This window comes from Oncorhynchus clarkii, chromosome 7 (genome assembly GCF_045791955.1).
Source record: "Oncorhynchus clarkii lewisi isolate Uvic-CL-2024 chromosome 7, UVic_Ocla_1.0, whole genome shotgun sequence".
Classification (NCBI taxonomy): Eukaryota; Metazoa; Chordata; class Actinopteri; order Salmoniformes; family Salmonidae; genus Oncorhynchus; species Oncorhynchus clarkii.
The window spans coordinates 20,183,336-20,255,424 of record NC_092153.1 but is presented as its reverse complement, the minus strand read 5'-3'; the positions used below and the strand labels follow the sequence as shown (position 1 = coordinate 20,255,424).

The window sequence follows — 72,089 nt, the reverse complement described above, 5'->3', positions numbered from 1 at the left end:
CCACCGTATCAAAAGATTTGGCCAAGTCAACAAAAATAGCAGCACAATATTGCTTAGAATCAAGGGCAATGGTGACATCATTGAGGACCTTTAAGGTTGCAGTGACACACCCATAACCTGAACTGAAACCAGATTGCACACCCGAGAGAATACAATAGACATCAAGAAAGCCAGTCAGTTATTTGTTGCTAAGTTTTTCCAACACTTTTGATAAACAAGGCAAAATAGAAATAGGCCTAAAACAGTTAGGATCAGCTTGATCTCCCATTTAAATAAAGGATGAACCGTGGCTGCCTTCCAAGCAATGGGAACCTCCCCAGAAAGGAGAGACAGGTTAAAAAAGGTTGGAGATAGGCTTGGCGATGATAGGGGTAGCAACCTTAAAGAAGAAAGGGTCTAAACCATCTGATCCAGATGTTGTTTTGGGGTCAAGTTTTAAGGAGCTCCTTTAGCTCCTCGGACTCAGTGACTGCCTGCAGGGAGAAACTTTGTAGCGGGCAGGGGAAAAAGAGGGAGAAGCAATGGGGATAGTCGTATTAGAAGGAGTGGGAGATGAGGAAATGTTGGACGGGCAAGGAGGCATGGCTGAGTCAAATAGGAATCCTGACTTAATGAAGTGGTGATTAAAGAGCTCAGCCATGTGCTTCTTGTCAGTAACAACCACATCAGCAACATTAAGGGACACGGGCAGCTGTGAGGACGAGGGTTTATTCTTCAGGTCTTTAACCGTTTTCCAGAACTTCTTGGGGTTAGACCCACAGAGAGAGAACTGCCCCTTAAAGTAACTAACTTTGGCCTTCCGGGTAGCCTGAGTGCACTTATTTCTTATTTGCCTGAATGATAGCCAGTCAGCCACAGTATGCGTGTGCCGAGCCTTTCACCAAATGCAATTCTTGAGGTGGAGTAACTTTGCAAGATCAGGGTCGAACCAGGGGCTGAACCTGTTTTTAATTCTCATTTTCTTTGTGGGGTCGTGTTTGTTAACAATACAACTGAAAATATAAAAAAAGAAGGTCAAAGCGTCTTCGACAGAGGGGATCAAGCTGTTTCCATACCATTTTATAGAGGACAGTTCATGAAGGAAGGCTTGCTCATTAAAGTTAATTAGCAAGCGTCTATGACAAATCAGGACAGGTCGTTTCACTGAGTAGCCGTTATGAACAAAGGCTGTAAAACAGTGATCATTAAGGTCATTACAGAAAACACCAGACTGATACCTATCAGGATTATTTGTGAGGATAACATCGAGGAGAGTAGCCTTTTCTGGGTGTCTGGAGTCATACCTTGTGAGATTGGTAATAATCTGAGAAAGATTTAGGGAATCCCATTGCTTTAGGATTTTTAAGCATGTCCCAGTTCAGGTCACCAAGCAGGACAAATTCAGACTTAGTGTAAGGGGCCAGGAGAGAGCTTAGGGCAGGGAAGGGTACAGGCCGGTGCTGATGGAGGACGATAGCACCCAGCAACAGTCAACAAAGAGCTATTTGAAAGCTTAATGCTTAAAACCAACAATTCAAGTTGTTTAGGGACAGACTTGGTGGAGACAACCAAGCATTTAAGGTGATCCTTGGTAAAAAAAAAAATGGCACTCCCCCACCTTTGGAAGATCTGTCTTGCCGGAAAGGTTAACATCAGTATTCAAAACACTCTTCCTTAACCACATCTCAGCAATGACCAACACATCTGGATTGGAGCTGTGAACCCACACTTTCAATTGATCCATTTTAGGTAATATGCTTCTAGTGTTAATTATGTATAGCTTTCCTGGAACTGGGTTGGTGGTAATCAGATAAATGGCATCTTGGCTGTTTTCTGAAAGTCATTCGGTGGAAAAATACATCTGAGCTCAAATTACATCTCAGGCCAGCCAGGGAACCATGGAGGCTTTTCTCCCATCATGCTTAGAAATCGATATTCTTTCTCCCCAGGTCCTTTAGAAAGTGAGCAGCTAACTAGGACAAGGACAGAATCCATTGTGAACACAATACAGAGGCCTGTACAAGATTACAAATCGGCACCACACTGGAGAAAGGAATAATGGTGTGACAGTGGCAATCGTTTTTCCTGTCATTTTCAAAATGTCCTTGTTCTCAAATTACATTTTTTTTTCTAAAATGAAGCTACATTCTGCTTATAAACACGGACTGTGCTTCTCTTCATTGTCCCTTCATATGTGAAGAGATAACCGTAATTTCCAGAAGCCATTCAGATATGAATGTTTCATGGCTTACTGACTTAGAGCCAGATGTTCCCCTGCCAGGCAGATAGTCTGTCTAGCTCTCCTTCCTGTCTTCAGATTTCTACATCAACAGCCCGGGGAGAGAGAGATGCTTCCCAACCAGCAGCCTGCGGTCTGAGTGGCCCATCCCCATAGTATCCTTCGTGTAGCTTGGTCAACCCTGATTAAATAAACAGCATAGACCAGCCTTCATTTAGTTTTCTATGGTGACCAGTCTTTGCTGCATTTGTGCTTGTGACCTGCGTAAATTGGTTACCCACAAGACCAGCATCAAGTCACCTTATGCTGGCTTGCAAAGTGATATCTAATTTCTATTGGAATCCAGCCTGAATGGAGATAGCCAACAGTTGGAACTGTATCTTCACCCACAGTCTGCATTCAGAATGACTGCCAGTGTAAAAATAGATTAATGAGACGAGCTAAGCCATCTCCACTGGAACAACCCTTTCAGTAATGGGTGCAATAAGTCCAACTCAGAGACTTGGATTAGCTTAGTAAAATTGAATTATCTTCGTGTAGCATAAGATAAATTAATTGATTCATGAATCAATCAATGTACATGCAAAAAACACAGATGTTGAAACAAACAATTCTAAAAATCAAAACTGCAATAGACCATGCTGGGAAATATGATAATAATGGGTGCGGTTTTGCAGACCAGCTTGACCAGCTAGACCAGGGATGCACAACCCCAGTCCTCAGGTGGCCGGAGTGGTGTCACACCTTTTCCCCATCCCTAGCAAACACAGCTGATTAAACTCATTTAAATCTAAACTGATTAGTTGATTATTGGAATAAGGTGGATTAGTTGTGGCTGGGGCAAAAGTGTGACACCAATCAGGCCCCCTAAGGACTGGAGTTTCCCATCCCTGAGCTAGACCATGCTGGACCAGCATACACAAAACAATCAAACAAAAGGGTACTTTGTCAGGGGTGAGGGTGATAAGTGTAAAAAAAAGAAAGAAAAAAAAAGCATATCAGGAAGGGTTCTTTACTGCTGTGATGGTGATGAAGAACCATCCTGTTCTTTCCTTCACTGTGTTTCCTGTTTATGCCATGAAATGCTATACTATTAAAGTTCCTGTAATTTTACGGTACAACTGATTGCAGTGAAAGTAAGGTGAACAACAACAAGTTACAGTTTTTTTTTTACAGCTGAATTAAGGTGTTATTGCTGTAAATTGACAGTATGCTGCTGAATGCTGATTACTAGTCTATACCTCAATTGGGATTTGAACCCAAAACCGCTCGTGTAACCGATGTGAAATGGCTAGCTAGTTAGCGGTGGTGCGCGCTAATAGCGTTTCAAATCGGTGACTTCACTTGTTCTGAGACCTTGAAGTAGTGGTTCCCCTTGCTCTGCAAGGGCCGCGGCTTTTGTGGCGCGATGGGTAACGATGCTTCGAGGGTGACTGTTGATGTGTGCAGAGGGTCCCAGGTTCGAGGCGAAGAGAGGGACGGAAGCACTACTGTTACACTTGCATAGTAATGAACCAAATTTCCTGCTACACCTCCAGATCTGTGGCAGAACAGACAACATCACAGATTCCATGGCACAAAAAAAATTATTTATGCACTTTGCTAAAAGTTGCCCTGAATCAAGTAAATAATTTTCTGATTATCGGACAACACCAACATAAAAACAATAGCAGTGCTCCGGGACATGTGATGTAAAGAGTGTATAGATGCTTTGGGGATTTGAGCTTGCAAGCTTTTGGGTGGAAGGGCATTAATGTGTTAGCAGTGCCACCAGGTACTTTATTACCAAGAACATACATCCACACAATCTCCAAATTAGAGCACGGTTAAGGTACAGTGTTGTTCCCTGGGGTACAAAAAGGTCAAAGGTACACATAAGATAGGAACAAACAGGAACTGATGGAACTTGTCTGTTCATTTTAGGGTACATCTAGTATAATGCTAAATGTTTCTAACCAATACTTTTACTAAAAGGTACAATCATCTGCTTTGAAATGTAGGTAGGGGCAATGAACCAGTAGGGCTCAATATCATATTTGGGGGCATACTTGATGGTTATGTTGTCAGAAGTTAAGCACCTCTTTTAACACTGTGGGTTCTGCAATTGTTGTAACAGCATATGACATTTAAGAGCTTTCTTGGCATTTCACAGTAACCTAATTGGAGTACGTTGCCTGGAAATGTTTCTAATTTTGTATTACTACATGGCAACCAGCTGACAGTAAGTTATTGAAAAATTTAACATGAACTTCCCAGTGACCATTAAGTGCCATTAAGTTACTGGAAAATGAACAGTAGCTGGTAACTTACTGTAAAATTACTGGTAATTTTTAACAGAGTGTGCCTAAAGCACATCTGAAGTATCCTATAAGTATAACTGTAGAACCTGTCATTGGTTCAAACCGGAACCAGAGGGTTCTTCATTACAGGGTTCTGTGTAGAATCCAAAAGGGTTCCCCTACAGGGACAAATGACAGAGTGTCTATTGGTTATAAACTTAAATGTTTTATCATACCCACAGATCCAGTGGCATAACAGGAAATGCAGGTTGCTAGCAACCGAGAGGTTGTGATTTCAATTCCCAAGTAATGAGAATTTTGATGTGATTGTTCAAAAGACCAATTAGTTTAAATAATATCAGAATTGGGCTGCCTGAGTAAACAGTGGTACCCTCTCTCTCCAGAAGAAACATAGCTAGACCAGTGTCTCTCTCTCTCTCTCTCTCTCTCCAGAAGAAACAAAGCTAGACCAGTGGCTCCCTCTCTCTCTCCAGAAGAAACAAAGCTAGACCAGTGGCTCTCTCTCTCTCTCCAAAAGAAACAAAGCTAGACCAGTGTCTCTCTCTCACCAGAAGAAACAAAGCTAGACCAGTGACTCCCTCTCTCTCACCAGAAGAAACAAAGCTAGACCAGTGACTCCCTCTCTCTCCAGAAGAAACAAAGCTAGACCAGTGTCTCTCTCTCACCAGAAGAAACAAAGCTAGACCAGTGACTCCCTCTCTCTCACCAGAAGAAACAGAGCTAGACCAGTGACTCCCTCTCTCTCCAGAAGAAACAAAGCTAGACCAGTGGCTCCCTCTCTCTCTCCAGAAGAAACAAAGCTAGACCAGTGGCTCTCTCTCTCTCTCCAGAAGAAACAAAGCTAGACCAGTGGCTCTCTCTCTCTCTCCAGAAGAAACAAAGCTAGACCAGTGTCTCTCTCTCTCCAGAAGAAACAAAGCTAGACCAGTGGCTCCCTCTCTCTCTCCAGAAGAAACAAAGCTAGACCAGTGTCTCTCTCTCTCTCTCCAGAAGAAACAAAGCTAGACCAGTGTCTCTCTCTCTCCAGAAGAAACAAAGCTAGACCAGTGGCTCCCTCTCTCTCTCTCTCTCTCTCTCTCCAGAAGAAACAAAGCTAGACCAGTGGCTCCCTCTCTCTCTCCAGAAGAAACAAAGCTAGACCAGTGGCTCTCTCTCTCTCTCCAGAAGAAACAAAGCTAGACCAGTGGCTCCCTCTCTCTCTCCAGAAGAAACAAAGCTAGACCAGTGGCTCCCTCTCTCTCTCCAGAAGAAACAAAGCTAGACCAGTGGCTCCCTCTCTCTCTCCAGAAGAAACAAAGCTAGACCAGTGGCTCTCTCTCTCTCTCCAGAAGAAACAAAGCTAGACCAGTGTCTCTCTCTCTCCAGAAGAAACAAAGCTAGACCAGTGGCTCCCTCTCTCTCTCCAGAAGAAACAAAGCTAGACCAGTGGCTCCCTCTCTCTCTCCAGAAGAAACAAAGCTAGACCAGTGGCCCCCTCTCTCTCTCCAGAAGAAACAAAGCTAGACCAGTGTCTCTCTCTCTCTCCAGAAGAAACAGAGCTCGACCAGTGGCCTCCCGGGGGATGTACCCGCCATTCCACTTCACTCGGGAGAACCCTCAGCCAATGGAGAGCTGTCAGACAGGAGGCGCTAATTCACTTTGGTTGCATACCAAAAAATCACCATGCCATTTGGAACTTATCTCTCTGCCTCTGTCAATGGCAGCTTTTCAAAGGCAGTGTTAACACACTTTCCCAAACTTCCTGCTTTCATTATTGCTGTCCTCTCAGTCACACAGTCCGACAGCTGGGTGAGCAAAGTTAATTTAATAGAGAAGTGCTTTGTGTCAGGATGCACACTCTGGAATGGCTTGGGTGCCTTGGGAAAGACTTACTCCATTATAAGTACATGAGAACAATCATGAAGTTAATAAATTATGTGTGTGTGACTGTGGTGTGAAGAAGTGTACTAGCAGTGGTGTAAAGTACTTAAGTAAAAATACTTTAAAGTACTATTAAAGTAGATTTTAGTGGGTATCTGTACTTAACTTTATTTATATTTTTGACTACTTTTACTTTTACTTCACTGCATCCCTAAAGAAAAGTATGTAATTTTCCCTGACACCCCAAAATACTTACATTTTGAAGGCTTAGCAGGAAAGGAAATGGTCAAATCCACGCACTTATCAAGAAAAAAACATCACTTGTAATTCTTACTGCCTCTGGTCAGGCAGACTAACTAACTGGAGTGTGCCCCTCGCTATCCGTAAATAAAAAAACAAGAAAATAGTGCCGTCTGGTTTGCTTAATATAAGTAATTTGAAACAATGTATACTTTTATTTTTGTACTTAAGTATATTTAAGCAGTGAGATGTACTTTTGATACTTAAGTATATTTAAAACCAAATACTTTTACTTTTACTCAAGTAGTATTTTACTTGGTGACTTTCACTTTTACTTGAGTCATTTTCTATGAAGGTATCTTTACTTTTACTCAAGTATGACAATTTGGCTCTTTTTCTACCACTGTGTACTAGTTTCATATCCACACTGTATGTGCTGTCTTCTACCATTTCCATGTCTTCTACCATTGCGGCCCCAAGTGGCAAGGAGAGGTAGTGCCACGAGTTACAGAGCGCAAGAGAGAGAGAGCGAGAGAGATAATAAACTTTGATTTATTATGTACTTAACTTGCTTTGGCAATATTACATATGTTTCCCATGCCAATAAAGCCCTTCAATTTAGACAGAGAGAGAGAGAGAGATTGAAGGTTGGGAAGGAATACGTTTTGAGAGGGATCATGATGGCACTGGGAAACTTAAAGCTGGAATCAGTAATGGTAATACTGCTCCGTCATTTTGAGATATTACAACAACAAAGATATTACTTCAAACAGCGAACACTTTTTCCCCTCCTTGGAAATCAGTGCACATAATTGCTTGCGCGATAGAACAGTAGAGTAGCCTATGTATTGCGATTATTATTTATTTTTTTTTACCATGATGCTATTCGGCTTCGTCTTATAAACGAAACACAAACAATAATACATGTGCAGGGGCGAACAGTGTTTATATGCCCTTCACACCCTAGTTGAGGACTCCAGCCCATAGGACAGGCTTTGGCTAGATGGGATGCCGCTAGTGTCAGAAGTGACAGGTTAGGAGAATTTAGGGATCGAGTCAAAATGAAAAAAAATCTCCCTGACGTGACTCAAACACGCAACTTTTGACATCACTTTGCCATTAGCTGCATCATTTCTAGACATGACCCAGAGGACAGTCATTGAGGAGTGTTGCTAGTGTGGCATTTTCCATTGGTGGCCTGAAGATATTTTATTTCTGTGTCTCTCTCCTGCATTGCCCCAATTATGCAATCGGAACATCACCCAGTCCTATGCTCTGAGTCCAGACACACTTTGGCGAGTCACTGGATTGCTTTTGTCCTTTATCCTGCACAGATGACAGTGCTGAATCTGTGATTGTTACAATATGCGTGGGAATGTTCCATAGAGCTTGTGTTCCATGTCCTCGCTTGGTTTGAATTGTCTGGTTGTGTGTTAGAGAGTGGCTATCTGGCAAATAGGTCAAAGTGCAAAGATCAAGGAGAGGTCAGAGATACACATATCCATGGCAACCAGGAAGTGCATCACTGTGTGGCCAATAAGACACACTGATTGGCCCTCACCCTCTCCAGGCTGTTTGGCCAGGTGGCTGTTGCTTGGCATTTACATGCTCTTCAGAGAAAACTTCACAATAAAGAGATCGTAAGTCAAACATAATTGTTTTCAGGTCATTTTGAAGTCAGTACAATTCTTCAACCAATGCGATTTTAGCTAGCTAGATAAGCTATCAAATGTTGCCAATACAGTTTTTTCCAATTGCTAACACACTAAAATGACATGCACAGCACAATTATTTAAACTGACACACAGAGAGCAAAACCTCTTCTCAAGTCTCCAAAAGTCGAAACACATTTTCTGCTTTACACACATTTTGCAATTCAAAATGGCACTTTTTAAATGCACTTCACACGGTTCTCTGCATAAGACACAACATTCTGACATAAAGTCACATGTTTGCCATTTCAAAACACAGCCATTCCAAATGACACTACATGAGCTAATTGGCCAATACATGTGCCACCTGGCCAAACACCTCAATGGTTAAATATTACCACTTCAATCAGGAAGTAAGCACTATGAGAAGACCACAGGTGAGCACCTTTTGTTTTACAATAACAATGGAAGCCGTTACAGAGAGAGGAAGAGGGAGGTTGAGAATAAGAGTGGGAGGAAAAGTGAGAGGTAGTGGTAGAGCTGGTAAAGGAGTTCATGGCCAAAGAAGACAACAACTTTCAAATGAAATCAGAGCACCCTTAGTTGATCATGTCATCAACCATGGGCTGACAATGTGAGAGGCTGGACAGAGAGTGCAGCCCAACTTGAGCCGTTTTACTGTCGCCTATGTCATCCGGACATTTAGACTGGAGTACAGGTATGTAACCAACATTTCTTTCACACTATGTAGTACACCCCATGTCATAGTGTATCAGTTGGGTGACACCTGTTTACTTCATGAATGGCTGATGTCATACACTAACTGCACAAATTTCCTGTAGAATTTACTCTACTGTGGGGGAAATATCTTTAGGCTGCATTGCCCAAGCCCTATATTTTTGTTTTTTTGTTTTTCTAAAGGATTGAGAGACGCAACCATGGTGGAGGAAGGGGCCAAATGTTCACCGGGGTACAGGAAGCTAACATTGTAAACTTGGTTTTGGAAAATAATGAAATCAGATTACGAGAAATTCAAAGCCACATCATCCAAGACAACACCATATTCAACAACATTCATCGAGTCAGTCTGTCCACATTGGCTCGCATTCTCAAGCGAAACCAAATCAGAATGAAACAACTTTATAAGGTGCCGTTTGAGAGAAACTCTCAAAGAAACAAAGAGGTCAGACGAGCATATGTGGATGTAAGTACAATATTGACTGCAGTACACTACACGCAACATTGTTTCCCAGTGTACTGGATAACACCATATTGACTGCAGTACACTACACACAACATTGTTTCCCATTGTACTGGATCACACCATATTGACTGCAGTACACTACACGCAACATTGTTTCCCAGTGTACTGGATAACACCATATTGACTGCAGTAGACTACACACAGCATTGTTTCCCAGTGTACTGGATAACATCATATTGACTGCTTTTGTTTCCCAGTGTACTGGATTATTGACTGCAGTACACTACACACAACATTGTTTCCCAGTGTACTGGATAACATCATATTGACTGCTTTTGTTCTTTGTTTTCAAATGGATGGATGCTCATGCAATCCCACATGAGTTCATCTTTATAGATGAGGCTGGGTTCAACCTAGCAAAGACCAGAAGAAGGGGGAGAAACGTCATTGGCCACAGAGGCATTATAGATGTTCCTGGCCAATGTGGTGGGAACATCACAATGTGCGCTGCCATCTCCAATACGCATGGTGTCCTCCACCGTCATGCCAACCTTGGACCATACAACACAGCCCATATTCTCACATTTCTGGACAGACTCCACAACATTCTCATACCACCAGAGCATATGAATGATGCAGACCATCAAAGAACCCGGTACGTTGTAGTATGGGACAACGTGAGCTTTCATCGTGCAGCCCCAGTCCAAAACTGGTTTGCTGACCACCCACCATTTCTCGTGCAATACCTCCCACCATACTCACCATTTCTGAACCCCATAGAAGAGTTATTTTCGGCATGGCGGTGGAAGGTATACGACCAGCAGCCCTTTGTGCGCAGGCCTCTTGTGCAGGCTATGGAAGAGGCATGTGATGAGATTGATGTGGGTGCGATTCAGGGATTGATAAGGCACTCAAGGCACTTCTTCCCTCGATGTCTGGCAAGGGAAGATATTGCCTGTGATGTGGACGAGGCGTTGTGGCCAGAACCAGCTGTGGCGGCAAGATGCCTTATTATTTTTCTTGCTTTTTCTTTTTCAGTTGACTGTTTTTTTTTGTGATCATATTTTGGTTCAGTCCAATGTAAATATATCTGCTGTGCATATGTTGCACTGCATTTGTTTGGTGAAAAATAAAAAAATAAAATGTTTCAACAGCATGTGTGTGTATCTGCAAATATTTCTGTGCATCTGAAGAATTTTCTACAATTTGAACTATTTTAGTAATATGGCAAAGCATACTAAAGATGAGTGCTTTTCATTATGCCCAACAGTGTGTAGTTGGTTAGACATAAATCTGGCAATATGAATGAAGTGTGTGCCATTTGATTTTGATAATGCTATATGTAGTTTTGGTTGCAGTGCTTCATTTTGCAGGATATATGAGGTATTTTGCAGTTTGGGTGTGTGGTTTTGTGAATTGTGTTAAGTATTTTGATAAAACCAGCCTAGTTTGCAAAATTGTGTTTTAGCAATTGGGAAAAACTGTAATAAAGTGAGCTAGCTTGCTTAACATTGACAATATGGTCAAACTAGCTACATTATCCACATTGATAAATACGTTTGTGATTGTCCAAAACTGAGTTGTTGTCATCTTTAGGTTGAAAAGGTGAAAGGCCAGTGGCGAAACATCACCAACTCAGGTCACAACATTTTCTCAGAGTTTCACACTTGTAATTACGACTTGGAGGGTTGTTGAAGTGAAATTCCCCAGTCGGAACTCCAAACTCCCAATAACTCCGATTGCATGTGAATTCCCCGAAACAAAATGATCTATGCAAGACTCAGTTTTCAAAACGAACTATGCATTTCATATTGTTGTAGGCAGAACGCATCGGAGTAGGATTCTATTCGAACTCTACACAGACTGGTGAGCCATAACCAGCCAGAGCTGCAGTAGTCCTATATGCAAATATAACATTACCATATATAGATCTGTGCCATTCACTTTGAACTGGACTGTGTTTACAGCATGAGCGGTTGTGAGTAGATTCTGTTGTTTTGAGATCAAAGTGAGAGCTACATGTAGCCACGTTTGCAGCCACGTTTCCCAGTTAGTGAGTTATTAGCCCAGTTATAGATCATTTGTAGTCAGTAATGGGGGAGTGATTGTTTCCTACAAGAGCACAAAACGTGCGCATTTCTAGCAATCTTTTAAAAGTAAAGTAAAGAGCTTTTTTTGTCTTATAGGGGCAGTGTTACATTTTGAGACAGGCTTGAATAAGCTAAGCAGTCAACAGGCAGAGGGGCGCATCATTTGTCTGATTCTCTGTAATAATGGTATGGGAAAAATGATGCATTTTATTTTGTAAAGTGGTTTTTTGCATCAAACAACACAACAACATTTTAAGTCACCTCCTTGTCTGAAGGACAAGTGGAGAAACAGGTTAATGTCAAGCCCTGCATGTTTTTTTCAATAGAATGTAGGCCTACATTGAACACCACACATTGTCTACTACCGTAGCCTGAATAATAGAACAGCTATTTCCCATGTTAAAATGTTATGGGATGCATTTTCTCCATTGTTTTTGATGGTAGATCACTCTGGTAGGCCTACATTACAATCAAATAGCCACAGCATCCTACTTGACCACTGTTAAAACTGTAACTTAAAGCGGATACAGCCTCAGTGTCCACAGTAAATGCTCAATTTTCACAAGGTTCAAGTTTGCACTCAGCAGACCTGAAATTTGCTCAGCGCCGAAAGAATTTGGAGGGAACATTGGCTGCATTTCATGTGCGCCACTCAGAAATCAAGCGTGGCTTTTCAATGATCAATGAGGGAAGACAAATACACTCTAAAATGGCAGCGTAGCCTATACATTGTTGGATTATTTAACGGAGCAAAAATGTATTTTTTTAAATAACGGAGCATTTTCTAAATTCAAACGTTCTACCCGCAACTAGCGATGGCAGTTTAGAAGACACTAATAAATGTCTTGTAAAACTTCCAAGTCGAGAATGAAGAAAGTTTCGCCATGGAAATGTTGGTTAAAAATCTGCTGCTTGTGGCTAAATAGCACCATGTTGTCAATGGCTAATGATGAGAGTCGTTTTATTCCATCAGCTAATGCACTTTACTAGGGCCGTCTCCGACAGACAGTTGCCGGCCCGCAGCTGGCAGGCGTTTGTGGTCCGTCTGCACTACAGCCCTTCAACTGCAGGCCACTGTTAATCAAGCGATCTCCCTCCTGATATTTGACTGGCATTTCCCTGGTCTGATCAGGGTTTGGTGTCTAATATTCTAACTCTTCAATCCATCCTGGTTTCATATAGCGAAATAAACAAAACAAAGTCTCAAATCTAGTGAATATCTATCATGATTCTCATCACAAATCGAGTCAATATGAATCGTTTTAATTGTAAATAGAATAACCAATTGAAATTATATACAACCTCTGAAGACAAAGTCTCTCATTGTACTACCTTTGCTTTGTTTAAATGGACCATTAGTGGTGTTTAGACCAGTATTGAGCAATGCGCCTTCCATTATAATCAGTCGAGTCAGATTGCGGCTAATGGTAAAATGATTGCTCTGTTTGGGTCAATCGACAACAGTACAGGTAAGATGCCAATTCCTGAACATATCCTATCCTAGACCCCATGAGCTTATGTCAGATAGTCCATCAACGTCTGTCTCATCACCGTGTAAGTTATAACTTACCCTTTCTCCTTCAGGTTTCCAGCCGTTCACTGTCTCTGAAGAGGGGCTTTCCCCTGAGCAGCAGCATTGTAAGCAGGAGTGGAGCCCCAGTCTGACGAGGGATAAGAGGATTCACATGAGATAAATCCTTTCATTGTCATTATAGAGGCAGGTCTTTTAGCACTGGAGGTAATCACATTAGTGATAAACTATATTTCTATATATCTTTCACTCCTTCCAATCTGAATCGTCTGGGGAGACGGAGGGGAGGAACCACATTAATACCATGACTGGCAAATCTTTCACAACTGCCTTTCGTTTGACACTGCGTATGAGACATTCACACAGGGGAGGAATCTTCCACGTTTTCTGTAGAAAATGCTTTAGTGCCAGAAGTGCATTGAATAGTCACCAGAGGACACACAGAGGAGGAACCATACAAGTCAAATGATTGCTTCAAAACAAAAACAAAATCCTAAAGCCTACAGGCTCACCTGAGGTCACACTTGATTGACCTTTACTTTGGGAGCTCTGAGGCCCGCTCCCCATTAAAGGCTATAATCAGGGCATATTCTACATAACCTGTCATTTTCCATTCTGTGAAACAATCTTTACACTGAGATCAGAACTTGTATGGTTCATTGTGTAGCCCACCAGAAACATGACTGTGCCTTGTGTGTGAGAGGCACATTTTGTAACTTCCACCTGTAAGTGGAGACCCGGTTCTTGGGTGAATAATATACTGTATGCCTTTGGTTATTTGTAATACTTCAAATACAGTTACTATTGTTCACAGTTTTTAACTTGATTATGTTGTATGGTCATCTTCTATAACTGGCAGTTTCACTTCCCGATTGTGTTATTTTTCTGTTTGTATCAGCAGGTGGTGAGACCAGAAACGCACTGCAGCATAGGAGGACGGGCTCATTGTAATGGCTGGAATGGAAGAAATGGAACAGAGTCAAAAATGTGGTTTCCATGTTTGTGTTTGATACCATTCCATTGATTCCATTCCAGCCATTACAATGAGACAGCTTCCTATAGCTCCTCCCACCAGCCTCCTCTGGTCCCCATGCACTATAAGGTATAGACCAGAGATAATGGAACTATATAACTAACTACACGTGGGAAACAGTTATAACAAGTAATAAGGTGATCTGGAATGATCATTTCTTGCATGAACTTAATTTGAAAGACAACACATTGGGCGCATTCGAGTGGATCACCTTTGTCAAGCCTTTCAAAGTGCATCGCATTATGGGGACAAAAAGGATCCGACTTGAGCCTACATGAACTTTACAACAACCACGTGATCAAAGGTCGTGAAGTTTCGACTGCAGTCGACTTCAATTTTCTGCAGTTGCTCCTCACCAGCTGCAGTTTGCGGTCATCGCCTGCATTGTGGGAGGCACTACTTATCAAGTGTTTTTGTTTGACCCGCACGAGTGGGACGAAAGCCATGACTGAAAGAGGAAGCAGCTTTGCTGCAATTCATATGTATACAGCAGATATGTACAAATTAATGTGATTTTTGAGTCTCTCTCTCCCCAATTGATGGTACAATGTACACACATTCAGTACATTTACAGTTTGTGAGTGTGAGATATGGGGGTTGGAGACATGTTTATTTCAACTTTTATAAACAACGGCAGCACTGCCATGTTGCACTGAGCCTCGCTGTTGGAAACCACATCAGTGTCCAACTTTCGGCTGTAGCATATGCACCTCCCCAACTTGACTCGACTTTCGTTTGCAGTCGGTTGCTTCAGCCTTTCCACTCAAACAAGTCCATTGTAAACACATGTGACTCCAGAACAACTGGTTTGGGACTGGTGACAGTGACAGTGACTGAATAGAGTCCATAGCAAGATAATCAGCACATTTAAAAAAAAAAAAAAAGCTATAAAATCACATTAAAATAAGCAAGTACATAAAAGTACACAAAACATAAGGACAGACTAACCATTTAAGTGAACTAGACAGAAGATAAAAGACATGCTTGTGTGAAGGTCTCTCTTTAGTGTGGACTTGAATGTGTGTATGGATTGTGAGGTTCTGAGATGGAGAGGGTGTTCCAGAATTGGGGGCTGCACTACTAAAAGCATGGTCGGTCTCCCATGGAGCGAAATCTGGTGCGAGGGTTGGTGGGGAGGCCAGTGTCACAGGAGCGCAGTGAACGGGTGGGAGTGTATGGGTGCATGAGGTCAGTGAGGTATGTGTCCATTGAACGCTTCGTATGCAAGCAAGAGAAGTTTGAAGATGACCCTGTAGTGAACAGGGAGCCGGTGAAGTTTTATGAGAGTTGTGGTCAAGGTCTGGTGTGTGAGAGGACTTGTGCGGCTGTGTTTTGAATGTGTTGAAGTCTGTCCAGTGTTTTGGCGGGGAGTCAGTAGAGAATAGCATTGCAGTAGTCCAGGCTGGATACAACAAGGGCGTGAATGAGGGTTTCAGCAGTGGGGTCAGTAAGAGAGGGTCTCAGTCGTGAAATGTTTGTGAGGTGGAAGAAGGCTGACTTGGTGGTTTACTTCACAGAAGATTCAATCAATATCATGAACGAGCAGCATTGGGTCAAAATGAATGAGAAATACTCCTGAACAGAAGGAAGAGACTGCTTTCAGAATATGGAGATCAATGAAAGACAGGCATATTGATCTCAGTTTCAGAACCCAAGGGTAGATTTAAAACCACACTGATATTGCACATTATTTATGTTAAAGGGAAGTATTTATGAATCCTAGGCTACTAAAAAGGAAAAATATGGTTGCAGAGCCTTTACGCAACAAAAAAACAAATACTATGGTTCATTCTAAAAGTTGACACATTCAGTTCTTCAATGGTAATGCTAGAAGTATTGTACAATATAATTATAATAGGGGAAATAGTGTACACTATCTGCAATCCTGCAAGTTATAAGCATACAATTACAATTCTTCATAAAGACAGCATCCCATACTTCACAGTGGGAAAAAGGGAAAAATACCATTCACGTTGATTTGTATCTGAGTTTGCTTCACATGTGTTTTCCGCAGTAATAAGGTATATGCTCTTATCAATATCCCTTATCAGTTTATAAATAACCGTGCATGGAGAATGGTGCCATTTTCATTTTTTAAATGTAACCTTTATTTAACTAGGCCAAGTCAGTTAAGAACTAATTCTTATTTACAATGACGGCCTACCCCAGCCAAACCCTAACAACGCTGGGCCAATTGTGAGCCGCCCTATGGGACTCCCAATCACGGCCGGTTGTGATACAGCCTGAAATTGAACCAGGGTCTGTAGCGACGCCTCGAGCACTGAGATGCCGTGACTTGGACGGCTGCGCCACTCGGGAGCCCTAAATACCTATGCCATACCTATGGGGGAATGCAGCAATATTTAACTTTTTATTGACCTGACCAAATTCACATAGAAATGTAAGTTATAAATGTGTCATTCTCATTGAAAGCAAGTCTAAAAAGTGGTAGATCTGTTCTATGTGCACTATTTATCTGCCGTTCTTAAGTTTAGTTTATTGCGTCTTTTACTTTCGGTATTGTACACCAGCTTCAAAACAGCTGAAAATACAATATTTTTGGTTATTGAAATTATATTTCACAGCTGTTTAGATGCTACAATGATTCTCTACACTATACTTGCCTGTTTTATCACATAGGGCTCTATATTGGGCTGGTGTTTAGGCGGCGCTAGTGTAAAACACACTTTAGTTTGCAATTTCCTCATAAAAACAGGCCCAATGGCATTTTCCAGCCATAACGCCAATTTATGCATGTTTAGGAACTGCTTGCGATTGAAGCTTTTCCCACAGTCAGCACAGCTAAATGATTTCTCCCCTGTGTGAGTCCGTATATGTTGAGTTAGGTTCCCCCTGCGATTAAAGCTTTTCTCGCAGTCACCACAGCTAAATCGTTTATCTCCTGTGTGAATCATCATGTGCTTGGACAGAACTCCTTCAAGTTTGAAGGTCTTGTCAAAAAAGGGGTAGGTGCTGGTTTTCCCACCATGACACTGTCTGACATGGGCCTTCAGTTTGCAGGTAGAGTTGTAGAAATTTTTGCAGAATTGGCATTCACTGGGTTTCTTCTTGGCGAGAGTCACATGCATCTGCAGGTCAGATTTTAGAGCAAAGGTTTCACCAAAGACACAGCAGCTGAGAGTTTTTATAGCTGTGTTGCTGGGTTTGTATCTGTGTTTCTTAAATGATGGGTGGGCTGGGATCTAATGTTGGGCTGCTGTCGAGTCCTATTGCGTCGCAACACCTGTCCACAACCTCAAACAGTCACACTCCAAACTCCACTATGGCCAAGACCAAAGAGCTGTCAAAGGACACCAGAAACAAAATTGTAGACCTGCACCAGGCTGGGAAGACTGAATCTGCAATAGGTAAGCAGCTTGGTTTGAAGAAATCAACTGTGGGAGCAATTATTAGGAAATGGAAGACATACAAGACCACTGATAATCTCCCTCGATCTGCGGCTCCACGCAAGATCTCACCCCGTGGGGTCAAAATGATCACAAGAACGGTGAGCAAAAATCCCAGAACCACGCGGGGGGACCTAGTTAATGACCTGCAGAGAGCTAGGACCAAAGTATAACAAAGCCTACCATCAGTAACACACTACGCCGCCAGGGACTCAAATCCTGCAGTGCCAGACGTGTCCCCCTGCTTAAGCCAGTACATGTCCAGGCCCGTCTGAAGTTTACTAGAGAGCATTTGGATGATCCAGAAGAAGATTGGGAGAATGTCATATGGTCAGATGAAACCAAAATAGATATTTTTGGTAAAAACTCAACTCGTCGTGTTTGGAGGACAAAGAATGCTGAGTTGCATCCAAAGAACACCATACCTACTGTGAAGCATGGGGGTGGAAACATCATGCTTTGGGGCTGTTTTTCTGCAAAGGGACCAGGACGACTGATCCGTGTAAAGGAAAGAATGAATGGGGCCATGTATCGTGAGATTTTGAGTGAAAACCTCCTTCCATCAGCAAGGGCATTGAAGATGAAACGTGGCTGGGTCTTTCAGCATGACAATGATCCCAAACACACCGCCCGGGCAACGAAGTAGTGGCTTCGTAAGAAGCATTTCATGGTCCTGGAGTGGCCTAGCCAGTCTCCAGATCTCAACCCCATAGAAAATCTTTGGAGGGAGTTGAAAGTCCAACAGCCCCAAAACATCATTGCTCTAGAGGAGATCTGCATGGAGGAATGGGCCAAAATACCAGCAACAGTGTGTGGAAACCTTGTGAAGACTTACAGAAAACGTGACCTCTGTCATTGCCAACAAAGGGTATATAACAAAGTATTGAGATAAACTTTTGTTATTGACCAAATACTTATTTTCCACCACAATTTGCAAATAAATTCATAAAAAATCCTATAATGTGATTTTCTGGATTTTTTTTCTAATTTTGTTTGTCATAGTTGAAGTGTACCTATGATGAAAATTACAGGCCTCTCATCTTTTTAAGTGGGAGAACTTGCACAATTGGTGGCTGACTAAATACTTTTTTCCCCCACTGTAACTGTTGCTGGTTTGAGTTGAGGCTATCATGTTGAATGGTCTGGTGCCATTTTATTATTGCAGTTTGAATCATGAAAGGATATTGCAGGATGAATGATATATGGATATTAAGATGAATGATGAATGGATGTTAGGATGAATGAATATGAGGATGGTTAACTGGGAAAAACAAGGAAAGAAAACAAATCCCTTACTAAAAAGTTCCACGGGAATCTTACAGGAATTTGGGCCTCTGTGAACGAATTGTGTAGGTACCTGCAGGAATCCTGCAGGATTGATATATATATGTATAATTAATATATATATATAATATTATCAACAAAAGTTGATAACTGTCAGAAGTTTTGTATATGCTTCTGCATGACTTTTGCATTTTGCTTTGCACCAGATCTTGAGACTAATACAACCTCATAGTTTGTCTGAGGTTAAGATTACTCCAGTGATAGATCCTTTATTCAAGTTGATAACATGATAACCAATAACCATAATACAAGCCATGATTTACTCAATATTAAACAGCGATTCTGCAAACTATATGAATAATTCCTACCGTAAGATAATTCTACAAATACAACGTTAAGTACTCAAATATTTATCTGAGTAATGCGCCTTCTAGTCTCCACGCGGTAGGTGGCGCTTTATCTATCTTAACTCTAACCGGATGCGCTCGCAAGGAAGGTCACAGTTATCGAAGATGGCGAAGTGTTGACAATAAGCCATATATTCTTACCAATATTACTATTTATTGAACAAGCTGGGTAAAAAAAAAAATTTGTAAAGGTTTTTCATCTTCATAGTAGTTCTACAGTAGTTGTGACCGGTTTCACAAAACCAAGGGCTTAAAATGTTGGAGACGAGTGGTTTGCGTCAACGGATAAGCTCCGTCATGGACATTCTAACCTCCGCTGCGGTGACAGAGATTTGCAAATTAGTAGAGGATTGCTGTGGAGCATTAAGTGTAGAAGTCTCTCAAAGCAAAGAGCAAATCAAAATGCTAGAGAAGCAACTCAGCCTGACCGAGTCGAGGTACATGTCGGTGAGTGGCGAAGGAGGTCAGACGCCTGTCAGCAGCGGCTCACCAATAAACAACAGTCCTTCGGGCAATTACCCCACGGCCAATGCCGATGACGCGGACGACACTCACGATGACAAAGGTGGGCTATCGATTTGTAACTGGCTGTTGTCAGCCTTTGACCTAATCGTAAACTAAGAAATGGTCAAGTTGATCTCTCTCTCTCTCCCCGGTAGCGCTGTACTCCAAATAGAGATCAATGGCAGTGGTGTAAAGTACTACATAAGTCGTTTGTATGGGTATCTGTACTTTACTGTTTATATTTTTGACAACTTTTACTTCACTACATTCCTAATGAAAGTAATGTACTTTTTACTTTTACTCCATACATTGACACTCAAAAGTACTTGTTTCATTTTGAATGCCAGGACAGGATGATGGTCCAATTAATGCACTTATCAAGAGAACATCCCTGGTCATCCCTACTGCCTCTGATCTGGCAGACTCTAAACACATACTTCTTTTGTAAATAATGTCTGAGTGTTGGAGTGTGCCCCTGGCTATCTGTAAAAAAGAACAACAAGAAAATTGTGCCGTTCGCTTAATATAAGGAATTTGAAATGATTTACTTTTATTACTTTTGATACTTTAGTATATTTAAAACCAAATCATTTTAGGAGGGGCTGGAGATGATGAATACGAAGAGAAAATAAAATACAAATATAAATGCCCCTTTAAGAGATTTTATACATTTTGTTTTGAGATAATCTTCATCAGGTAATGTAACATTTTGTGAATTTGAAGCATTTATTTAATAAAAACAAGCACACAGAATTCATAAGGGTAGGGGGGGGGGGGGGGGCGAAATAATTAAACAGACTTTCCAAACATGGGTCTGTTGTAGATCCACTTCCCCTCTGCTTACCTCATGTAAAAAAAATAAAAGTCCCCCACAACTTGTTGATTTTTTTTCTGTGCAGGACTTTTATTTTGACATGAGGTAAGCGAAGAGGAAGTGGGTCTACAACAGACCCATGTTTGGAAAGTCTGTTTAATTTACATTCTATTATGTTTTTTTTCCAAATTTAAGTCAAATTAAATTTAAACTAACTTCTGTCCTCCGGCAGACTTCTGTTTTTTAATTTAAAAAACCCCAACTAATTCCTAGCATTGCTAGTGTGTAAATAGTAGCGTTGCTAAAACCAGCTGATCAGCATTTCAGTTCTAACTCATCCTTTCTCCTTCCCTTCAGATTTCCAGCAGTTCATTGTCTCTGAAGTGGAGTTTCTCCCTGAGCAGCAGCATTGTAAGCAGGAGTTGAGCCCCATCCTGGGGCAAGATGACTGGAACCCCATACAGATTAAAGAGGAACAGGAGGAATTCAGGATCATCCAGGAGGAGGAAGACTCTGTATTCACTCCTGCCTGGGTGAAAGGTGACTATGATCAGTACTCAACTCAGTCCTCACAAACCCAAAGTGAAGAATATGAAGACAGAATGGCCTCAACTGAACAGATCAAAACAGAACCTAAGGAAGATAATTCCTCAGAGCCAACAAGTGACTCTCATCCCCAGTGCAAATTGAAGAAGACATGGACAGAAATAGGACAAAGCTCGAGGGGTAGAAAAACCATGGATCTAAGGTCGCCAGTGCAAATGAGTCACACAGAGGAGAAACCATTTTGCTGTAGTGATTGTGGTGAACGTTTCACTCAGATGGGAAAACTGGATGCTCATAGGAAGGCCCACAAAGGAAAGAAACCGCATCGCTGTAATGAATGTGGCAAATGTTTTACTCAAATTGGGTATCTAAACTATCACAGAAAGACTCACACAGGGGAGAAACCTCATCGCTGTCATGATTGTGGCAAATGTTTCTATCGAGTTGGTGATCTGACACTTCATATGAGGATTCACACAGGGGAAAAACCACTTTGCTGCCAGGTCTGTGGCAAATGTTTTGCTCGTCCTAGTAATCTGAGGTCTCACATTAGGATTCACACAGAGAAATGTTATTCCTGTCATTATTGTGGCAAATATTTTCGACGTAAAGATAGTCTGACCGTGCACATGAGGATTCACACAAGGGAAGTCATATAATTGTTGCTATAGTAGCACATCTTTCAGCACTGGCGGTAGACACATGAGTTCATGTGAGGATAAATCACATGAGCTATAAACTATATCGCTGTCAGGATTGTTGTAAATGTTTCAATAATTGTAAGAATATGAGGAGACCAAGAGCAGGAACCACATGCTACCATGACTTGCAAATATTTCATAACTGCCTTTCTTTAACATTAGCTAGGTTTCCATTCAATTGGCGACAGATATTAATGTGAATATTCTAAATTCTGCATAAAGAAAATTTGCGCATTTTCCCACCAGTTTCCACCAAGCAGACTTGTTGTGGATAAAAATCAGTGTGTGATGACGTGGTGCACACAATGTACATTTTCGCTTAAGTTTTCATGTACCAAATAAAAATCTAACTATGTGAATAGTTTTGTCACAAACTGTTGCTTTAAATAGCAAATGTGCCTACTCTTGTCTTGGCTCGTGCTCTCTAACCAACAGGTCGCAGAGACAGGGTAGGCTGTGAGGGTAGGCTAGCATTCATGATGAGATTTATTATGGATAAGAGTGAGAATATTTGTATTCATGTCAATAAGACCCTCAATATTTTTGAGAAAAGAGCATCAAGCTCATACCATGCACTTTCACCACCCTGTGAAGTTCATCATAACATGACACATTCTACTCTGATTTAGCCATCGTCTCCTGTGTTCCTGACCCTGAGTTGGCTCTAGAAAATGTATTCTCCATATTTATTCCTCTGGCAGATACACACACCCTTTTTAAACAATTCAGAGTCAAAGATTGATCTAACCCTTGGCTTGAATCTGAGTTATCTGAGCTCATTCAGATGAGAAATCAGGCCTGGCCAATTCAAGGAAACTGACTTTGTAGTGGACTGACAATGTTTTAGACAATTGAGAAACAGATGTCCTATCTCGATTTCAGAAGCTTAATCAAGCAATCTCTGACTCTGCTGGTGATCCTTCTAAGTTTTGGAAAACAGTCAATGCGCTGAATAGAACACATTCCTCTTCTTCCCTGCCAAGGCAGGCCTCTGGCATCATAACTGAGAAGAATGGGATAAGTGATGCTTTTAGTCATCTTTTTTTATCTTGGCAGGCTTTTTACTTGAGAAAAACTGGTTTAATTGGTAGGTCAATCAACTGCTCTTCCCTCTGCCAGCCTCCAGCTGACACGACGGTTAACCTGTCAACTTATAGTGAATCTTTGTTTATTTCAACAATTTACTATCTGTGATGTACCTTGCTTTGCTTAAGATTGATGTGTAAAACTTTTTATTTATTTAAATAATAATAATAAAATCCCCTGGGGCTAATATGCTTGATCCATTTTTGCTGCAGTTCTCTGCCCCCCTGATTGCTGAATTATTAACCCATATTTATCCTGACCATTATACAGTGGGGAAAAAAGTATTTAGTCAGCCACCAATTGTGCAAGTTCTCCCACTTAAAAATATGAGAGAGGCCTGTAATTTATCATAGGTACACTTCAACTATGACAGACAAAATGAGAAAAACATTTTTTATGAATTTATTTGCAAATTATGGTGGAAAATAAGTATTTGGTCAATAACAAAAGTTTATCTCAATACTTTGTTATATACCCTTTGTTGGCAATGACCGAGGTCAAACGTTCCACACACTGTTGCTGGTATTTTGACCCATTCCTCCATGCAGATATCCTCTAGAGCAGTGATGTTTTGGGGCTTTTGCTGGGCAACACAGACTTTCAACTCCCTCCAAAGATTTTCTATGGGGTTGAGATCTGGAGACTGGCTAGGCCACTCCAGGACCTTAAAATGCTTCTTACGAAGCCACTCCTTCGTTGCCCGGGCGGTGTGTTTGGGATCATTGTCATGCTGAAAGACCCAGCCACGTTTCATCTTCAATGCCCTTGCTGATGGAAGGAGGTTTTCACTCAAAATCTCACGATACATGGCCCCATTCATTCTTTCCTTTACACGGATCAGTCGTCCTGGTCCCTTTGCAGAAAAACAGCCCCAAAGCATGTTTCCACCCCCATGCTTCACAGTAGGTATGGTGTTCTTTGGATGCAACTCAGCATTCTTTGTCCTCCAAACACGACGAGTTGAGTTTTTACCAAAAAGTTATATTTTGGTTTCATCTGACCATATGACATTCTCCCAATCTTCCTCTCGATCATCCAAATGCTCTCTAGCAAACTTCAGACGGGCCTGGACATGTACTGGCTTAAGCAAGGGGACACGTCTGGCACTGCAGGATTTGAGTCCCTGGCGGCGTAGTGTGTTACTGATGGTAGGCTTTGTTACTTTGGTCCCAGCTCTCTGCAGGTCATTCACTAGGTCCCCCCGTGTGGTTCTGGGATTTTTGCTCACCGTTCTTGTGATCATTTTGACCCTACGGGGTGAGATCTTGCGTGGAGCCCCAGATCGAGGGAGATTATCAGTGGTCTTGTATGTCTTCCATTTCCTAATAATTGCTCCCACAGTTGATTTCTTCAAACCAAGCTGCTTACCTATTGCAGATTCAGTCTTCCCAGCCTGGTGCAGGTCTACAATTTTGTTTCTGGTGTCCTTTGACAGCTCTTTGGTCTTGGCCATAGTGGAGTTTGGAGTGTGACTGTTTGAGGTTGTGGACAGGTGTCTTTTATACTGATAACAAGTTCAAACAGGTGCCATTAATACAGGTAACGAGTGGAGGACAGAGGAGCCTCTTAAAAAAGAAGTTACAGGTCTGTGAGAGACCGAAATCTTGCTTGTTTGTAGGTGACCAAATACTTATTTTCCACCATAATTTGCAAATAAATTCATTTAAAGTCCTACAATGTGATTTTCTGGATTTTTTTCTCTCATTTTGTCTGTCATAGTTGAAGAGTACCTATGGTGGAAATTACAGGCCTCTCTCATCTTTTTAAGTGGGAGAACTTGCACAATTGGTGGCTGACTAAATACTTTTTTTGCCCCACTGTACATAGACTTGAAATGGCCACTTTAATTATGGAACACTAGTCACTTTACTCATGTTTAATGTTTACATACTGCTTTACTCATCTCATGTGTATATACTGTATTCTATTCTACTGTATTTTAGTCTATGCCACTCTGACATTGCACATCTTAATATTGATATATTCCTTAATTCCATTATTTTCCTTTTAGGTTGTGTGCATTGTTGTGAATTGTTAGATATCACTGCATGGTTGGAGCTAGAGAAACAAGCATCACCACACCTGCAATAACATCTGCTAAACATGTGTATGTGAATGTGACAAATAACATTTGATTTGATTTAACTCGCATAAAAACTGTGGATGGAAATGTGGCTACTGTGTATGAGACACAGGAGGAATCTTACAAGTGTCTCAAATGCTTAAGTGCCAAAAGTGCATTGAATTGTCTTCAGAATACACACTGAGAAAAAACTATATAGGCTAAGTGATGATTGCTTCATAACAAAGGCTTAAGCAGACACATGGAGAGAATGCACAGGACATGACTGTGCCCTGTGTAGGGAAGGGCATCAGTTACTATTGTTCATAGTTTAACTTGATTATATTAGTCTCATTTTATAACTTTCCATGTGAACCCTGCCAGGCAATCACTGCACAACATCTGTCAAATAATTGGTCCAACGATAGTGATACAATTATCTTGATCTGATGAAATCCACGTCGATGCATGCTGTAACCGAGTCTAGCTCAAACGGTCACTTAAACTGGTCCTATTGAATCCAGTAGAGACCATTAGATTCCAGTTCAGCCCACTAGACACCAGTAGCCATTCTCTACCTGAACAAGCTGGATTTTCACCTAGGGAATTGATACATTGTTTATCTACACATACATGTATGATACCTACTTCGGTGTGTAGTTATCGTGTGTTTAACCCTCTATTATTATTTTATATATAAAAAATAATTGATATTTAAAAAAATATATTAAAAAAATAATTATATATATATTCTTAAAAAATAATGATAATAATCACAGCCCCCATCTCCGCGGGAGGTCTTTTGCCTTTTGGTAGGCCGTAGTTGTAAATAAAAATGTGTTCTTAACTGACTTGCCTAGTTAAATAAAGGTTACATTTAAAAAAATGAGTATTTTCATCCTTGTAAGTCATAAAACATTTTATGGAAAGGTTATGGAATGATTTCTTGAAGAGTGGGAATCCTGTTTTTTTTTTTTTTTATTTTTTACCTAAACAATTGAGTTTGAGTTGAGTTTATTTGTATTTTTACAGGGACAGTGCACATTAATCAACGTTTCAGTAAAAGTGCCGGTTTTAGCCAGCCGGCTAATTTTCAACCGCAGTCCCTGGGCAGGTTATTAAAAACAATTACAATATAGACAATAGCAACATAGAACAAGCAAGACATAGCAACATAGGACAAGCAAGACATAGCATACAGACAGAGCAACATAGGACAAGCAAGACGTAGCATACAGACAGAGCAACATAAAACAAAAAGCAGCAAGACAAAATTCATAAAAGCAACAAAGTGTTTCCACACCTCACAAGCTACAGACAACAGACAACATGGAAAGCGGCAACACACAGCTAGGGACCATGTTCACAAATCTGATTGACCTTTAGCCATGTCTTCAAGCATTTTGTGAAAGTGTGATATGTGGTGCAGTTACAGTGCCTTGCGAAAGTATTCGGCCCCCTTGAACTTTGCGACCTTTTGCCACATTTCAGGCTTCAAACATAAAGATATAAAACTGTATTTTTTTGTGAAGAATCAACAACAAGTGGGACACAATCATGAAGTGGAACGACATTTATTGGATATTTCAAACTTTTTTAACAAATCAAAAACTGAAAAATTGGGCGTGCAAAATTATTCAGCCCCTTTACTTTCAGTGCAGCAAACTCTCTCCAGAAGTTCAGTGAGGATCTCTGAATGATCCAATGTTGACCTAAATGACTAATGATGATAAATACAATCCACCTGTGTGTAATCAAGTCTCCGTATAAATGCACCTGCACTGTGATAGTCTCAGAGGTCCGTTAAAAGCGCAGAGAGCATCATGAAGAACAAGGAACACACCAGGCAGGTCCGAGATACTGTTGTGAAGAAGTTTAAAGCCGGATTTGGATACAAAAATATTTCCCAAGCTTTAAACATCCCAAGGAGCACTGTGCAAGCGATAATATTGAAATGGAAGGAGTATCAGACCACTGCAAATCTACCAAGACCTGGCCGTCCCTCTAAACTTTCAGCTCATACAAGGAGAAGACTGATCAGAGATGCAGCCAAGAGGCCCATGATCACTCTGGATGAACTGCAGAGCTCTACAGCTGAGGTGGGAGACTCTGTCCATAGGACAACAATCAGTCGTATATTGCACAAATCTGGCCTTTATGGAAGAGTGGCAAGAAGAAAGCCATTTCTTAAAGATATCCATAAAAAGTGTCGTTTAAAGTTTGCCACAAGCCACCTGGGAGACACACCAAGCATGTGGAAGAAGGTGCTCTGGTCAGATGAAACCAAAATTGAACTTTTTGGCAACAATACAAAACGTTATGTTTGGCGTAAAAGCAACACAGCTGAACACACCATCCCCACTGTCAAACATGGTGGTGGCAGCATCATGGTTTGGGCCTGCTTTTCTTCAGCAGGGACAGGGAAGATGGTTAAAATTGATGGGAAGATGGATGGAGCCAAATACAGGACCATTCTGGAAGAAAACCTGATGGAGTCTGCAAAAGACCTGAGACTGGGACGGAGATTTGTCTTCCAACAAGACAATGATCCAAAACATAAAGCAAAATCTACAATGGAATGGTTCAAAAATAAACATATCCAGGTGTTAGAATGGCCAAGTCAAAGTCCAGACCTAAATCCAATCGAGAATCTGTGGAAAGAACTGAAAACTGCTGTTCACAAATGCTCTCCATCCAACCTCACTGAGCTCGAGCTGTTTTGCAAGGAGGAATGGGAAAAAATGGCAGTCTCTCGATGTGCAAAACTGATAGAGACATACCCCAAGCGACTTACAGCTGTAATCGCAGCAAAAGGTGGCGCTACAAAGTATTAACTTAAGGGGGCTGAATAATTTTGCACGCCCAATTTTTCAGTTTTTGATTTGTTAAAAAATTTTGAAATATCCAATAAATGTCGTTCCACTTCATGATTGTGTCCCACTTGTTGTTGATTCTTCACAAAAAAATACAGTTTTATATCTTTATGTTTGAAGCCTGAAATGTGGCAAAAGGTCGCAAAGTTCAAGGGGGCCGAATACTTTCGCAAGGCACTGTATGTGTGTCTCATGGCAGTGTATTCCAGACATGGGAAGCTCTCACAGAGAATGCAGATTTACTAAAGGTGCTTTTCCTTAGGGGAACTATACAGTCACCTCTCATGGCAGACCTTGTGGATCTGCTGCCATATGTCTGGGTTTTCTGTTTAACAAAAATATTGAGTGGAGGAGGAGCCAGACCATTAAGGATCTTGAATACAAGACATGCGTCGGTGTATTGCACAAGAGTTTCCCAACTCAAGAGCTCATGCTTTCTAAGAATGTGACAATGATGATGGCTATTGGGCTTCCTATCAAGCACTTTGAGAGCCTGTTTGTAGACAGACTGAATAGGTTTTAATGTTGTACAGCAAGCTTGGGCCCAACTAGTCAAGCAGTATGTTAAGTGGGGGAGTATCATAGATTTGAAGTACAGTTTTGCTACCTCTGTAGTCAAACAATTTTGTATAAATCGGAAATTAGCTAGGTTGAATTTGGTTATTTGAATTACCTTTTTCACATGCTTTTTAAAAGAGAGGTTGGAATCAAGTATGATGCCAAGGTACTTAAAATCGGATACCACCTGGAGCTTCTCCCCTGACACATAGACATCTGGCTCAGTAGCATCTGTTGCCCTCTTTGTGAAGAACATGCAAACAGTTTTTTTCACATTGAGATGCAAACACGAGTCACTGAGCCACTTTGTTGCCTGGACCATTACAGTAGTGAGTTCTTGTGCAGCTTGTTGTTTGCTCTTTGCATGCTCATATATCACTGTATCATCTGCATACATTTGAACTTCAGACCCAGTACAGACAGAAGGCAGATCATTAATGTACAGGCTGAACAGGAGGGGTCCCAGTATTGACCCTTGGGGCACGCCCACATCATAGCTACGAGTGGGCGACAGCTCATTGCTCACTCTGACACACTGAGTTCTGCCTTCAAAGTATGATTTCATCCATCTCAAGGCATCAGGGGAAAAGTTGAACTTGGACAATTTTGTGATGAGAATCTCATGGTTAACAGTATCAAAAGCCTTCCTTAGGTCCAGAAACACAGCCCCAACAGCACCCCCTTTGTCCATCTTGGACTTCACATTTTCCAGAAGAAAGCAGTTGGGCAATTACTTCATTACTTCAAGAGATCCGTGTGTTTTATAACTAGTATAAAATGTTAATTCCATTTTTACTTTTATTGTTAATTTTACAGTTTCACATAATATTCTTACTTTGAAGGATTAAAATAACTTGCCCCGGAAGTTCTTCATTACTCTTGTAGGCTTCACAGGTGACGGAACGCAATACGAGCTAGCCATGGGCATTATCTGTAAAAAATTCTAAATTGGAGTTGTTGAGAGTGATTTTTAGCCAACGATGTACAGAGCCTGCGGATGAGATATTCAGAGGCGTTGCAAAAACGATATCAGAGTACCAGGACAACGTTTATCTATCGAAAGAGGACAACCGACGTCTACAGGGGCTGCTTGACATCATCCTGAAACCTGAGATAAAGTTGTATAGAGCAGGTTTGTTACTTTCTCAGTATTCAACATTCATTTTAAAAACATTTGCATTCTTGAGGATTTAATTCAGTGCTGCAGGAAGCTAGCTTAAGTAACGTGGCTATAAAACCTGTGTGGCTATGGCTAGCAAACTAGGCAGCAATGTTGAAGGGGTGATCAGGGGTTGTCACTAGTTGCCACAGCCACAAAATCAATCGGCTCTATTGTAAACATTTATAAAAACAAAAAGTCGATTTTTGGTATTAATTTAAGGTCAGGTGTAAGGTTAGCATTGGGTTAAACAGATTTTAAGAAGATAAATTGTAGAATAGGCGGGGTTTTTGACTTTGAAACAGAGACCGTGGAGCATGTATTGCAACAGTGTGGGCAGTATCAGAGAGAAAGAGGTTGCGATCTAGAATGAGGGAGAAGGGGATACAGGAAATCAGTTTAACGTGTATATTGAGTAGAACGTCCTTAGATATAGTCTCAAATATTTTATATTTTTTAAGAGCAATGGGGCTGGCAGGTAGGTTTTAGTTTTACCCTGTCACTGGTCCACACTCCAGGACAGTAGGTGGCGGTAATTCACCATAACGTTGGATGCCAAGATTGACCACACCAAATAAGAAGTAGATGACTTTGGCTGTGGTATCTAGTGACGCAACAATGGCTGGGGGCATCTTCATTACGCCAATTCTGTTGCAAAACAATCAGTAAACAGAAGCGAATGAAACGAGAGGGACCTACCAGAATTTGTCAAATAGAAACACTCGTTTGCTCTGTTTGGTTCTTAAAAACTGAACGGTTTCCGTAATGAAAACGCCCCAGATATGCTGTATGAGGAGATGCTTGTCTTCTCCCTAACAATTGGATTTGATGTCCACAGAGCAGAACGGAGGGCTGTCAAGTTCATTCCTGTTCCTCTCTTTGGATTGGTGGAAATATCTTGTTATTTGAATTTTCTTTTGAATATTTGACGAGGGGTGTTTAAGTCAACGGACAATATTCAATGGAGAATGAGACGCTATGCTATCCTCATGAATATGCATTGAAGTCTTGAATTTCAACTCCGATAGTGTTTTTTTTCTCAAAGTTACCAGGATGTCAGTGCATCATATTTATATCAGTGGCACCATCATTTGGGAGGATGGGCTTCTAGTATGGAGTCAATGGAAATGTATTAATGTATGTGTTTGATATCATTCCATTTTCTCCATTCCAGCCAATATTATTAGCGGTCCTCCTCTCACCAGCCTTCTGCAGTACACTTGTAATAACCTAAGTGTTACAAAACTTATATTCAATCAAAAAAAGCCTAATTTATCAAAATGGCAATACATTTTTAGCTTGACAAAATTCCACACTCATTGCCCCCCCATTCAAAAACTCCTCACTTGCGTGATAATTAATGACCTGCTTAATGTGGACAGATTTGGGGTGGAGTAAACCCTCTCGCTTCACCTCTTCCCCTCTGCCATGACTCCACTAGCAGCCTGCCTCTGCATCATTTCTAGCCTGAACAGTCGTTAGTAGTCGCTGTTTCTGTCTTTTGATGTTCCCACTATTGTTTGAACAGACATTGTACATTGGCTAGCACACTAATTTCCCTGCTATACATTAAACATCCTCCATTCAGGTTGCAAAAGATGTCGGTGTCCTCCTTACTAACTTAAATGGATAGAGGCAAAAAAAAGAAAAAACGGGCAGAATATGCCTCCTGTCTTAATGAAACACTTTTCAAGTTAATAGCCAAATCAACTGAAATCAACACAATTATTTTATTTAGGGCTGTCCCTGACAACAACAAAAAAGTCTTGGTTGACCGAAAGTCTTCTGTTCTTTTCACAAATCTAATGCTCAATTTGTCAACATATATTTTTTTCTATATATAGAGCCACTCTATTTTAATAAAATCAACTATATGCATTGAGCTTGTCTGATGCTTTAAGCTTACGATTTGATGCCTCAAGAGGGCGACAGAGATCTAGATAACCAGAAGAAGACATTTTTTTACCTGACCCACCTATTCTGCTCCAGCTCCTGCTGGCTTTTTCTGATTCTGCCATTACTCTCCTGAAGTTGCTGGTAATAGGCTACATGGGGAGTTGGCAACCTTTCTCATGTGGAATGCCAATTTATCTTACCATTTCTGAGGATCTGTGTGCCAGTTCTGGTTTTCATATGCACATTTTCACGAAACCGTTTAATTTAATTTATAACGTCTTCATATCTTAATCATTGTCATGTAGTTAATCAAAATTCTATCCAAATGAAAATGATACAAACCTAAAAAGTAATTTCTATTGCCATTGTCAACTATGTAAAAATAGCCTACATAAAGCCAACAAATGAAAATATTGCAGCCTGCAGGTAGACAATATCCTGATAAAAATAAATATCCTATAAATCACATTGGCTACATTTGGCCTGTCTGCAACAAACTTGAAACATTGTATTAACTTGGGTCCAGCTGGAAGCTTGCTACTTGCAACATTGTATAAAATACAGTGAGCTTGGGACAGACACAGCTGTAGGCCATTTGCGCAAGGGATAGGAAGCAGTGCTTGACTTGGGTAGGAGCTCACCAGAGCTGAGTACCGACACCCTCAAAACCGCTTGAGCTCCTGTTCCTCTTATAGAATATAAGCTCAAAAGTATTGTGGAGCTCCTGCACCTAAATATAAACAGTACCACGACCCAAAATGAGTACCAGAACCTATTTCAGTCCCAGTCAAGCACTAATAAAGAAGCCTATTTTTATGACTTTTCCACTGGATCAGAGCATGACATGTTCCCCTTTCACGCCGAGTGGTTATCAAAAGAGCGAAAGAGCTGGAAAGATTTTATTGTAATTGTAAAATACTTAGTTTGCTTGCTGTTTTTGAGGTGAAGAAAACATTACTTTGAGAAGCTCCACAGGTCATCAGTGGTGGTGCATTAAGCCAGTCAGAAATACTATCAGATCCCCAAATGGGCACCTTTTCTATGCCTACATTTGCACGCAGGCCAGGTAGCCTATAGAACTACTTCTATGCGTGCACATCCTTACACAACATTGACAGCAGCACTCTAAACAAAACACACCGACTAAATTGACAGAACTCAAATTGAATTAAATAAACCAAAACTTGTTTCTCACAAGTGTAGTATAGGTTGTGCAAACAATTGTCCATGGTGTGATGTGATGGTGTGGGGATTGCTGGTGACACTGTCTGTGATTTATTTATAATTCTAGGCACATTTAACCAGCATGGCTACCACAGCATTCTGCTATTTGACCAAGAAGGAGAGTGGTGGAGTGCTGCATCAGATGACCTGGCCTCCACAATCACCCAACCTCAATCCAATTGAGATGGTTTGAGATGAGTCGGACCGCAGAGTGAAGGAAAAGCAGTCAACAAGTGCTCAGCATATGTGGGAACCCCTTCAAGACTGTTGGAAAAGCATTCCAGATGAAGCTGGTTGAGAGAATGCCAAGAGTGTGCAAAGCTGTCAAGGCAAAGGGTGGCTACTTTGAAGAGTCTAAAATATATTTTTATTGAACACTTTTTTGGTTACTATATGTGTTATTTAATAGTTTTGATGTCATCACTATTATTCTACAATGTAGAAAATAGTACAAATAAAGAAAAACCCTTGAACAAGTAGGTGTTACACTAGCGGTCAAAAGTTTTATATGTAATGAGAATTAATATACACTAACAATCAAAAGCAAACATTTCACACAATGAATTTATGAAACAATGGATGTGCACAAATTGCCGGGAGAGAGCGCATTCTGGAGAGTGAACATGCGCCCAGATGAACAATGCACTTCAATCTGACGTTTGCATTTACCATGCAGCATTTATGATGATATGACCTCAGCAGAAGTCAGGGCATTCATACTTCTTGCGCTTCACAGAGCAGTGCAGAGATGTTGTCAAGAAAGTGAGTTTGTGTTTATACAGAATGTACCACCCCCACCTACTGTCAACCAATCATGTCAATGCGGAGCTATACAGAGCCCTCCACATTGTTGCAAAATTTGGGAGGCGCATGACGATGCGGTACAGAGCTCGATTTGGCCTCTACATGCCTCTGCATCACACCCTCCATACGGAGTCTCCGACCACATTTTCAAATCAAGCATAGATTGGCTGTAGTCTAGGCCTCCGCAATGGATTAGTTCACAGAGATGGGCGCAGATATATATATATATTTGTTACTGCTCGACTAAAACAATCTCGGTTGACCAACAGCCTAACGACCAAACAATCGACCAGTCGATTAATTGGGGTCAGCCCTAATTTGATTTGACATTGCACAGTTGCAATTCCATAGATGTTTTGCTAGTTGTGGCTTAAGTTAGCCAATGTTTGTAGTGGCTGTTTTAAAGATTTATAGGCTACTTTCAAGGTGAAGAACCAACTAGAATTACGTCGTAAAAGACTGAACTTATCCTTAAACAGGGACCCCGATTATTTTTGGCGGGATTTGTCTACACTGTCAGTTGAGGATGAAGCACTGCCTGACTTAAGGCAATGCAAAGACATCAGCTTATAAATTCTAACTCTTCTTTTCTCCATCCCTTCAGATTTTGAGCAGTTCATTGTCTCTGAGGTGGAGTTTCCCCCTGAGCAGCAGCACTTTGAACAAGAGTGGAGCCCCGATCTGGGGCAAGATGACTGGAACCCCATACAGATTAACAAGAACAGGAGGAATTCCGGATCATCCAGGAGGACGAAGACTCTGTATTCACTCCTGCCTGGGTGAAAAGTGACTATGATCAGTACTCAACTCAGTCCTCACAAACCCAAAGTGAAGAATACAAAGACAGACCAAAACCTAAGGAAGTGGATTATTCAAAGCCAACCAGTGGCTCTCGGCCCAAATCGAGGAGGACACAGACACAAAAGAGAAAAAGCTTTATCAGCTGCAAAGGAGGTGTCAGACAGCAGATAAACCATTTTGCTGTAGTGATTGTGGGGAATGTTTCACTCAGATGGGAAAACTGAATTCTCATAGGATCATGATACACTCCAGAGGTAATCAGTTTCGCTGTGATGAATGTGGCAAATGTTTTGCTCAGTGGGGATATCTGGATTCTCATATGAAGATTCACACAAGGGTGAATTGTGGCAAAGTATTCACTCAGTCTGACCGCTTCGAACCCTCCTTGACCAGTTTGAAGGATCACACAGGAGAGAAATGTTATTGCTGTGGGGAATGTGGCAAATATTTTTCTAATGCTGGGTCCCTGAATTATCATAGGAGGTCGCACACAGAGGAGAAATCGCATCGCTGCCATGATTGTGGCAAATGTTTTTTTAAATTTAGGGATCTGAATATTCACAGGAGGATTCACACAGGGGAGAAATGTTTTCGCTGCCAGTTCTGTGGAAAATGTTATAATCAGCACACTTCTCTAAGTTATCACATGAAGAATCACACAGGAGACATCTTGTAACTGTCATTATTGTGGCAAATATTTTCGTCATAAAGGTCATCTGACAACGCATATGAGGATTCACACGAGGGAAATCACATCATTGTCGCTATAGTAGCAGATCTTTAAGCACTGGCAGTCACAAGTGCATATGAGGATAATCAGATGAGCAGTAAACTATTTTGCTGTCAGGATTGTTGTAAATGGTTCACTCCTTCCAATCTGAATCGTCTGGGGAGACGGAGGGGAGGAACCACATTAATACCATGACTGGCTAATCTTTCACAACTGCCTTTCATTTGACACTGTGTATGAGACATTCACACAGGGGAGGATTCTTCCACGTTTTCTGTAGAAAATGCTTTAGTGCCAGAAGTGCGTTGACTAGTCATCGGAGAACACACAGCTAAGAACAACCTTCAAAGCCTAAAAGGGTCACCTTGCTTGAATGACCTTTACTCGGGTAGTCCTGAAGCCTGATTCTCTATTCAAATCAAATTTTATTGGTCACATACACATATTTAGCAGATGTTATTGCGGGTGTAGCGAAATGCTTGTGTTCCTAGCTCCAACAGTGCAATAGAAAGAAACAAAGGATCCAATTCGGGAAAGTTGTAATGCTGGGGAGTTACCGCCACTCTGATATCCAAAAGTACTTTCCGGCTCTATGTAATCACACAAAACGTTCTGGGCCAGTAATGTAAGAAATAACACACACAAAAAACAAAATACTGCAAAGTTACTTAGCTAGAAGCAAAGCTGCCATGTCTGTCGGCACCATCTACGCATAACTACTAAAAGGCCATAATCGGGACATTCTGCTTAACCTGTCATTTTCCATTCTGCATTGGCTGTAACTTTCATTAAGTGTAAAGCTATATTTTTCCACTGAGAACAGAACTTGTATGGTTAACTGTGTAGCCCGTCTCTTCCAGAAACCATTTTGTGTGTTTCATTGTTCAGTATCACCCATCGTCTATAATGATGCATGTATGTCTCATTCAGAATTAATATTCTTGTCACTCCGAAGAATAATTTGCCTTTGAGCCATTTTAGCAGTTGTATCTTGAAGAGGTTGCTGACTTTGTGGAGTGATCTCCCAGTAGGCCTACTGTTTGCAACATTAAATACTTTTTCTGAATGTGATGATCGTCACCTGACTCTCTTTTCACACTAACAATTTTCATTGGAGCCTTTAAGGCCATGATACACTTGGAATTTCTGGAGGTAATGTTGCCTCTGTATCATGGGCTTAAGAGTACACATGGAGAGAAACATGACTCTGTCCTGTGTGGGGGATGGGCATCACAGAAGATTGAGGCACATTTTGTAACTTCCACCTGTTAGTGGAGACATGCCACAGTTCTTATTTTAAAAGTAATTCAGTTTTTCAGAAGTATCTAATCCGATTACAATATTTTTTTTTAGTCAGATTAGTTTTGAATGTGTTGAAGTCTGTCCAGTGTTTTGGAGGGGAGTCGGTAGAGAATGGCGTTGCAGTAGTCCAGGCCGGATACAACAAAGGCGTGAATGAGGGTTTCAGCAGTGGGGTCAGTAAGAGAGGGTCTCAGTCATGAAATGTTTGTAAGGTGGAAGAAGGCTGACTTGGTGGTTTACTTCACAGAAGATCCAATCAATATCATGAACGAGCAGGATTAGGTCAACATGAATGAGAAATACTCTTGGACATAAAGAAGGCAATATTATCCGGAAAGTATGCATTTTGAATGTATCAATAACATAATTCTGATACTCTCCTCATACAGAGACATTCAAAATATAACAGAATCCCTGTTTTTAATAATGTGAAAACAGACTTTGAACCAGAGCTGTGAGTTTCCTACAGTACTCTGTACTGTTTAATAGTTACATAATTCAAATCAAACTTGATTCACTTAGGGGCCTATTTACTCAGGACATTTACGCCATTCCTAGGCATGCCTTTACGCACTTCTCAGTAGTTGGTATTCGGACTAACCTTATGTAGGTGCGAAACGAGATTTGTGGGAGTGGCTCCCTTGCGTGCACTGAATGCATTTTGTTTTACCCCAGAAAACACCCACTGAGCGACAGACTGAATCGATCAGGTAATTTATTCAATTATTTTTTTCTGCTCATGTATCTAAAGCAATCCCTTTAAATACGGTGTACCTTTTAATTTGAATCTGATCGGCACAAGACAAATCTAGCCTACGGAGAATGCGTTCAGAATATGGAGCTCAATGAAAGATACCCATAAAAACATGAATATTTGTCTCCGTTTCAGAATCCATGGGTAGATTTAAAAACCCTCTGATATTACACATTTATCGTAAGGTAAGTATTCATGAATCCTAGGTTACTTCCAGGAAAAATAGGGTTGTAGGGCTTTTATGCATAAAAGAAAACTAAGCAGTGTACATTATTAGTAGGATATAAATTAACCCTGATTGCCCGCACTGATCATGGAACTGTGTGACAACAAGGTCCAAGTCTTGCGCTGCAATTTGAGTCCAAACTATAATGATTTGGTCTGCGCTCCATTATTGTTTTATAAGCTTAGATGCCCGGATGTATACTACAATTTGTACGAGGCCTTCAATTAAATAATATCCACTATTACTAGCGACCCTCCGTAACAACCACAAGAACGTGACAGCGTTTACAGAAGAAACAAATTAAGGTAGTCTAAACCAAACAATGCAATGGAATTATACGAAATGTAGGGTACCAACTGAGGGGAACTAACAACACTAAATGTGTTAAATAAGAGTGGTTAATAGTGAGGGTCACTACCTATTTAGTGGCGAATAACATTTGACATAAAGCAAATGATAGGAAACAGGAAATGTCGTAGCATTTAATTAAAGCATTTTAGCGCGACTCACTGTGCTCGGCTTTGCTTTGTCATCCCATTTGGCTTGCGTCTCCAAGTTTAGTCCTGCAAGTTATAAGAGCATAGAATGGCAATTATTTACAACGGCACAGCATGCCCTACTTCACAGTGGGGAAAAGAGCAGAAATACCATTCATGTTGATTTGCTTATGAGTTTTCTTCACATTTGTCTTCAGCAATCATAAAGGTAAATGCTCTTATCAGTTTATAAATTACAGTGCATGGAGAATGGTGTCAAACCTATGGGGGGGAAATGAAGTATATGTTTTTCCACTTGAAACCGACAGGTTGCTCAACCTTATTCTTGGGATTTTCACGGTAAAGTGGTGACATTATGAGGGAATGAAGTCGAGGTCAGAATATGGCTTATATGTAGACACACCATTTATTTGATCTCCTCCCCAAACACGTGCCTGGCTAGCACTAGCGTTTCCCATGCTTCAGTTTAACGTCAGAATACCATAGAGAGGGCAGTGCAAAAAAAAAGGGAATTAAGTTCCATTTACATTTGCAACTCGGTGTGAATTACCCCAATAGAACTGTTTACAAAAGTACATCTATCACATCTAGAGCACGTATTATCCAGAGTTTACATAACTTTTTTTCAGTTGTCCAAACCCTGCCTTTTAACTTCCATCTTCTGATGCAGGTCAGCATTTTCTTCCATTATGAGTCTTGTTCTGGAGGCAGCTCTGCAGAGTGGTCACTAGGTCGCACAGCCACAAATTCATAAAATCTGATTTGACCTTAACCTTAAATTACGACCAAAGAGCAAAAACATTTTTTCATAATTGATTCAATATACAGTGCCTTGCGAAAGTATTCGGCCCCCTTGAACTTTGCGACCTTTTGCCATATTTCAGGCTTCAAACATAGAGATATAAAACTGTATTTTTTTGTGAAGAATCAACAACAAGTGGGACACAATCATGAAGTGGAACGACATTTATTGGATATTTCAAACTTTTTTAACAAATCAAAAACTGAAAAATTGGGCGTGCAAAATTATTCAGCCCCCTTAAGTTAATACTTTGTAGCGCCACCTTTTGCTGCGATTACAGCTGTAAGTCGCTTGGGGTATGTCTCTATCAGTTTTGCACATCGAGAGACTGACATTTTTTCCCATTCCTCCTTGCAAAACAGCTCGAGCTCAGTGAGGTTGGATGGAGAGCATTTGTGAACAGCAGTTTTCAGTTCTTTCCACAGATTCTCGATTGGATTCAGGTCTGGACTTTGACTTGGCCATTCTAACACCTGGATATGTTTATTTTTGAACCATTCCATTGTAGATTTTGCTTTATGTTTTGGATCATTGTCTTGTTGGAAGATAAATCTCCGTCCCAGTCTCAGGTCTTTTGCAGACTCCATCAGGTTTTCTTCCAGAATGGTCCTGTATTTGGCTCCATCCATCTTCCCATCAATTTTAACCATCTTCCCTGTCCCTGCTGAAGAAAAGCAGGCCCAAACCATGATGCTGCCACCACCATGTTTGACAGTGGGGACGATGTGTTCAGCTGTGTTGCTTTTACGCCAAACATAACGTTTTGCATTGTTGCCAAAAAGTTCAATTTTGGTTTCATCTGACCAGAGCACCTTCTTCCACATGGTTGGTGTGTCTCCCAGGTGGCTTGTGGCAAACTTTAAACAACACTTTTTATGGATATCTTTAAGAAATGGCTTTCTTCTTGCCACTCTTCCATAAAGGCCAGATTTGTGCAATATACGACTGATTGTTGTCCTATGGACAGAGTCTCCCACCTCAGCTGTAGATCTCTGCAGTTCATCCAGAGTGATCATGGGCCTCTTGGCTGCATCTCTGATCAGTCTTCTCCTTGTATGAGCTGAAAGTTTAGAGGGACGGCCAGGTCTTGGTAGATTTGCAGTGGTCTGATACTCCTTCCATTTCAATATTATCGCTTGCACAGTGCTCCTTGGGATGTTTAAAGCTTGGGAAATATTTTTGTATCCAAATCCGGCTTTAAACTTCTTCACAACAGTATCTCGGACCTGCCTGGTGTGTTCCTTGTTCTTCATGATGCTCTCTGCGCTTTTAACGCACCTCTGAGACTATCACAGTGCAGGTGCATTTATACGGAGACTTGATTACACACAAGTGGATTGTATTTATCATCATTAGTCATTTAGGTCAACATTGGATCATTCAGAGATCCTCACTGAACTTCTGGAGAGAGTTTGCTGCACTGAAAGTAAAGGGGCTGAATAATTTTGCACGCCCAATTTTTCAGTTTTTGATTTGTTAAAAAAGTTTGAAATATCCAATAAATGTCGTTCCACTTCATGATTGTGTCCCACTTGTTGTTGATTCTTCACAAAAAAATACAGTTTTATATCTTTATGTTTAAAGCCTGAAATGTGGCAAACGGTCGCAAAGTTCAAGGGGGCCGAATACTTTCGCAAGGCACTGTAGCTAATTTTGACTTTGCAGCTGACCCATCTAGCAGAAATCACTCAATTTTTCCTCAAGGACAAGACTCAACCCAATAAACGTCAACCGGCTCTTCTGACAGATCTTTGTCTAAATATTTTTGCTTCTGTTTTAGTCCTGTTCTCTTTCTTTTTGTGAACTTTATTCATATGTTTTAACAGCTGAGCTGTACGACTGAATATTTTCCTACAGACAGAGCAGCCATATTCCTCTCGTGTGTCAGTTTGTGTATGGTTAGGTTCCCCTTGACACTAAAGCTTTTTCCACAGTCACCACAGCCAAATGATTTCTCTCCTGTGTGAGTCAGTTTGTGCACATTCAGGTGCCCCTTCTGATAGAAGCTTTTCCCACAATCACCACAGCTAAAGGGTTTCTCTCCTGTGTTAGTCAGTTTATGCTTCTTTTTTTTCCTTAAATTGAACCTTTTCCCAGTCACCACAGCTAAATGGTTTTACTCCCACGTAAGTCAGATTATACATGTTTAGGGGCTGCTTGCGATTGAAGCTCTTCCCACAGTCACCACAGCTAAATGGTTTCTCTCTTGTGTGAGTCAGTTTATGCATGGTTAGGTGTCCCTTCTGTTTGAAGCTCTTCCCACAGTCACTACAGCTAAATTGTTTCTCTCCTGTGTGAGTCTGAACATGTTCGGTTAGGTTACTCTTGAGACTGAAGCTTTTCCCACAGTCACCAGAACTAAATTATTTCTCCCCTGTTGCGAGTCCGTATGTATTGGGTTAGGTTCCCCCTGCGATTAAAGCCTTTCCCGCAGTCACCACAGCTTAATGTTTTCTCTCCTGTGTGAATCATCATGTGCTTGGAAATATCTACTTGGAAAGTCTTGCCACAAAAGGGGCAGGGGCAGGTTTTCCCATTGTGACACAGTCTGACATGGGCCTTCAGTTTACAGGTAGACTTGTCGCATTCACTGGGTTTCTTCTTGGCGAGAGTCACATGCATCTGCAGGTCAGATTTTAGAGCAAAGGTTTCACCACAGTCATGGCAGCGGAGAGCTTTTATAGCTGTGGTGCTGGGTTTGGATCTTTGTTTCTTAAATGGTGGGTTGTGATCCAATGGTGGGCTGGGATCTAATGTTGGGCTGCTATCAAGTCCTATTGGGTCGCTGCTTTCAGCTGTGCTGTGGCTGGATGCATCGTTTTGATTATTTGGAGGGTCACAGGGAATATTGAGGGACCTCAGCGGAGTCACAGTGCCAAAAGGTGTGAGATTCACTTGTTTAGGGTTCTGTTCTCCACAGTCTGGATTTGAGGAGGAATGAAGGACTGAAGTGGGTCCTCCTGATCACATTCACTTGTCACACAGGGAGGAGCGAATATGAATTCTTTGGTATCAAATAGTTATTGAAGCGGTGACTTCCTCCTCTTTAATCTGTGTGTGCTCAGTGTTCTCCTGACCCAGACTAAGGCTCTGCTCCTGCTCACAGTGCTCAGGGAGAACCTCCTCTTCAGAGACAGCGAGAGAGAGCTGCAGGGAGTCTGTAAGGAAGGAGATGGGGAGTAGAGGTTATACAGTTTTTACACATCAGGGTTGGGGTGAATTTGAATTAAAAGTGGAAATCTGCAGTTTAAACAATAACAAAGTGGCCACACCGCCATTGTTTTGGTAAAGAGCTGAGGGATTGGGCTGGAGAAATGTAAGCGCTCTCAAATTCAGACAGAGTTATGGGGAAGGTGCTCAAGGACTGACCAGCTATTATATCAAAATGATAGTTTTAACCATGTTTAAAGGCTCTGCTGTTTTTAATAAGTCACATTGTGTAGAAACACTGTGGTAGAACAAGCTTATATTTGGGGTTCTGATGGGGTACGACAGTTGAAGTAAGCTAATGAAGCATTATCTTAGGGTTAGTTATATTCTTCAACAGTCAATGGGTATATACACTGAGTGTATAAAACATTAGGAATACTTTCGTAATATTGAGTTGCAGAACAGCCTCAATTCGTAAGGGCATGAACTCTACAAGGTGTTGAAAGCATTCCACAGGAATGCTGGCCCATGTTGACTCCAATGCTTCCAACAGTTGTGTCAAGTTGGCTGGATGTCCTTTAGCTGGATGTCCACACGGAAATCTGTTGAGCGTGAAAAGCTCAGCAACGTTGCAGTTTGACACAAACCGGTGCACCTGGCACCTACTACCTCGTCCAAAGGCACTTAAAACGGTTGTCTTGCCCATTCACCATCAATGGCACACATACACAATCCATGTCTCAAACATCCTTCTTGAACCGGTCTCCTCCCCCTCATCTACACTGTATGAAGTGGATTTAACAAGTGACATCAATAAGGGATCATAATTTTCACCTGGATTCATCTGGTCAATCTATGTCATGGAAAGGTGTAAAATTGAGGTGTTCCTAATGTTTTGTACACTCGGTGCATAATTAATTTAAAAGAAGAAAAAAATTACCAATCGCAGATTGCCCCTTTTAAGACAATAGATTTGATTAGTCAACTGAAATTCCAATTCAATCATTTGAAAACCATAAGCTATTTTTGATATCTTCTCAAAAATCTATTTCAAAAGTTTTGACTGTCAAGACATATTCAAGACATATTCACCTGTAAAACTAATGAGACGATATTTGGTTGCGACACACAAAAAGTGGACGAGGAAGCATGTTTTAATTAAGCAATAGGGCACAAGAGGCAGTGCTATGTAATGAATACAGTCATAGGTAAATGGCGTTGTTCGGCCCGACGCGAAGCAGTCATTATATAGCATTAAATATATTATGTAGTCATTATATATCACTGACTCGCATACCTTATTGTTTAATAAAACGATTACCAACATATTCGTCAGGTTGTCCATGTTACAGACGTGTGCGTGTCAGTCGCATTTTCATTTGTTTTAGCGTTTTTCTTTTGGCATTTACTTGGATATATCCATAATAACGAAGAAAAACATTCGGGACGCTTCACTTTTTTTTGGCACAGGAGAAATCACAGTTCAAGAGTGAAACATCTTTCCGATGTCTGACAGCAACGGAAATGCCGTGTTCACGTGCTATCAGAAACCCGGCACCTCAGAGTTCATACGGACACTTTTTTTTTGCATAGAACTTCATATTAGTTGAATCTGTTACTTCCCAAGTGGGAAACTTATCTTTCTACAATGAGTTAGTAAATCAGACATTTCAGAGTTTCCTAGTTCCGACTAGCACGCGAACGTGACATTATACACTGCTCAAAAAAATAAAGGGAACACTAAAATAATACATCCTAGATCTGAATGAATGAAATATTCTTATTAAATACTTTTTTCTTCACATAGTTGAATGTGCTGACAACAAAATCACACAAATTATCAATGGAAATCAAATGTATCAACCCACGGAGGTCTGGATTTGGAGTCACACTCAAAATTAAAGTGGAAAACCACACTACAGGCTGATCCAACTTTGATGTAATGTCCTTAAAACAAGTCAAAATGAGGCTCAGTAGTGTGTGTGGCCCCCACGTGCCTGTATGACCTCCTTACAATGCCTGGGCATGCTCCTGATGAGGTGGCGGATGGTCTCCTGAGGGATCTCCTCCCAGACCTGGACTACAGCATCCGCCAACTCCTGGACAGTCTGTGGTGCAATGTGGCGTTGGTGGATGGAGCGAGACATGATGTCCCAGATGTGCTCAATTGGATTCAGGTCTGGGGAACGGGCGGGCCAGTCCATAGCATCAATGCCTTCCTCTTGCAGGAACTGCTGACACACTCCAGCCACATGAGGTCTAGCATTGTCTTGCATTAGGAGGAACCCAGGGCCAACCACACCAGCATATGGTCTCACAAGGGGTCTGAGGATCTCATCTCGGTACCTAATGGCAGTCAGGCTACCTCTGGCGAGCACATGGAGGGCTGTGCGGCCCCCCCAAAGAAATGCCACCCCACACCATGACTGACCCACCGCCATACCGGTCATTCTGGAGGATGTTGCAGGCAGCAGAACGTTCTCCACTGCGTCTCCAGACCGTCACGTCTGTCACGTGCTCAGTGTGAACCTGCTTTCATCTGTGAAGAGCACAGGGCGCCAGTGGCGAATTTGCCAATCTTGGTGTTCTCTGGCAAATGCCAAACGTCCTGCACGGTGTTGGGCTGTAAGCACAACCCCCACCTGTGGATGTCGGGCCCTCATACCACCCTCATGGAGTCTGTTTCTGACCATTTGAGCAGACACATGCACATTTGTGGCCTGCTGGAGGTCATTTTGCAGGGCTCTGGCAGTGCTCCTCCTGCTCCTCCTTGCACAAAGGTGGAGGTAGCGGTCCTGCTGCTGGGTTGTTGCCCTCCTACGGCCTCCTCCACGTCTCCTGATGTACTGGCCTGTCTCCTGGTAGCGCATCCATGCTCTGGACACTACGCTGACAGACACAGCAAACCTTCTTGCCACATCTCGCATTGATGTGCCATCCTGGATGAGCTGCACTACCTGAGCCACTTGTGTCAGTTGTAGACTCCGTCTCATGCTACCACTAGAGTGAAAGCACCGCCAGCATTCAAAAGTGACCAAAACATCAGCCAGGAAGCATAGGAACTGAGAAGTGGTCTGTGGTCCCCACCTGCAGAACCACTCCTTTATTGGGGGTGTCTTGCTAAATGCCTATAATTTCCACCTGTTGTCTATTCCATTTGCACAACAGCATGTGAAATTTATTGTCAATCAGTGTTGCTTCCCCAAACTGTTTCCATAAAGTTGGAAGCACATAATTGTCTAGAATGTCATTGTATGCTGTAGGGCTTAGCTCAAACCATGAAAAACAGTCCCAGACCATTATTCCTCCTCCACCAAACTTTACATTGGAGTTGCTAGGTTCTCCTGGCATTCGCCAAACCCAGATTTGTCCGTTGGACTGCCAGATGGTGAAGCGTGATTCATCACTCCAGAGAATGTGTTTCCACTGCTCCAGAGTCCAATGGCAGCGAGCTTTACACCTACCGATGCTTGGCATTGCACATGGTGATCTTAGGCTTGTGTGTGGCTGTTCGGCCATGGAAACCTATTTCATGAAGCTCCCAATGAATAGTTATTGTGCTGACGTTGCTTCCAGAGGCAGTTTGGAACTCGGTTAGTGAGTGTTGCAACCAAGGACAGAATTGTTACGGGTTATGCGCTTCAGCAGTTCCATTCTGTGAGCTTGTGTGGCCTACCACTTTGCGGCTAAGCCATTGTTGCTCCTAGACGTTTCCACTTCACAATAACAGCACTTACAGTTGACAGTACACCTGTCAGCAATTTGAAGGGGTGTCCACATACGTTTGTATACATTGTGTAGGTGGGAGGATATACAGGCTGTAGCAAATGTAAGCTATTAATGCGCAATTTGCCTAAATGGATAATGGAAACACTTTAACCATATTTTTATTTCGACATTCTAGCTTTTTGAGAACTTTTTGTGTGTGACTTCATTACTCCAGCTGTTTTTAATCGACACAAGACAGTTCAATGGAAACGCTCCTTAGCATGCAATTGTCAGGCGGATTTTTCTTTTGTCAAACATTCTTTATTGCGACAAATGATGAAAACTGCATTTTTCAAATAAACTATGATTGCAGAAGGTATGCAGAGCACGTGATGTCATCACGTAAAAATAAAGCTCAACTGCACATTTAATTCTAAATGCCTATTGCTTGCTAATTTTTTTTTTTTTAACTATAAAATGTATATGTTTCTTTGCCTGACAAGGCATATCCTGACTTTCAAGAATGCCTGAATTGTTCTGCCTTGCTTTTCGGGTTAGCTGGATGGCAGTTTCACCACCGCATGTATGGACCGTGGTGATACGTTGCAATATGCAAATGATTACAACATGGCAAATATTAGTTCATTATATCCATGCTGGCTATTGCGGGTTACCGGAGACCCTATGAGACAGTTTATGCTTGATCTGAAAATGTGGTCGGAGGGGCCGTTTGGATGGTGTGAAGCAAACGTAGAGGCCAAATTGAGCTCTGTACCACGTCTCCGTGCGCCTCGTGAAGAAGGTGATGTACGGGGTTGCAATCGTGGTGGAAATCACGTTGCAGAATTCCCGGAGCGCCCTGCTAAGGTGAAGGAGTTTGAAGTAGCACGGCAAGATTCCCACACAGAGGTGCAGGAAAGTGGAGTTGAGGAAGCTAGGGCGGTGGATGCCTATCAGCCAGTTGAGATTCAGAATCTCGTTCATCAGTTGAAGGATACAGATACATTGATTTGTTGCGCAAGTGATTTAATTGTACTGCCCAAACGAGCAAGAAGTCGGACATAATTGTATCTGCAAGGTTTTTGGATATTCAGGAATTACAGCTGAAACATTGCTGGGAATACTGACTGAACATGATTTACCTTCCCAGGCCCCTGATCCCGTGTAGGGGTGTGATTTGGATTGGACAATGACTGAAGGGATGGGATGTTTTTATTTATCTATTTGTATTTTGTATGCTTTTTATTTGTCCTTTGAGCAATGGATTAAAACATGTTTTTCCAGTTCACTACAGTTAAAGGCACATTAAGTTAGCGCGAACACCATTATATCCGAAAAGAAGTCTTACTCAGTGGGTTTACTACATTTATTTTTTAATTCACAGTTCCTATCTGCTTACGCCTTTTAAGGGGTGACTCTCCCATAGGCACCACTGCTGTGGCAGCTGTGTCTGGTCTGCTAGATCACAGACAGTATATGGACCAGAAAAAAAGGAGGGAGTGGAATCGCTCGCTTCCTCTTCCATCTCTGAAATAACCTGAAATAGCGGGTTTGTTTTGTTTGTGACGACCATTAATTCCTCGAAGTAGCCATAGTCGCTGATTACCCAACTCTCAGTCGACTGAAAATGTCTCCACTACAGTTGCTGCGTGTGTTTTTTAAATGGGCGTTTAATGGCTACTGCTGTCGAGATTTTCGGGGCAGTTGAGAAAACAGCTACAGAGACTGCTGCGAATCACACCGGAGATAAAATGTTCATATAGAAAAGAACCCCGTATGGTCGCCACATTCAACACTAGCTATTTCCATTAGGATTTTTTTGTGTCGACATTTAGCAAGTTTGCATTGAAAGTAGACGCGACAATTGCCTGCTACACTGCGTTTTCATTGAACTGTCTTGCAAACAAATCACACACACAACTTTCGCCAAACCTGGGTCATTTCTCAATTAGATTTTATCAACTCATCCGTCCTCCTTTAGAAAATAGTCAAAGATAATCCAAGAGGGAATATTGGCAAAAATGACTGTAGAAGTCAGGGCCTTCATGCTTATTGCGCTTCGTGGAGCAGTACAGAGCTGTTGTGAAGGAAGTGAGTTTGTGTTCATACTCGACCTCCCGCCACCCCAATCATGTTAATGCGGAGCTGCACGAACATTGTTACGGGAATTCGGCAACGCGATTTCTACCACGATTGCAACCCCATATATCACCTTTTTCACTACATATAGCTTCTGTCGGCTCACACTTGATACATTACCATCACTTTTGCAATTAAGACACTGCAAACGTTTATTCACAAACGCTCTCACTGCATATCTTATGAGTAGGCAGATACTCTACTTCAAACATCAGTAGCACTAATTGACTTTCCGACTTCTTCCCATCTACTACCAGTGGTGGAAAAGGTACCCACCCAATTGTCATACTTAAGTAAAAGTAAATATAATTTAATAGCAAATTACTCAAATAATAGACGTCAGTTCAATGTCTAGTTTGATTTACATTTTTGTTGAGTTGTCAACTAACGTGAAATCAACAAATAATGTCACCATGTTATTGGATTTAGGTTAAAGGTTATGTAAAAAAACAAGTGCAAATATAATCAGTTTTATGTGTTAATTCAACATCATCACATTGATTCAACCAGTTTTTGTCCAGTGGGCAGTGTAGATTTTGCCTTGTGTTGTAAGTCAGGAGTTCCCAAACCTTTTCACTCAGGCCCCTCTTCCAGGACTGGGAAACACACCCATACCATGATGCAGCCACCAACATGCTTGAAAATAAGGAGACAGTTACTCAGTGACGTGTTTTGATGGATTTTCCCCAAACATAAGGCTTTGCATTTAGGCCAAAAAGTTGATTCCTTTGTCGTGTTTTCTTGCAGTATAACTTTAGTGCCTTGTTGCATAGAGGATGCACGTTTTTTAACATATATTTTGTATTCTTCTTTTCACTGTCATTTAGGTCATTATTGTGGAATAACTATAATGTTGTTGATCCATCCTCAGTTTCTCCCATCACAGCCATTGACCTCTGTAGCTGTTTTAAAACGACCAATGGCCTCATGGTGACATCCCTGAGCAGTTTCCTTCCTGTCCTGCAGCTCAGTTCAGAAGGACGACTGCATCTTTGTTTTGTTTGGATGGTTTAATATATCATCCACAGCATCATTATTAACTTGACCATGCTTAATGAGATATTCAATGTCTAATTTGTTAATGTTACCCATCTACCAATCATTGCCCTTTTAGGCTTTATGAGCTCCCTGGTCTTTGTAGTTGAATCTGTTCTCGAAATTCGATACTTGACTGAGGTATCTTACAGATGTTATATGTATGGGTGACAGAGGAGGGGGTAGCCATTCAAAAATCATATCAATACCTATTATTTCACACAGAATGAGTCCATGTCACTTAATATGTGACCAAATTGTACACCTGAGCTAATTGCCTAAACAAAGGTGAATACTTATGCAATTACCATATTTTAGTCATTTAATTTTTATTAATTTGGAAACATTTGTAGAATTTTCTTTTCACTTTGACATTATGGACTATGTTGTGTAGATCAATGACCAAATAAATCACTATTAAATCCATTTAAATCCCACTTTGTAACACAACAGAATGTGAATCTTAATATACTTACTGTATATTACTGTAAAACCAGGGTCCAGTCTACTGACTAGAGTTCCTAAAATACAAAAGGGTTGAGTCTCCTGCACCAGAGAGAAGCTGAGTGAAATCCCAGGTCAGTTCTTCTCTATGGGCTTTCATCAAACAGGAGCATCACTGTCTATTATGTACCCTTTTCCTGATAAATGATCATTTAGGGATTCCATTTTGTGAGACTTCACATTGGTATAAAACAAATGCATTCAACTACATATCATCTATAAAATACTAAAGGTACGAAAACAAATCTGGTGTCTATAACTCCCTGTCATAGTGATTTGCTGGTGGCAAAATAATGATATGCGTCTCTGATTTGGTGGATTATTTGTGCTTTTCCAGAGGAGGAAGTAGAGGCTGTTGAAGAGGTGGCGGCAGAACCTAAAGCTATAGGTATATTGACGCTTCACGGTGAATGATGTAAAGTCACAACTATCACCGATACTGGTTCTACTATTTCTGATTTGTGGTACATGCTGCAATACATGGCCACACAATGAAAGACACGTGTATGTTGGATCTGTCAACAGGTAGGGGGAAAAAACACCAAAGACTAAATAAACGTTCATATTTTACATTATCAGATCAAACGTTGTACTTCAGCAAGGTCATACTCCTGCCTATATCAACGCCTTGGTATTAAGATGTCAACACATTTGATCTTTGTCTTTACAGCACCACGCAGGTTCTGCCCTGACGGATGGTTCAGCTACCAGTCCAAGTGTTTTCATGTTTGTGAAAACTCAACTCAATGGTGAAGGAGGTTTCTGATGAACTCCATCAACAGGGTTGAACTGAGAACAGGCTTTGTGGAATTCAGCTGTGACTACATTGATTCTCCCAAGGTCAAAACATTAAAAAAATGTATAGCAGGAAGATCGGAATGCTGTGAACCAAGAGGTTGTGAGTTCAAATTATAGGTCAGGACATAATGAATCATATTTACTGTATAAATGAACATCCACAATGTAATCATGTGTGTCAAATTTGTAAGTTTAAAACATTGTATGTTAAAAGCACTGTGTGTGTGGGTGTCCCTAACCTTGCCAACAGACAAAGAGCTGTAAGTAGATCAGTGGTACACCAATTAGGGCCTTGATGGGCTCGGCTACAGTAACAAGGGGTGGTGTGTAAAAAAAAATGTTTTTTTTGTAAGGGACAACATTTCTTTTGTCTCAGGAACATGCTGGAAACTAAACAAAAACCTTCAGGCGACCATGACAGAACATCCTATGTTTTAAACGTCATCAGACACAGGAATGTTTTCACAAAGTTCCCATGGAAACATGTCTAGAACATTAATATCTTATATTCTGAGAAGATGGCAACCATGTTCTGTGCGATGTTGATGGAATATTCTCCTAAACCTCAAAACTGGATACATGAATGTTCTTACAACGTTCCCAGGAAACGTATCTAGAACATTACTATTGAATATTCTGAGAACATGGTAACCACGTTCTGGGTAAGGTCGGTTTGAATGGTCTCTGAGAAACAGTCCTTGCACATCACTGGATCATTCCTATGAAAACGTTAGGTAATGATCTAATGAGAATCTTAAGGAATTGTAGTCTAAAGTTGTGGGAACGTTTGTTGTTAGCTGGGTATTTCCTTGAGATTCAATTGGCACATGCATTTGTGCTGAGTTGCCATCTTCGAGCACCAGCATTGAGCAAACAGTTGGTGGTTGTATTTGATTAACGTTTATTGAAAAAGTATGGATTCCAGGAAACAAAGAACTACAGAGGACAAATATAGGTACAAGGCAAGGTTTTCATATTTTATTTTATTTTTTTAATGTTTTGGCCTTAGGCTAATCAATGTAGTCGGAGCGGAATTCCACAAAGCCTGGTCTCTGCTCAATTCCATTGTTGGAGTTCATCAGAAACTTCATTCAACATGGAGGGGACAATTTAAGCTTCCCAATTTAATTAGTGTCTGAGTTTGATGTGAATTTATTAATATGATAGTACATTGTAGACTTAAAAAATATATATATATATATATATATATATATATATATATATATATATATATATATTTTTTTTAGGTATTCACTGATAGTTACTATGAGGGTGCTCAACCTTTTTTACGTGTGTGTGTGTCTCATCTCCCCCTTCTCCTTTCAGTAACACTGCAACGAACTGGGCGCCAGCCTGGCCTCCGCCAGCTCCTCTTCTAAGGATTGTTACCTGCAACAGATAACAAGAACAGCCAACAGAGCCACCGCCTGGATCGCTGGATTCAACCTCCAGCAGAGAGAAAGGGTCCCCCGACAACATGACGTGGGCAGAACCTTTTTGGTCCCAGAATTTTTCACTCGGGTCACATGGTCCGGAAAAACACTTGGGCCTAAGCAAAAAATGGTTCTGATACGTTACTCATGCAGCTAGGCATGATATCAGATCTGTTAGTGGAAAGGGACAGCAGTGCAGCTGTATGTAGCATAGTGGTTAAGAACGGACTGTTAAGAGCGTTTGGCCAGTAACGGCAACTGAAAGGTCGCTGGCTCGAAATCCCGAGCTGACTAAGTGGGGGAAAAAACTGCCATTGTGCATTTGAACAAGGCACTAATTTCTCCTGTAAGTCATCTGCTAAATTATTATTATTTTTTTTTTTACTATAACAGCTGGTATAGGCAGAGCACTGCAACCAGCAACTACTTTATTTATTTAACCTTTACTTGTGTTACCCATTAAAATGAATGGCAGGTAGCCTGGTCTCAGAACTGTATGACGGATTAAAATATGGCAGATAAAACTACTAAAATGGCACATTTTCGTTTTTCCTTTTTGTAATGGGCCAGGGCTGGAGGAACCTCACATATGGCACACAATACCCATTCATTTGCGCATGTTAGACCATAAAATGCTTCACAACGTTGACTATCTTGTTAGCCACACACAATTCAGTGCATGAAGATTTCTCACTGCTTTGAACATTGGTATTATTTTACTGCAAACAGTTGCTTTAAGTGTTCGCCAACAGGTTAAATGTGTTGTAATTTCTCTAAAAATGTATTTCTATGTACTTAAACTGGTATTGTTGTTTTCAAGTAAAACATGTTTTTTTAAGTGTGTGTGTATATAAAAAACATTGGATATGTTGCTTTTGGTTGACAGCATAAAATGGAATGAGAAAAGATTTAAGATGAGAACAGAAAGTCTGTAGAATCCTCCATTTATTTATTGAGCCTCAATTGACCTGTTTACTGAGACCTGTCTTAGGCTCGGCTAAGGCTCTGTTAAATACAGCAAAGGGTGTAGACTGGATATGGGGGTGTGTTTCGATGAGAAATTTTGCATGGAATGTTTTTACAGCCTTATTTGGATAAGAGAGTTTCCATTTCCAGTAAGAGATGGTGTACAAAAAAAAGACTGACCATATTCTATATCTATGGTAAAAACAATAAGCATATGTACTAGAAATGAACAATATTAATAACGTTTTTCTTAAGCTCTTGAGACTAATACAACTTCATAGTTTGTCTGAGGTTAAGATTACTTCAGTGCTAGATCCTTTATTCAAGTTGATAACCAGTAACCATAATAAAAAACATTTTACTCAATTATTAAACAATGATTCTGCAAACCAATAGGAATAATTCCTACTGTCAGAGAATACACCAAATTCAATTAGTGGTCAAAGATTTGACTCTGAGAAATGCGCCTTCTAGTCTCCACGCGGTAGGTGGCGCTTTCTAACTATTTGTTTATCTAAAATCTGACCGGATGTGCTCCCAAGAAAGAACACAGTTATCAAAGATGGCGAAACATTGATAACAAGAAGCCATATGTTCTTTAAAAATATGACTATTTCGTGAATTAGCTGCTGCTGCAAAAAAAACGTTTAGAATCCAAATAGATTAAGTAATTGTGACCGGTAAAAAAAACAAAACAAGGGCTTAAAATGTCTGAGTCGAGTGTTTTGCATCAACGGATAAGCTCCGTCATGGACATTCTAACCTCCGCTGCCGTGACAGAGATTTGCAAATTAGTAGAGGATTGCTGTGGCGCGTTAAGTGTAGAAGTCACTCAAAGCAAAGAGCAAATCAAAATGCTAGAGAAGCAACTCAGCCTGACCGAGTCGAGGTACATGTCGGTGAGTGGCAAAGGACAGACGCTTGTTACCAGTGGTTCATCGAGAACCAACAGTCCTTCCGGCAATTCCCCCGCGGCTGATGATGAAGGTGGGCTATCGATTTGTAACTGTCTTTAGGGTTGCCAGGTTGTTAAACGGGTGGGCCTAATCCTGAATGCTGATTGGTTAAAACCGCATTCCAGGCGTTGTTTATTTAAGCAATAAGGCCTGAGGGGTGTGGTATATGGCTAATATACCACGTGTAAGGACTGTTCTTGAACGACTCAACCCGGAGTGCCTGGATACAGCCCATAGCCATGGTATATTGGCCATATACCACAAACCCCTGAGGTGCCTTATTGCTATTATAAACTGGTTACCAAGGCAATTAGAGCAGTAACAATACATATTTTGTCATACAGCAGACCTATACCACAGGTATCACGGCTGTCAGCCAATCAGCATTCAGGGCTCAAATCACCCAGTTTATAATCCACAAGTTGCCACAAGCATTTTAACGTCATAGATTTAGCCGATTTACTCTGTTCCATCTGACTGCGATCCACTGTCTCATCAGCCCATCCAGGCAATTTATAAACTTGGATCTCCACTATAAAAAGCATCTAGACATTATCTCACATTTCTTTTAGACTAACATTTTGTTTTCAACAGCGGAGATTTGTATATACCATGCTGTCTGTCTCAGACATTTGCAAAATAGTTTCAATATTTAAATTCGATCTCCTGCTGTCCCATAGTAATGAACGTGTCGGGACGAGACAGACAGGCAGGCCGTGTTTCTCAGCCAATCGAAATCGTGAACCAACTGGCATCATTTTTATGGATATATATATAAAATGAAAAAATATAAAACGAAACGAAGTGCAACTAGTTTGCAGTCTTTTCAGCTTCAGTTTGAAGTGATTGTGTTTTCTGTGTTGTTGGCTAGCTTCTCTCAAGTGTCCTGACAAGTGAGCACATTTTCTATGCCAGGCAAATTGCGCCTCATTAGCTCGTTATGGATGTATCCAAATAAATGTCACTAGAAAACAGCTTAAACAAATGCGGCTACATTGCTGTTAATCTGGCTGCACTTTTTGACGTGACTGTAAATTAGCCTTAGTTGGCTAGCTAGAAAGTAAGGGATAAGAACATACACAATGAAACATTTAGAACAAACAACTGTGTCACGTCCATAGATCCAGAACAAAAAGACTGATTGACTTGGTCGTGTCTCTAGCAACCGAACCAATAGAACGAACAACCGCCCCCGGCTTGGGTAGAAACCCTAGATTTGTGTCGTCGGGACTATATCTTGTGGAAAGATGAAATGGTATGAATACATTTATCAAAATAACATTTTAATGAAAATATGTCAATAACCCGTTGTATAAAAGTGATAATGCCCTCGAAGCTGGTGTTTGGAGGATATATTGGCACGGTTTGCAACACCCCGTGCTAATATATTCTCCAAACACCGGCTTCTCAGGCATTGTCACTTAAATTACTACTTAAAATCAGCCAAAAAGGCCTGAAAACTAGCTCCAGCAGCAAGAGAGGAGTTACCACCTTAATCCAATAGGTGGCTCCATAATGACAATCTAACATGCTGACCAGACCGGACAAATTTAGAAATCAATGTTATTCAATTATTGCATCCACACTGCTCGCGCGCGTCTGCGACACCAAGGGCTAAATTAGAACTCATTCCTATTTCTGAAGCAGATTGCGCTGAAAGTCCTGCCTCTCCCATCTCCTCATTGGTTTATAGTAGCAGGTACCCACATGCCATCTCCTCATTGGTTATACCCACGTGGGTGACTGAAAGACGAACTGTTTTGCCAGTAGTTGTGGTAAGTAATACCATGAAAGTTTAGATGCGATCACCATATAAATTAAACGATGAAAAAGCCTGGAAGGAAGAGAGATGACTAGAAACGATTCGGTTGGTCGTTTTTTGTCGGAGTAGAGGTCCTTGTGCATTTCAGGTAAAATGACAACTCAATGTTTATATCCCAGGACAAATTAGCTAGCAACAGCAAGCTAGCTAAATAGGACAAATTAACGTTATCTAGCAAGTACCAGCTAACTAGCTAAATTGCCATACATGTTTAATGATTTCCGACCTGTCCCCAAATTAATGTCATTGGTTCAGAGTTTGTTTTGATATTTTAACCTGCGTGTCGTAATCGCGTTCGGTGTGGGGGGGGGCAAAATAAATGTATGCACGATGGCGCACCCGCGCAACCGTTTTGGGTTCCGTGTTGATCCAACTGCTTTACCTTGTTCTCTCCATTTCTCCCTTTATTGGTTCATGATAGTGAATGGTTAAAACGTATGTTGTTTTTTCTGAACATTCTTGTAAAATGGTGTTGCTCTAAAATAATCATATTTTCAACTGGAGTATATAAATCCAAACGCGCCAACAGTTTGCTTTTTGTCTTGTTTTATGAAAAAAATAAAAAATGCATGTGTGGCTGCAGACTTCCATCCCTCTGAACAGCCAGTAATGGAGTTAATAGGAACCTCTCTGTCCTCCAGTCTGCTCCGTTGTGCACAGCTCTCTCTCTCTCTCTCCTCTGACTTTCTGGCCAATGCTAGCTAGGTTGCGACTTCAAGATTAACTTTTTTCTTCACCATCCCAGAATCGGCCCAAACTGAAGATGAACTGGCCCAAATTTAAAATATATATATTTTTTTTTCATATGCCGACATGGGTGTACTCTAGGATAAAGGTCATTCACAATGATTTAATAGGCTGTCATGACTTTACTTTTATTAATCTGATGACTTCTATTTATCTAATCAACTATGTTTAATTGTTACCCGATTTAAATTCATCATGTAACAATTAACTCATTAGGATTTGGGGCACCACGAGAGCGGTTGTTTAAAGACTTGCCATCTCCTGAATTAAACTCTAAAGGTCTTTACCTATCACATCCATAAAACAGTCAACGTATTAATCATAACCTCATATCATAATTCTGAACAGTCGTAACCTACATCTGCAAAAAAAACAGCCGTACTTATGATTCAGTACGACACAAATTGGTTTATTTATTTACTAACTAAATGGTAACACAGGATAAACATACACACTTAATACATTAAAACAGGTCCCTAGCAGTCTGACGCAAATGGCGGCTTGTTACAAAGGACATGGGGAGGGTGAGAGAGAGGGACAGAGACAGAACATTTAGAAACTACTCTCACAGTTATCATATGCACATATGCACACGAACCGCTGCCCATTTGGAGTAAGAAATCACAAATTATCTGACATGATAATTCACATATCCCAACTTCACCTAGGTAGAGAGGGACTCCGCTTAAAAAAACAAAAGGACTTTCTCTCCATTAACCACTCAATTTGCCCGACCTGCGTCATCCACTCCAGGGATATTCTTCTATTCTTTAACGTCAACTCCCCATGACACGCCCAATATTACCCCCTTAATCTGAGTTTTCACATTGATGGGCGCCCTGCTCAAATCGGATGAGCCAAAACACACGCTCTTTCTGCTCCGCAGAAGTACAAGAAATCAAAACTAGCCCACTTCTCCTGATCCTCACAGCTTTAACTTTACCTAATACCTTTCCCACCAGTTAAATCTAATCAAATGTTATTTGTGACATGCTCCAAATACTACTAATACTAATACTAGTACTACTACTACAGTGAAAGGCTTACTTAACCAACAATGCAGTTTTAGGAAAATACAAAAAAAAGATAATAATAACAAATTATTAAAAAGCAGCAGTAAATAATAATAGCCGGGCTATGTAGAGGGGGGTACCGGTGTCGAGGTAATTATGTACATGTAGGTAGAGTCATTAAAGGAGCTATGCATAGATAATAACAGAGTTGCAGGTGGGGTCTGGGTAGCCATTTGATTAGCTGTTTGGAGTCTTATGTCATCTCTTCTCTGTTGACGTTGAGACTGGTGTTTTGCAGGTACTATCTAATGAAGTTGCCAGTTGAGGACTTGTGAGGTGTCTGTTTCTCAAACTAGACACTCTAATGTACTTGTCCTCTTGCTCAGTTGTGCACCCACTCTTTCTATTCTGGTTAGAGACAGTTTTTCGCTGTTCTGTGAAGGGAGTAGTACACAGTGTTGTATGAGATCTTCAGTTTCTTGGCAATTTCATGCATGGAATAGCCTTCATTTCTTGCATGGAAGAGTGGGAAGAAGGCCAGTTTTATTGCTTTAATCAGGACAACAGTTTTCAGCTGTGCTAACATAATTGCTAAAGGGTTTTCTAATGATCAATTAGCCTTTTAAAATTATAAACTTGGATTAGCTAACACAATGTGCCATTGGAACACAGGAGTGATGGTTGCTGTTAATGGGCCTCTGTACGCCTAGATATTCCATTAAAAAAATCAGCTGTTTCCAGCTACAATAGTAATTTACAACATAGTAACGTAAAACATTAACAACGTATACAATTTGCTGTTATTTAATACAAAAATGTGATTTTCTTTCAAAAACAAGGACATTTCTAAGTGACCCCCAAACTTTTGAACGGTAGTGTACATCTCTTTTCCATAAGATATGTTTGAATTTTTAAAATAATTTTCATTGGGAAGGCAGATAAAAGCATTTATCAAAAGCAATCACTTTTGCATTTGAAAACACAGAATCCTACTCATTACTCCATGTGTTTTGAGCCGACTTCACCCATTGCAAAACACGCTTACCCGGGCCAGATTAGTTAAATCCCCTCACCAGTCAAGAAATGGTCCTTGCATGCATCATCCAATGGCTGTGTGTCACGTCAACAACGTGTCATCGACTGACAGATTGCTATAACATATGATGTGGTTAGCTGATACTGTAAAATACCTATCTAGGCGTTGTAAGATCTGGCAGGCCTCTCACTCACACACAGCACTGTATTGCTAATTATCCCAACTGACAAATCAAGAAGATTGAAATACCGCTCGTTTTTAAAAGATGTTGTCAGTAGGCTAGCTAATGCTATAGCAGGTCAAAATCAATGGGTTGATTTAGTATTAGCTAAGTTCAAAGTTCCTCCATAGAAGCCGCTCCACCTAGGTGCATTTCTGTGGGCCTAATTCAGATAATGCATGTCCAGCAAGATGTCCAGCGCTTCAACCCAAACCTTCTCCACCCTCTCTCCCTACCAGCAAAATGTTAGTCGCATCTCGCTCAAACTAGCTTGCCTGATCCATAGAAAGCTGCTCTATCCTTACTGTTGGAAGTAATTTAATGAGCTAAATGTGAGAGGAAAATAGTATTTTACAGGTTAAAAAAATAACAATATGAACGATACTTTTTTGGTTTGAACCGGTTCAGAACTTTTGCTGGGAGGAACAGTGGAACGGATCGAAAAAAAATGGTGGTTCTGTTCAAAACAAAACGATTGGAAAATTATTTTGGTTCCAACCCGTGGCTAGGATAGTTAGGAGTTTGTTTTCTGAGCCATATCTCGCGCCGGCTGTCCTGATCGTGGCATAGCACTGTTCTGACTAGAGCGAGAAGTCGTGAACATCTAGTCGGATTCTTATGGCTAGCAAGCTCCCACTGGTCAGCCACACAAGAACTGTGAAATGAGCAACATTAACAGTAGTGGAATCAAATGTTCGCCTCCAAATTAAAAGTCCTGTATTGAAAACGATGCAAATGGACACAATAAATGTGCCGAACAATGTTGGAATGTCTTTACATAATTTCAACAAAATACTAATTTATTTATTTGACAACAAACATTAAAAAAATCTGTACTACTTCATTACACAAAGGAAAAACCTCAACCAATTTCTAAAGACTGTTGACATCCAGTGGAAGAGGTAGGAACTGCAAGAAGGTCCCTTAGAAATCTGGATTCCCAATGAAAATGGAAGAGTGACCAAAAAAAAACCAATTCTGAATGGTTTGTCCTCAGGGTTTCGCCTGCTAAATAAGTTATGTTATACTCACAGACATGATTCAAACAGTTTTAGAAAATTCAGTGTTTTCTATCCAAATCTACTAATAATATGCATATCTTATCTTCTGGGGATGAGTAGCAGGCAGTTGAATTTGAGCATGCTTTTCATCCAAAATTCTGAATGCTGCCCCCTATCCTAGAGAAGTTAAGAACACATTCTTATTTTCAATGACAGCCTAGGAACGGTGGGTTAACTGCTTCGTTCAGGGGCAGAACAACAGATTTTTACCTTGTCAGTTCGGGGGATTCAATCTTGCAACCTTATAGTTAACTAGTCCAACGCTCTAACCACCTGCCTCTCATTGCACTCCACGAGGAGACTGCATGTTGCTCGAATGCAGTAAGCCAAGGTAAGTTGCTAGCTAGCATTAAACTTATCTTATAAAAAAAATCAATCAATCATAATCACTAGTTAACTACACATGGTTGATGATATTACTAATTTATCTAGCATGTCCTGCATTGCATATAATCGATGTGGTGCGTATCGTTGCTCCAATTTGTACCTAACCATGAACATCAATGCATTTCTTAAAATCAATACACAGAAGTATATATTTTTAAACCTGCGTATTTAGCTAAAAGAAATCCAGGTTAGCAGGCAATATTAACCAGGTGAAATTGTGTCACTTCTCTTGCGTTCATTGCACGCAGAGTCAGTCTTGTTTTCGAGATGATAGTTTTCCGGATTCGACCATATTAATGACCTAAGGCTCCTATTTCTGTGTGTTATTATGTTATAACTAAGTCTATGATTTGATAGAGCAGTCTGACTGAGCGGTGGTAGGCAGCAGCAGGCTCGTAAGCATTCATTCAAACAGCACTTTTGTGTGTTTTGCCAGCAGCTCTTCGTTGTGCGTCAAGCATTGCACTGTTTATGACTTCAAGCCTATCAACTCCCGAGATTAGGCTCGTGTAACTGATGTTAAATGGCTAGCTAGTTAGCGGGGTGTGCGCTAATAGCGTTTCAAACGTCACTCGCTCTGAGACTTGGAGTAGTTGTTCCCCTTGTTCTGCATGGGTAATGCTGATTCGAGGGTGGCTGTTGTCTTTGTGTTCCTGGTTCGAGCCCAGGTAGGAGCGAGGAGCGGTACGGAAGCTATACTGTTACACTGGCAATACTAAAGTGCCTATAAGAACATCCAATAGTCAAAGGTTTATGAAATAGAGCGAAATAGTCCTATAATTCCTATAATAACTACAACCTAAAACTTCTTACCTGAGAATATTGAAGACTCATGTTAAAAGGAACCACCAGCTTTCATATGTTCTCATGTTCTGCGCAAGGAACTTAAACGTTAGCTTTCTTACATGGCACATATTGCACTTTTACTTTCTTCTCCAACTCTTTGTTTTTGCATTATTTAAACCAAATTGAACGTTTCATTATTGGAGGCTATATTGATTTTATTGATGTATTATAGTAAGTTAAAATAAGTGTTCATTCAGTATTGTCATTATTACAAATAAGTAAAAAATAAATAAATAAAATCGGCCGATTTATCGGTATCGGCGTTGAAAAATCATAATCGGTCGACCTCTAGTCTGTTTCAGAATGTGTGGAGCTGTCAATAAATCAGTGGAATTAAATTCAGGTTTGAGACGTCAGGCAAACCTCCCTCCACAGACATTTCCAGTCAAATATCAGGTTTGATCGGGGGTTTGGGCTTTGTCCACTCTAGGATTCTAACTCTACAATCAATAGTGCAGGTTTCATATAGCGAGCGAAATTAAGTAATTTGCAGTCAATATTAATCATTTTAAATGTGAATATAATAAACAATATAAAATCCATGTTTATTAAGTACATCCTCTGTAGGCGTTCTCTCGTGGACAGACTATGTAAACATAAATGAGCAGGAATAGTTCCGGTGCTTGGATTTTTCCTGTTTTTTTGTTGTTGACAAATCACGATTTCACAGTTGGATAGCATCTTTAGAATTTCGGGAGGGGACTTTTGGCCCATAACTTGCAAAGAGAGATGGTGGAGCTCCTCGTTCATGTTCTAGTGTCTCTTCTCTTAACACGTATGGACCCAGAACTGAATTGAGCAGCTGACCAATTACGCAAAACTTGAGGTCTGTGTTAACAGAGATTACTGAAGACAGTCGCTCGCTGTACTACCCTTGTGTTTTTTTTTATGGATCATTATTGTTGTTTAGACCAGTAATGAGCTATGCCCCCTCCATTATAATAATTAGAGCCAGATTGCGGCTGTTGGTGAAAATGATTGGCCCAAACAGTTTGTGTACATAAGTCAATCAACAACAGCACAGATGAGTGCGAAATCCTGAACATAGCATAGGATATCTTAGACCCCATTTATCTTATGTCAGATCATCAGTACCTAGCTCATCAGCTTATAAATTCTAACTACTCTTTTCTCCTTCCCTTCAGATTTCCAGCAATTCATTGTCTCTGAAGTGGAGTTTCCCCCTGAGCAGCAGCATTATAAGCAGGATTGGAGCCCCAGTCTGGGGCAATATAATTGGAACCCCATACAGATTAAAGAGGAAGACGAGGAATTCAGCATCATTCAGGAGGAGGAAGACTCTGTATTCACTCCTGCCTGGGTGAAAAGTGACTATGATCAGTACCCAACTCAGTCCTCACAAACCCAAAGTGAAGAATACGAAGACACAATGGCCTCTACTGAAGAGATCAAAACAGAACCGAAGGAAGACTATTCCTCACAGCCAACCAGTGACTCTCATCCCCAGTGCAAATTGAAGAAGACATGGACAGAAAAAGGACAAAGCTCGAATGGTGGAAAATCCATGGATCTGAAATCTCCAGTGCAAAGAAGTCGCACAGAAGATAAATCATTTTGCTGTAGTGACTGTGGTGAATGTTTTACTCAGATGGGAACACTGGATTCTCATATGAGGACCCACACACGGGAGAAGTTGTATCACTGTCAAGATTGTGACAAAGTATTCACTCGGCTTGACCGCTTCAAATTGCATAGGAAGGCCCACACAGGAGAGAAACCGCATCGCTGTGGTGAATGTGGCAAATGTTTTTCTCAAGTTGGATATCTGAACTATCACATAAAGACTCACACAGGGGAGAAACCACATCGCTGTCATGATTGTGGCAAATGTTTTTTTCGAGTTGGTGAGCTGACACTTCATAAGAGGATTCACACAGGCGAGAAACCACATCGCTGCCTGGTCTGTGGCAAATGTTTTGCTCGTCCTAGTAATTTGAGTAGTCACATTAGGATTCACACAGGGGAGAAATCTTATAGCTGTCATTGTGGCAAATATTTTCGTCATAAAGGTAATCTGACAACGCATATGAGGATTCACACGAGGGAAATCACATCATTGTCGCTATAGTAGCAGATCTTTCAGAGCTGGCGTTAGTCACATGAGTTCATATGAGGATAATCACATGAGCGATAAACTATATTGCTGTCAGGATTGTTGTAAATATTTCACTAATTGTTTGAATTGTCTGGGACATCGGAAAGAAGAGACCACATTACTGCCACGAGTAGAAAATATTTCACAACTGCCTTTTTTTGACATTGTGTATGAGACATTCACACGGGAGGAATCTTACAAGCGTCTGTCAAATGCTTAAGTGCCAAAAGTGCATTGAATTGTCTTCAGAATACACACTATATAGGCTAAGTGATGATTGCTTCAAAACAAAGGCTTAAGCAGACACAGGGAGAGAATGCACGGGACATGACTGTGCCCTGTGTATCAGACAGACAAGTTACTATTGTTCATAGTTTTTAACTTGATTATATTAGTCTCATTTTATAACTTTCCATGTGAACCCTGCCAGGCAATCACTGCACAACATCTGTCAAATAATTGGTCCAACGATAGTGATACAATTATCTTGATCTGATGAAATCCACGTTGATGCAAGCTGTAACCGAGTCTAGCTCAAACGGCCACTTAAACTGGTCCTATTGAATCCAGTAGAGACCATTAGATTCCAGTTCAGCCCACTAGACACCAGTAGCCATTCTCTACCTGAACAAACCTAGAGAATTGATACATTGTTTATGTACTCATGTATAATACCTACTTCGGTGTGTAGTTATTGTGTTTAGCCCCCTATTGAGTACTGTCTTCCTTGTAAATCATGATAAAACATTATGGAAAAGTTATGTAATGATTTATTGAAAAGAGTGGGAGCCTTGTTTAATTTTTTTAAAATCAGAATTACTTTGAGGTCCATGTGTTTTATAACTAGTATAAGATATGTTGATAATACAATCATTCAAGCCTTTATTATTAATTTTACAGTTTCACGTGACATGACTAACTTTGAAATATTTACACTTGACCCGGAAGTGCTTCATTACTCCTGTTGGCTTCACGGGTGACAGAACATAACACAAGCTAGCCATTATCTGAAAAATGTCTAAATTGGAGTTGTTGAGAGTGATTTTTAACCAGGCGCTGTGGATGAGACATTTAGAGCATTTGCAAAAACGATATCAGAGTAACAGTTACCAGGACAACGTTTATCTATCAAAAGAGGACAACGGACGTCTACAGGGGCTGCTTGAAGTCATCCTGAAATCTGAGATAAAGGTTTATAGAGCAGGTTTGTAACTTTTTTTTCTGTTATTCAACGTTCATTTTAGGAACATTGACAATGTTGACGGTTTAATTCAGTTAGCAGGAAGATAGGCTACATCTAGCAAGCTCACGCTGGGTCACTAGCAGCCCGGCCTCTGCATCATTTATAGCTTGAACAGCCGCTAGTGATCGTTGCAAGGTTATAGTTTTGTGATTTAATATTCATTTTTTATTTTGATTCGAAATTCAGTTTAGTTGGAGTTAGTTTTTAGACTTGATTTGCTAGTTTTTATTTTGTTTGAGTTTTGATAGAAATGTTTATTTCGTTTTTATATTTAGTAGCCTATGTGTGGGAGGCCAGGAGACATTTGTTGTTTTAGGATGTCACTTCTGGGCGCTGTAATATATAAGTTGATGGGCCTGGACCATAGACATAACATCTCTGTGTCACGATGGCATCTGTGAGAGAATGGGCAGTGCCGTTGAGGTCATCTCATCTAAAAAGTCAATTTTCTTCTTCATGAGTAAAATTCATAGGGTGATTATTCCTAATGACCTGGCATCAGGACTCAAACTGGATCATCAGGAAGGAACAGACAATGAATTGGGACGTTAATGAAATCAAAATGGTGAAAGTCCTCAAAAACACTGCCCAGGCTTTTAGCCAGTAGAGACGACTCCATGCAACTAAATGGCTGGGACATAGGTTTGGTTTCAATTATAAAACAATCTGAATGTGACTTGGATTTAAAGGATAAGCCCCTGGTGAAAGAGAACTCTTTCCCAATTTTACACCAATCCAATGCCTTTTTAACTTTAGTAGTTTGTTAGAATAATTAAGTTCCTTAACCTGACAGAGAGGAAAAAACAAATGAAGGTCATGGCACATTTGACATGCTATGTTTATGTAATATTAAACATGTACAGTGCATTCAGAAAGTATTCAGACCCCCTGATTTTTTTCCACATTTCATTAGATTACAGCCTTATTCTAAAATCGATTAAATCACCCCCCCCCCCCCCCCCCCCTATAATGACAAAGCAACAACAGGTTAACATTTTTGCTAATTATTATTATTATTATTATTAAATCACATTTACATAAGTATTCAGATCCTTTACTCAGTACTTTGTTGAAGCACCTTTTGGCAGCGATTACAGCCTCGAGTCTTAGGTATGAAGCTACAAGCTTGGCATATCTGTTTTTGGGGAGTTTCTTCCATTCTTCTCTGCAGATCCTCTCAAGCTCTGTCAGGTTGGATGGGGAGCGTTGCTGCACAGCTATTTTCAGGTCTCTCCAGAGATGTTTGATCGAGTTCAAGTCCTGGCTCTGGTTGGGCCACTCAAGAACATTCAGAGACTTGTCCCGAAGCCACTCCTGTGTTGTCTTGGCTGTGTGCTTAGGGTTGTTTTCCTGTTGGAAGGTAAACCTTCTCCCCAGTTTGAGGTCCTGAGTGCTCTGGAGCAGGTTTTCATCAAAGATCTCTGTACTTTGCTCCGTTCATCTTTCCCTCGATCCTGCCTAGTCTCCCAGTCCCTGCCGCTGAAAAACATCCCCACAGCATGATGCTCCTGCCACCATGCTTCATCGTAGGAATGGTGCCAGGTTTCCTGCAGACGTGATGCTTGGTATTCAGGCCAAATGGGTAAATCTTGTATCTCATGGTCTGAAAGTCCTTTGGGTGCCTGTTTGTCAAATTCCAAGTGGGCTGTCATGCGCCTTCTACTGAGGGGTGACTTCCATCTGGCCACAATACCATAAAGGCCTGATTGATGGAGTGCAGAAGAGATGGTTGTCCTTCTGGAAGGTTCTCCCATTTCCAAGTCTGGAGCTCTGTCAGAGTGACCATCGGGTTCTAGGTCGCCTCCCTGACCAAGGCCCTTCTCACCATATTGCTCAGTTTTTGGCCGGGCCGCCAGCTCTAGGAAGAGTATTGTTGCTTCCAAACTTCTTCCATTTTTAAGAAAGATGAAGGCCACCGTGCTCTTGGGGACCTTCAATGCTGCAGTCATTTTTTTGGTACCCTTCCTCAGATGTGTTCCTCGACACAATCCTGTCTCGGAGCTCTACAGAGAATTTCTTCCACCTCATGGCTTGGTTTTTGCTCTGACATGCACTGTCATCTGTACAAAGTCTGTTTTTACATCTATTGAAAATGACAATTCCTCAATGTATTTCTAAAAAATCTTTCCAGCTCTCTCCCTTTCGATAACCACTCAGCGTGAAAGTAAAAAGTTTCATTCTCTGATCCAGTGGAAACATCATAAAATAGGCCTACCTGATTACTACTTGTTCCTTGTGCAAATAACCTACAGCTTGGTCTGCATGGGAAACTTAGGGCCCAGATTATTTTTTACAATGTTGAATGGAACTTCAGGCTGGACCCAAGTTAGTAGTTTAAACAATATTTCAAGTTCGTTGCAGACAGGCCATGCACAGACAATGTGATTTATAGGATATTTATTTTTAGCAGCATATTTTTTTTGTGGGGGCTTTCTAGTCTATTTGTACATAGGTGGCAATGGACTGACCACATGACAAGTTATTTTTTAGGTTTGTATAATTTTCATTTAGATACAATTGACTGACCACATGACAATGATTTTGAGATATGAAGACGGACCATTTTCCTGAACAGGGTGGTGTACCTAATAAACTATATCATCACATGTATCTACAGATTAAGATCTGATCCGCAAGATGCAGCTTCCACCAACACCACAGAGGAGACCAACACCAGAGGATACCGAAGACGATACCTCAACAAAGGAAACCAGGTCATTGAAATGGGTGTGTGCCTCATTCATTGCCACAGATCTTATCTGCACCGGGTCGGCAGGAAATGCAAAAAAAAAAAAAAGCAGTCCAGGCTGCTTTTCATGTACTCCCACTTTTCTGCATCAAAGTGGACACGCTAGGGGGGGTCATTGTTACACCTGACACAAAGAATCACATCGCGGCATCCTTGTGATTTCCATCTGTCCCATAATTTGGTAGCGGTACTCATGGTGTGGTTTGAGAGCGTAGGTATCAGCAGCTTTTTGACAGAGGTAATGACAACCTGTAAACCTTTCTTGGTCTTGGGACTTCATCTTGGGCACTCCAAAGGTTCCAGGGTATGGATTAGCCCGGACATATAAGAGAAGTAAACAGTGGAGCTACCATAAAACGGTATGTTTGTTAAAGTCAAATTGGTTAACGTTACAGCTGATGTTGTACACAATATAGTATGCGCTTGCTTTTTAAATGATGGTGAGACATACCCTGCAGCGCAGGAACATTGCTGCTCCATTTCATTCCCCTTTGCCTCGATTGTCAGCTGGTGGGCTTTTTCTCTTACTGGGACCAGTAGGCGTTGGACTCTTAGTCATTTTATTAAATTCAGACAAAGCCTTTTCATTGTTAAAATATAATTGCGTCACCAGCGGTTATGGATGAAGACAAGTGTGCGTTTTGAGTAAGTTTCTTAACTTTTTGTTGCTCCTTGCTGAAACAAGCAAGGTGTTGTGGAAAACAAGTCTACAGTTGCCTAGGCAACACCCCCCTCCATGCAGCACACATAGAAATATACTGCTCAAAAAAATAAAGGGAACACTAAAATAACATCCTAGATCTGAATGAATGAAATATTCTTAAATACTTTTTTCTTTACAACAAAATCACACATTATCAATGGAAATCAACCCATGGAAGTCTGGATTTGGAGTCACTCAAAATTAAAGTGGAAAACCACACTACTGGCTGATCCAACTTTGATGTAATGTCCATAAAACAAGTCAAAATGAGGCTCAGTAGTGTGTGTGGCCTCCACGTGCCTGTATGACCTCCCTACAACGCCTGGGCATGCTCCTGATGAGGTGGCGGATGGTCTCCTGAGGGATCTCCTCCCAGACCTGGACTAAAGCATCCGCCAACTCCTGGACAGTCTGTGGTGCAATGTGGCGTTGGTGGATAGAGTGAGACATGATGTTCCAGATGTGCTCAATTGGATTCAGGTCTGGGGAACGGGCGGGCCAGTCCATAGCATCAATGCCTTCCTCTTGCAGGAACTGCTGACACACTCCAGCCACATGAGGTCTAGCATTGTCTTGCATTAGGAGGAACCCAGGGCCAACCGCACCAGCATATGGTCTCACAAGGGGTCTGAGGATCTCATCTCGGTACCTAATGGCAGTCAGGTTACCTCTGGCGAGCACATGGAGGGCTGTGCAGCCCCCCAAATGCCACCCCACACCATGACTGACCCACCACCAAACCGGTCATGCTGGAGGATGTTGCAGGCAGCAGAACGTTCTCCACGGCATCTCCAGACTCTGTCACGTGCTCAGTTTGAACCTGCTTTCATCTGTGAAGTGCACAGGGCGCCAGTGGCGAATTTGCCAATCTTGGTGTTCTCTGGCAAATGCCAAACGTTCTGCATGGTGTTGGGCTGTAAGCACAACCCCCACCTGCGGACGTCGGGCCCTCACACCACCCTCGTGGAATCTGTTTCTGACCGTTTGAGCAGACACATGCACATTTGTGGCCTGCTGGAGGTCATTTTGCAGGGCTCTGGCAGTGCTCCTGCTTGCACAAAGGCGGAGGTAGCAGTCCTGCTGCTGGGTTGTTGCCCTCCTACGGCCTCCTCCACGTCTCCTGATGTACTGGCCTGTCTCCTGGTAGCGCCTCCATGCTCTGGACACTACACTGACAGACACAGCAAACCTTCTTGCCACAGCTCGCATTGATGTGCCATCCTGGATGAGCTGTACTACCTGAGCCACTTGTGTGGGTTGTAGACTCCGTCTCATGCTACCACTAGAGTGAAAGCACTGCCAGCATTCAAAAGTGACCAAAACATCAGCCAGGAAGCATAGGAACTGAGAAGTGGTCTGTGGTCACCACCTGCAGAACCACTCCTTTATTGGGGGTGCTAATTGCCTATAATTTCCACCTGTTGTCTATTCCATTTGCACAACAGCATGTGAAATTTATTGTCAATCAGTGTTGCTTCCTAAGTGGACAGTTTTATTTCACAGAAGTGTGATTGACTTGGAGTTACATTGTGTTGTTTAAGTGTTCCCTTTATTTTTTTGAGCAGTGTATAATTAATAGAATGGGCTTGGAATCTAACATGCAGACCAGACACGTCGAGTGTGTGAGCGTCGCAAAATAAATGTAGATATCCAAGTTATTCAATTATTGCACCCACACTGCTCACGTGCCAACGAGTGTCTGGAATGCCAAGGGCTAAAATAGAACTCCTTTCTATTTCTGATGCAGATCACACTGAAAGTCCTGCCTCTCCCATCTCCTCATTGGTTTATAAAAGCAGGTACCGACGTGCCATCTTCTCATTGGTTATGCCCACGTGGGTGATTGATAGACGAACAGTTTTTTCGGTGGTGGTGGTGGTAATACTATGAATGTGATCACCATACAAATTCAAAGATGAAAAAGCCTGGAAGGAGAGATGACTAGAAACAATTCGGTTGGCCGTTATATGTGTGGATTAATTGTCGGAATTGAGTTCCTTATTCATTTCAGGTAAAATAACAACTCAATGTTTATATCCCAGGACAAATTAGCTAGCAACAGCAAGCTAGCTAAATAGGACAAATTAGCTAACAAGCTATCAAGCTAAATTGCCATACATGTTTAATGCTTTTCGACCTGTCCCAAAATTAATGTCATTGGTTCAGTTTGTTTTGATATTTTAACCTGCGTGTCGTGATCGCGTTTGGTGTAGGGGGACAAAATACATTTATGCACGATCGGTTTGGGTTCCGTGTAACCCTGTCAATTTTACTGGTAAACTCATGGGTACACTCACAATGACTAACTGGTATTGTGATGCAGTAATTTCCATGGTAATGTTCATTCAAATGATAACTGCTGTGGCTCATGCAAAGTGTGCTGTATTCACTAAAGCCTTGCTCCCATTGATCAATTTTTTTTTTTAGCTACACAGCCAGTTTAAACTCTTCCATAAACCAGGCTGGACCTGTCTTAAGTCCATTTAAAGACATGCACCGGCACTTTGGTTACTAAGTCTTTTTTAAACCTCCCATTTTTGACTGGATGTGTAAATGTTTACCTCATACATGCATAATCTGATCATAATTAATTCTTATTTTTTACCACAAAATCTGTAGTTTTAAAGCAACTTTGTCTGGATGCTATGCTGCACCATTGTCCCCCACGTGGGCCAACCCCTAGCCAATGAGCTTCAGCTCCTCGCCCTTTGAGTGGCAGCTAACAAGTTGCACACACAGCAGTGCGAGAGAGAGAGCAAAGGTGTGGTACACATGTGACATAGTATGCAATTTTCGGGGACCACTTTTGGCTCGTGAGCACTACTTTCAGAACTACTGGCTAAGAAGTGTACAAAAGAATCTCTTTAATCATAACTGTAACAAAAGACATAGGTTGCAATTACACAAGCAGTCCAATTCTGATATTTTTTTCACTAATCGGATCAACTCTGAAAAAGATCTGATGTGATTGGTCAGAAGACCAATTGGTGGAAAAAGTATCAATTGGCTGCCTGTGTAAACAACCATATTGGGGTTCTACTAAGCTAACGTATTGAATTGTTTTAAGATGGTCATACCAAGGATCATTTAGCTATTTGATTTAAAATTTTAGGTTTAAAAAAAAAAGTATACTTTTTGGGAGGATGAAACATTGAATTTGGCCTAACTGCTATTGGCTCATATAAATGCATTGAATAACAGATTCATACAATGGAAAAAGTCAAATAAATCAAGGAAGTTTGTTTTGAAATGTCTGTCCTTTATCAGGGATATAAGAAGTATCCATATTTTTTTGGGGAACCCTTTTCTTAGGCACTAAACTTCTTCCATACATTTTAACCTGGTACCAGGCTACCTTCAGACGAGGCTCGTGGGCATCCTAGAGTGATTGGTCATCCAAAATTCCATGACCGTCACAGCCCTATCGAATATTAATGCCTGTTACGTTTTGTTAGGTACCGTTAGTCGGCTGTACCAAACTGGAGTCTTTCTCCACCTTTTTAACATGCACTGTTACTTCCATGACTGATCAAAAAGATTGTTAGCTAGTTGTGGTATAAGTTTGCAGACTACTCTCATGGTGCTGAACCTATCCTGTAACAGAGACCCCATTGTCTTACGTCAGATAGCACAAATCGTCTGTTAGTTGAAGGACGAGCACCGCCTGACAAGACAATTCAGAAACCCTATCTTATCAGCTTTTCAGTTGTAATTCATCCTTTTTCCTTCCCTTCAGATTTCCAGCAGTTCATTGTCTCTGAAGTGGAGTTTCCTCCTGAGCAGCAGCATTGTAAGCAGGAGTTGAGCCCCATCCTGGGGCAAGATGACTGGAACCCCATACAGATTAAAGAAGAACAGGAGGATTTCAGGATCATCCAGGAGGAGGAAGACTCTGTATTCACTCCGGCCTGTGTGAAAAAGTGACTGATCAGTACCCACAAACCCAAAGTGAAGAATACAAAGACACAATGGCCTCTACTGAACAGATCCAAAGATAATCTAAGGAAGAGGATTCCACAGAGAAAACCAGTGACTCTCAGCCCCTGTGCAAATCGCAGATGCAGACAGAAACAAAAAAAGTTTTTCGGAAGTTGGGTATCTGAATTATCACGAGGATCCACACATGGGATAAAATATTTAGCTGTAATGATTGTGGCAATTGTTTTCATTTTGGCACTGGTCTTAAAATCCACATGAGGAGTCACAGGGGAGAAATCATATCGCTGCCAGGTCTGTAGAAAATGTTTTGCTCAGTGGTGATCGGGAGTTATCGCATTAGGATTTCAAAAAAAGGGGGGGGGCAGCCTTATCGCTGTCATTGTGGCATATAATTTCTGCATGGCCATAATCTGACTACACATATGAGGGAAATCATATTGCTGCTTTAGTAGCAGATCTTTGAGCACCGGCGGTCACGAGAGTGCATGTGAGGATAATCATATTGCTGCTTTAGTAGCAGATCTTTGAGCACCGGCGGTCACGAGAGTGCATGTGAGGATAATCATATTGCTGCTTTAGTAGCAGATCTTTGAGCACCGGCGGTCACGAGAGTGCATGTGAGGATAATCATATTGCTGCTTTAGTAGCAGATCTTTGAGCACCGGCGGTCACGAGAGTGCATGTGAGGATAATCATATTGCTGCTTTAGTAGCAGATCTTTGAGCACCGGCGGTCACGAGAGTGCATGTGAGGATAATCATATTGCTGCTTTAGTAGCAGATCTTTGAGCACTGGCGGTCACGAGAGTGCATGTGAGGATAATCGATACACCATTATGCTGTCAGGATTGTTGTAAACATTTCACAAATTGTTCTAATCTGAACTGGCATGTGAGGAGACCGAGGGGAGAAACCACATTCTACCATGACTGTTGCACAGCTTTCACAATGGTC

The 72,089-nt window shown here is 41.1% G+C and overlaps 2 protein-coding genes and 1 pseudogene across 2 annotated transcripts; all 3 read left to right on the top strand.

Moving 5' to 3' along the window:
* Positions 1-19,315: 19,315 nt before the first annotated feature.
* On the top strand, positions 19,316-24,551 carry LOC139414149 (zinc finger protein 835-like). The gene is made up of 2 exons (XM_071162030.1): positions 19,316-19,791; positions 20,902-24,551. The coding sequence occupies exons 1-2, from the start codon at positions 19,482-19,484 to the stop codon at positions 21,747-21,749; spliced, it is 1,158 nt and encodes a 385-aa protein (XP_071018131.1). The 5' UTR covers positions 19,316-19,481; the 3' UTR covers positions 21,750-24,551.
* Positions 24,552-33,658: 9,107 nt separating this feature from the next.
* Positions 33,659-35,992, top strand: LOC139412561 (zinc finger protein 239-like; annotated as a pseudogene).
* A 16,869-nt stretch (positions 35,993-52,861) lies between these two features.
* LOC139413016 (zinc finger protein 79-like) lies at positions 52,862-62,822 on the top strand. The gene is made up of 2 exons (XM_071159986.1): positions 52,862-53,285; positions 61,532-62,822. The coding sequence occupies exons 1-2, from the start codon at positions 53,006-53,008 to the stop codon at positions 62,473-62,475; spliced, it is 1,224 nt and encodes a 407-aa protein (XP_071016087.1). The 5' UTR covers positions 52,862-53,005; the 3' UTR covers positions 62,476-62,822.
* Positions 62,823-72,089: the final 9,267 nt, after the last annotated feature.

Excerpts from the sequence above, each read along its gene's own strand:
- LOC139413016 (XM_071159986.1), top strand. The coding sequence starts at position 53,006 with ATGTCTGAGTCGAGTGTTTTGCATCAACGGATAAGCTCCGTCATGGAC. Across the intron at positions 53,286-61,531 it reads CCCCGCGGCTGATGATGAAG|ATTTCCAGCAATTCATTGTC; the intron begins GTGGGCTATCGA and ends CCTTCCCTTCAG.
- LOC139414149 (XM_071162030.1), top strand. The coding sequence starts at position 19,482 with ATGTTGGAGACGAGTGGTTTGCGTCAACGGATAAGCTCCGTCATGGAC. Across the intron at positions 19,792-20,901 it reads CGACACTCACGATGACAAAG|ATTTCCAGCAGTTCATTGTC; the intron begins GTGGGCTATCGA and ends CCTTCCCTTCAG.